Genomic DNA, 72089 nt, shown 5'->3' on the forward strand with positions numbered 1-72089 from the left:
TCTGTTTGGTGATCACCCATATAGCCTGGCCCATAACATGGTGAAGTTGATTTCTACCTATTTTTGTGGTTATTATGAATGGGATTATTTCCCCCAAATCTTTTTCCAAAAGGTCCACTTTGAGTGTACAGCAAAGCCACTGGGTTTTATGTGCTGATCTTGACTTCCTGCTCTGCGGGGTTTACCAGTCTTTGGGTGGCCTCTCAGGATCCACTATGGACTCACATCATCTGGAAGCAGGAAGAATGGCACTTCTCCCTTTCCTGTTTGTGTCTTTCTTTCTCTTGCAGGGTGCTCTGGCTGAAATGTTAAGTATTTACTACATTAAAGAAGGGGAGTTGCCCTATCCCTGCTTCTGGAGAAAATTCTTTCTGTTTTCCCAGTGTTCAGTACCATGTTGTCAGTACTGTGCACCCTTTATGTGGTTGAGGGATGATCCCTCTAGACGGAGCCATTCAAAATTGATTATTCATTACTCAGACCAGACAATAACTGTGGTTGAAGTCTCCCAAAAAAATTGTGGATGTGGGGGCTGGGGTAATAGCTCAGAAGTAGAGTGCACTTTCCTTGAACATGTGAAGAACTGGGTTCAATACTCAGCACCACATAAAATAATAATAATAATAAAAATGTGAATGTGTCTATTTCTCCTAGAATTTTAGTAGTTTTTGATGTCCTTGTGTCTGCTATAGACATATTAAGGAATTTTGCATCTTCTTTGGGAAATGAATTGTTTAATATTATCTAATTTCCTCTTTATTCCTGATTACTTTCATTGTTCCAAAAATCCTTATCTGAACTCAACACAGCTGCCCCATATCTTTTGGTTAGTTTCAGCATGGTGGTTCTTTCTCCATTTCTTTACATCTAACAATATCTGTATATTTAAAGTGAATTTCTTGTAAGTAGCATATAGTTGATTTTTGTAATCAACTTTGTCTTGTTTTGGACATTTACATTTCTAGTAATTATTGAAATAATTAATTCAACATCTACAACGTTCATAATTCTCTCATATTTGTTATTATTTTTTCAGTTTCTCTCTTCTTTCTGGTTTTGTTTTTATTTTTGTTTAGTACCAGGAATTGAACTCAGGGGCACTCGAACACTGAGCCACGTCCCCAGCCCTATTTTCTATTTTATTTAAAGACAGGGTCTCACTGAGTTGCTTAGCACCTCGATTTTGCTGAGGCTGGCTTTGAACTTGTGTTCCTCCTTCCTCAGCCTCCTGAGTCAGTGTATTACAGGCATGTGCCACCACTTCCTGCTGCTTTGTTTTCTTTTCTTTCTTTCTTTCTTTCTTTTTTTAACCATTTTATATGGTTTTATTTTGTCAGTGTTTTGTCCTTGAATTCCTAACATACATTTTAACTAACTTAGGCCCACTTTCAATGAGCACTTTGTCATTTTTTGTGCATTGAGAAAATTATAGAATAAGGTAACTCATAATATTCACACAATAACTATCTGTGTGGGAAACAAAAACCTGCTTTATATTTATTTGACTTTTTAAAAAATTGTCAATCATTTCATACCCCAAATCATGTAATTGTCAATTCTGCATGTTCATGGCACTCTATCACATAGATCACAACAAAACTTTTTATTTTATTTAACTTGATGCTATTGCAAAGAAGGAGCTGTCAAAAGCTAAACAATGTCTAAAATTAGATTATTGGGTCTGGGATAATAGCTAGTGGTAGAGCATATGGATAGCTTTCCATTTCCATTTCCATTTCCATATGGTTTTCCATTTTCAACAACTTCAAAGATGAAATGAGAATGGGTTCTACTCATTGGCTTCAAGATCTAAGCAGAACATGGGCTAAATAAATGAATTAGGAATAGTAAGGCAGTTTGAAAGAGCGGGAAAGGAATAAGTAGATTTTAGAAAGGTTAAAAATGTGTTCCTTATGTTACATTCAAAGACACGGTGTCAAGAGAGAGATTAAAATTCAAGATTAGGGGCCATTACATGAGAATGATGATAAAGATCTGAGAGTACCTTATAAGAAAAGATCAGAGGGAAAAAAAGAACATGAATTCTTACAGATACACCCAATGGAAGAAGAATTTTTTTAGACACAATAAAGATATTGTGTCCAACTAAAAATGAATATTAAAAAGAATTGATTTTTAAGGTACTAACTGAAGAAATCAAAATTTGTTTTTCTGTGGTGGAAAGTATATAAAACCACTGAAGCAAAAGACCATCTGGAGAGAGAGGAGAAGCAGCAGGTGGCCGTGTGGGGAGGGGTCTGCAGGGTGAAGAATCAGGGGGAGGAATGGGGTAAGGTTTGTCTGCACCCCCTGGCCATCAGACCCCTGGACACGAGTCCACACTGTGCGGTGGCTAGCACTCAGAACTTTCTCTGACAGTACACTCTCTGTAGTGCATCCTTCATGTCTCGGTTCCTGAGACAGTAGATGACAGGATTCAAGGAAGGGGTGAGGATGGAGTAGAAAACGGATGCCAGGCGACCCTGGGTGGGGGAGTACTGAGACGCAGACCTCAAGTAGGTGAAGCTTCCACTGGTGTAAAACAGAAGGACCGTGGTCAGGTGGGAGGAGCAGGTGGAGAAGGCCTTCCACCGGCCATCCACGGAGGGCATCTGCAGGAGGGTGGAGATGATGCAGATGTAGGAGAGGACCTTGAGGGCAAAGGAGCTCATGATGACGCAGCTGCCCACAGCGAAGACCATCTCCTCTCTGGAGTGGAAGTCGGCACAGGAGAGTCTCATGAGAGGAGGAATGTCGCAGAAGAAATGCTCAATAACATTGGGCCCACAGAAGGGAAGGGAGAAGGTGTTGAGGGCCAGGAAGGCTGCATAGAGGGCCCCGCCCACCCAGGCCAGGACCACCAAGGCACAGCAAAGCCTCTGGCTCATGATGGCCCCATAGAGCAAGGGCCTGTAGATGGCCATGCACCGGTCATAAGCCATGGCCGTGAGCAGAAAGCACTCAGTCGAACCAAGTGTAAAGAACAGGTAAAGCTGAGTGACACACTCAAAGTAGGAAATGACCCCAGATCCCTCAAGGGTGGTATCCAGGGCCTTGGGGATGGTGACCGAGGTGTAGCTCAGATCCACAAAACACAGATTCTTCAGGAAGAAGTACATGGGCGAGTGGAGGCGGCTGTCTCTAAACACAGCTATGATGACTGAGATATTCCCCAGGAGGGCAAAGGCATACACCAAGGAGAAAAATAAGACAGCCACTAATCTCCATTCTGGGATGTCTGAGAAGCCCCTGAGGATGAACTGGGTCACTCTGGTGTGATTGAACATTTCTCCCTCTCTGAAGTTGTGTTCGGATGCAGTGGCCACAGAGAGCTAAGCAAGAGAACAGAAACGGGAGATGAGCTGGAAACCTTGTCCACGAAGGGCTTTTGTCTACAGAGGTACATCTTCTCTCAATGGAAAAACGCCCAAGAAGCAGCTTATACAATGATCATAACTCAAGGAATTATGTGATGATTTTGATGAACCAATCTGCAGCCAGTGTCCAAGTCAACTGCTCTCATCACATTGCTGGAAAACAGAGCCTCATGGAAGAGAGGGAGAGGAGAAGACAGAGGGGGAGAAGAGAGGAGAGGAGAGGAGAGGAGAGGAGAGATGTCTCACAAATTTTTCCTCCCCCTTCATTTTGGATGGCTTCAGGTAAGAAGTTTCATGTATTTACTTCATACATTGCCACAATTCACCACTTTATGGTGTTTCAACATTAACTCCATCAGTGATGTTTTAGCCAATGGAGAGATGTGTATTTTTTAACTCCTTTCTTCCTCCTGGTGTGACTGCCTATAAATTCTCCAATCCCTCCTAGATTTTTTTTTGTATGATTACCTTCTTGACCAATTCCCTTTACTGGTGTCAATTTTGCTGTCCTTCCCTAAACTATTGATTTTATTTTATTTTTTTGTAAAATTGAATGATTTTACTGTTTTTTTGTAGTTTCAGGATTTACTAAATTATTGATTTTTTAAAATTTGTGAAGTACAATTAATATATTGATCAGAAAATATTTAATATGTTAAAAACCAAGAAAGACTACCTCAACTTCTAGATCAACTTCTAGGTAATAATATAAACACAAAACAACAAGAAAACCAATGACAAGGAACAAAAGATATGGAGGAAGGATGACCAGATCAGGAGGAAGAGGAGAAGGAGGAGGGGGTTAAGACAGAGAATTAAATGCAGTCACTCTTCAGCAAACCTTTTAGCAGAACATACAGGAGAGAACAGGAATGTGTTAACTGCCAATCAGGATTCCATCTGTCTGTGAAGTTTGGCTGGGTCTCTTTTTATACTGCAAATGTTATCTGAAAGGAGGTAGGATGGACCTCTTTTCTCAGAAAGAATAAAGTAGAAGCCCATTCTTCAGAGCTCAGTCTATGACCTGCAGAAAAAGCCTTGTCATTTAGAAGATTCTTGATCATTGTGCCATGTGTAACTCAAACAACTGGATTTTGCAGTATGGAATAATACTTTTGAAAACACTAGATATCTCCAAAGATTAGAAATGAAACCTCTATATGAGCCCCCTGTCCCACTCCATTGTATTCATCCAAAAAAGCTAAAATCAGCATACTATAGTGACACAGCCACATCCCTCCATGTTTACAGAATGACTCCCAATAGCTAAGATATGGAATCAGCCCAGGTGCCTATGAAGAGTGAATGGCTAAAGACAATGTGGTCTATATATGCTATGGAGTTTACTGAGCCATAAAAAATAATGAAATTTTGTCATTTGTTGGTAAATGGATGGAGCTGGGGAAAGGGGATGGAGCAGCCAATTTGGAAAGCAGTATGGAGATTTCTTGGAAAGCTGGGAATGGAACCACCATTTGACCCAGCTATTCCCCTTCTCGGTCTATTCCCTAAAGACCTAATAAGAGCATGCTACAGGGACACTGTTACATCGATGTTCATAGCAGCACAATTCACGATAGCAAGATTGTGGAACCAACCTAGATGCCCTTCAATAGATGAATGGATAAAAAAAATGTGGCATTTATACACAATGGAGTATTACTCTGCATTAAAAATGACAAAATCATAGAATTTGGAGGGAAATGGATGGCATTAGAGCAGATTATGCTAAGTGAAGCTAGCCAATCCTTAAAAAACAAATGCCAAATGACTTCTTTGATATAAGGGGAGTAACCAAGGACAGGGTAGGGACGAAGAGCTTGAGAAGAAGATTAACATTAAACAGGGATGAGAGGTGGGAGGGAAAGGGAGTGAGAAGGGAAATCACATGGAAATGGAAGGTGATCCTCAGGGTTATACAAAATCACACATAAGAGGAAAGGAGGGGTAAGAGAAGAATAATACAATGGAAGAAATGATTTACAGTAGAGGGGGTAGATAAAGAAAAGGGGAGGGGAGGGGAGGGGAGGGGGGATAGTAGAGAATAGGATAGACAGCAGAATACATCAGACACTAGAATGGCAATATGTAAATCAATGGAAGTGTAACTGATGTGATACAGCAATCTGTATACGGGGTAAAAATGGGAGTTCATAACCCACTTGAATCAAACGGTGAAATATGATATATTAAGAACTATGTAATATTTTGAACGACCAACAATAAAAAAAAAGAAAGGGGATGGAAATGGAGAACTTCATGCTAAGTGAAATAAGAGAGTAAGAAAATCAACAGTGGAATGTTTCCTGTGATATGATTAAATACATCCATGTAAATTTTTGTCCACTGTCACCTCATGTGGAAGAGTCCTAGAATTGTTTCATATCCTCAAACACATTGAGGTTAAGTTGATCACAATAAACACATTGGAGTTAGAATACCTAAAAACAGTTTTGAGGGATCTTTTATAAAACAACTCTGCTAAAGCACAGGGAATGAATGCATAAACTTGATGTAAGCCTTGATTCTAGGTGTGCATACCAAATCCCTGCACCTTAGAGGTCTGGGTTTAGTAATTATTTCCTACTTTCCATTTTTTCCCTCTTCAGGCATGAGCTTCTGAGGATGGGGCTCTGTCTTTCTCTTTATGCAGTCAGTGCTCAGGACCAAGCCCAGTTGGTGCTCAGTGGAGAATAAAGGAGCGAGCAGCCTGAGTGCAACCTGAGACATTGCCCTTCATACACTTGGCTTTTAGATGTGGATCTGTAGGAGCTCGCTCTAGTATTTCCAGCAGTGGGAGTGCTCAAGCTCCTGCAAAGGACAGTTAGGAATCTTGCAGACACTCAACAGAACCACACTAGAAGAAGCTTATCTGCTGTTTTGAGCCTGCCCTTCCCCAATATGCCCAAACTCCAGGGAAGGCATTCCCTATCCACAGCAGAACTGGAGAGCCAAGAACACAGTCCATCTCTGATTCCCACAGCTCCTCTCTGTATTCAACATTAGTAAGAACTGAAAGAGGACAGTTGAGTGGGACCCTCCATTGACTCCAGGCCAGGCAGTGGGCAGATCGAATGGACTTGGAGAACACTAAAGAGCATTGATTTAGGTTTGGCTGGTACCAAAGCTATGATCCTGAGCAGCTGTTGGAGGCAGTCCTGGAATTTTCCATTGGATGGAGACATCTGTGCAATACTTGGGGAATGGCAAGTTGTGCAGAGTACAACCCCTAGAGTACCTATAGTGTGGGAGAGGTACCTTGGGGTCTTCTCCTTCCTAAAATTCCTGATGCAACCTGTGACATATATCCCTTGTCAAGTGCAAAGAAAAAAAATTCAAAGAATGGTGTGGGGATGGGTGTGCATAGAGGTCCTTGGGGAAACCCAGAAGGGTGTGAATGCTCAGGTGGTCAGGGATGAAGCAGCAGTTAGCAGAATGCCCACCTGGCTCATGCCAGAGACACCCAGGTGCATCTGTGGCTCCTGGTTCAAGGTTCAAAGAATAGGTGAGAGTGTGCGCCTGGGCTGAGGCTAATCCAGGAGGGTTGGGAGCCACATGTCCCCATTTTCCATCCCTGAACCACTTCCTCAGTCCTCCCTCATTTCAGGAGGACCTGAGGAACCCTGGATGGTGAGGTCATCCCTGGGATTTTGGAAGAGAGATATCAAATCCTGAGTGTGGGATGCATTCTTGGATGGATGACGAAACCTTTGTTACCAATTGTAGGTGGAAGTGAATAGAATATAGTGGGTCTCACCAGGAGTCACTGAAGTTCTGATGTTTGCTAATATTAGTAGTTCTGGAAATTAAAATTGTGCTAATGAACATTTGCATCGTGAAAACTTGTGCCTTCTTAACAATAAAACATTATTCCCCTGAGAATGTCTTTGTTAACAAAATTAAGCTTTAACCCAGTATCCTCGAATACTCTTCTTTCTAAAGGATGCCAACCAATGAAAGGAATATCCTGTGGGAGCATGCTACTGTTCTCACTGGCCCATGAATACATTTGTTCCCCAGGGTTAATAGCCTGTTTATCTGCCTTTCTGCTTGAATGTGTATGTAATTGCAAAAGAGAAAGCATCGTTTCCATTGCCAAAAAATAAATCATGAAAACCACATTGGAAACAATAGTTTAAAACAGGTGTATCAACCCAGCAGTGTGCATCTCATGTTCCTGCCTCTTCAGGAATCTGTGTGCTTTCTTTTAGGGTGTTGCTAGATGTTGGAGGGGACAGGTAGGTGGTCCTGAACTGAAGCTCCTTAGTGCAATCCAAAGCAGAGGCATATTCTTCAGATGGAGGCAATGCTGTTGTTGTCCCTGGGATCCCAGCTGCCACTGTCCTGCCTCAATTCTTCCTTCCAACCCCCTCCTCTTATCACCCATTGCCCCCTGCTAGATGACCTAGGCTGCCTTCTGTCCTCTGTTCCCACTTCAGCTTTGCAAGGACAGACACAATTGGTCTTTTGGTTTCTTTCTTATTTTTTTTTCAAATATCCTCACAAAGACTATCTGCTGACCATATACCCCACAGAAAGGCCATGTGTGTCCTGCTCACAGCTGGTCAGTCAAGGACTTCAGACTTGCAGTGTCTACATGGTTATGATGTTTTGAGTGTCCACATGCTTGTAAGTAAACTCCTGCTTAAACAGGATTCACGGGCAATTCGCTAAGAGCATCTGGTGCATTATTCATGCTCAATAAGTGTGAGCACTTTATATCTTTTCTCTGCACAGTTGGGGTTTTCTGGAGACACGTTCACCCCATGCTTCCCCAATTAGACCTGAGTCTATGATAGCAGTTGGGGGTGCACATGAAGCAAGCTGGTCCCCTACTTCTGAGGTGTGTTTACCAGAGGCAGTATGCATTAGCTCACAATTCCTGCAAAATTGGAAAGCTAAAAAAATGTTATTTGTGGATATCTTCAAGTAAATAATGGGGAATGATAAAGAGGATTCATCTCCGTGGAGTGAGCCATTTGATGCTGTCAACATTCCTCAACAGATTTAAAGTTATTTAAACAGCCGCAGAAGTAGGAATTATCAGCGATTCCCATCCGGAATATAAATAAGACTGGCCAACTAGAAGTAGACATGTGTTCTTGTACATAACTGATATACAGACATGGTGGGGAATTTAAACTCTGAATGGTTGTAAAATGCAAATAATCCACCCATTTACCTGAGCCTTTTTCTGATTTCTCTCCCTGCAACATTCTAAAATAAATGGAAGTCAAGACAAATTAAAGACATCACTTGCAGTTAGGTAACCATGAGTTTTATCTCAACTAATCAGATCTCGCATGGAGCAAGACTTACTTTTTGCATCCAGACACATCCAAGTGAGGGCAGAGCAGAACCTCCTCATCAGCAAGTCAGCAAGTCCTAGGGAGGAGAAGGCTGGAGAGGTGGGTGGAGTGGCTAGTTCTTCTGCATGTCCATTAAATAATGGGCCTTGTTAACACTTCCACACCATCAGGGAAAATGAGGTAATGTGATTGGAGCTCTCTAGGGAGCTTTCCCTGGGAATATTTTTGGTGCCTCTTACTGGATACTTTATTTATAGATAACATTGATTAAGAATTCCTAGGGGCACTCTTTGAGAGAGCTTGAAAAAGAACAACTGGGAAACTTGGAAATGCCAGTTAGTGAAGGAAAGTTTAATAAATTCATAGTAGAGGTTGATAATGTTGGGGTTTATCTGGCTGCAGATCATGAGCTCATGGGGCCCTGTGGAGGGTCTTTCAGATTTTTGAAGGGAAGGTGTTTAGATATGCAGATGGTTTAGAGACTCACATATATACACACACGTATATGTATGTATGTATGTACATTAATGTCTACTTTGCCAAAGAATGTGCTTCTTGAGTTGTGCTAAATAGATTTGTCTTGTAGAGTATAGACAACAAAGAAATACACACAGCTTGACCTGTGTTGTATGTGTGCAATTCCAGCTACTCAGGAAGCTAGGGAGGAGTGTCCCAAGTTTGAGGCCATCCTGGGCAATTTAATGACCCCTGACTCAAAATATAATTTTTTTTAAAAAAAGGACTGGGGATATGGGTCAGTGGTTAAGTGCCCCTAGTTCAATACCAAGTATATTTTTTATTAATCTGTTATCAATTTTGTAGTTAACTTGAATGTGGTAACATATATTTTCCATCTTTAGATGCCCATTAGTTCTAATTCTCTCTTTTTTTTTCACTTGACCCATTTTTTTGTGGCAGTGGGTACTGGGGATTAAACTAAGGGGCACTCAGCCACTGAGCCACATCCCTAGCCCTATTTTGTATTTTATTTAGAGACAGGGTCTCATTGAGTTGCTACGTGCCTCGCTTTTGCTGAGGCTGGCTTTGAACTTGCAATCCTCCTACCTCAGCCTCCAGAGCCACTGGGATTATAGGCATGTGCCACTGAGTGTGGCTACTTGACACAAATTTTAAACAATTAAGAAATTAGATCTGTCAATTAATTCATGGTGGTGTTTATTGCTTTAAGCAGACCATGTTGTTAATATCACATAATACATATTCTACATCACTGTCATTCTGTAAATGTTGATGAGCATATTTATCCTGAATTCAAGTTATTTAGAATTTATTTACCTGGAATACCTGAAGAAAACCAGAAGATGTATCCCTGAACATTTAAAAGCCTGCATCAACCAAGGCCCTTCTACTGACAGGAGGAGCACCTGCCCTTCCTCACTGAATAGCGCACATCTTAACGGTGAACACAAGAGGGCGCACAACCAAAGGAAGCACTTGGCATTGGCCTAGGCATTCTTGGCTACGTCCAAATCTCCACTAAATTTCTAAGCAGTGACCTGAGACTGCACAGTTTACTTGACTTTATAGGCATCACTGCTTCCTCTTGACCTCTCATTTTACTCAGAAGATCAAGTGACAAGATCTTGACCTCATTAGAAACAGGCAAGCACTGTGTCTTTGCAAAGTAGCATCAGTATTGCATGTGCCAACAAGGGTGATGATCACCCCTCAGCTGTCATTGCTGTCCAGACACTGCAACTGAAGCCACCATCACAATGAAGAGATTTATGCAGATTCTTCTCTGGATGTTCTGTGTGATTTTAACTAATGTCCTTCCCACATAATTTTCCTGAGCAGAAAATAAAAACTCATGAAAAATAGGAACACCTGTAGCACTCCTATGAGAAACCATGGTCTCAGCTAGCAGAGCAAGGTAAGGCCATGAGCTGGGTGCCCATGCCCCTAAAGGTGGTGGTGTCCCCTGCTACAGGTCTGGTCTTCAGAAGGCTGGCTCCCTGTGATGTTAGTGGAGAGACTGGCCAAAGCTCTATATTTATATATGGTCCAATTATCAACTACATATTCTGCTTGCCATTTATGTTTATATTTTCAAACAGTGAAATAAATATATTTATAAATATAAAAAAATCAAATATTTCAAATGACAACATTTTATACATTTAAAGGTAATTCAATTATATTAAATATTGCCTTTAAAAATATACATGAAGATTAAAGGACTAATGAGAAAATAAATGAAAAACATGTGTATCCAAAGAGTAGAGATAAAAATTCATAGAAGAAAATTACAAAAATGTTCAGGCAAAAGATTTTTAAAAAGTAAACTATATTTCTATTGGGAAAATCCATCTTGTGCAAGAACAAATAAAAATAGGAGAAAATAGCAACTGAACATAATGATTGATAGCCAGAACTATTTCAATTCCTAAGTCTATGGCGCCAGTCCAGTGGTCACAGAGTTTAATTAAATGCTTTTCCTTAAAGATACAGGCACTAGGGGCTGGGGTTGTAGCTCAGTGGTAGAGCACTTGCCTAGTATGTGTGAAGCCCTAGGTTTGATCCCCAGCACTACATAAAACTAAATAAACAAAATACAGGTATTGTGTCCATCTACAACAAAAAATATTTTTTAAAAAGCAGAATACAACAGTCACTAATATGGCAGTATGTAAAAATGTGATGTGTAACCGATGTGATTCTGCAATCTGTATTTGGGGTAAAAATGGGAGTTCGTAACCCACTTGATTCTAATGTATGAAATATGATTTGTCAAGAGCTTTGTAATGTTGTGAACAACCAATAAAAAAAATAAAAAAAATAAAAAGGTACAGGCACTAAATTTGTTTTTGCACATGACAGTAAATTGGAAATTTTTCTTCACATTAAATGTGGCTATGGAACCTTGATATCCAAACTAGACCAGATCTCACCCAATATATAAAAGTTTATGGGGAAGAAACTCACTTATGAGCATTGGTAGAACATTCTACCAAACTTCTAAATAAAGTAGGAGACCCACAATGACTCATATACAGACAAAAGACTACACACATACAAACACATACTCACACAGAATTCAGCAAGTTGGAGATTCATCTGCAAAAATACGAGGTGTCTACATTGTAGAGCACAATATAATGTGTGCCTGGGCTTTTAAGACAGTGCCTGCCCTCCACATATCTGTTGTCTCCTGACTGGAACAGCAATTTCTTTTCACCCTGAGGATAATGTCAGCAGGAATTACTGAGAGTGAAGACTGAGAAAGATACAATCTCAAATCAGCTTCCAACTTCTTTGAACATATATCTATTAATCCTAGAAAAGAAAAACATTTGAACATCATATCCAAGAAGATGTGTTGTAGGAAATTGTGGAAATAACCAGCAAGCAAAACTGAATCTCAGACTCCAATCTCCATGCAGTTTAATCTCAGGTTAACTTCTTTATATTTTCTTGGTTTACATACTACACACCACCATGACTATCCTTTAATATTCCACAATGCACAAATAAAATTTTTGTGTGGAATTTAAATGATTTTTAAAATTTGAAAGATGGTGGGTTTTTCTTGTGCACATGAAATATTTTCTACATTGCTGTTCTTTTTATCCTTTTCCATATTATAATTGAAAAACAAATAATGCTATGTTTTGAGTGTGTTTTGAGTATTTCCTTTAAAGTTTTATGTGCTGGAAGTTTAGTTTAACAGTATGGGTGGTATTATCCTAAAGAATTAAAGTCAGCACACTGTACTGATACAGGCATACCCATGTTTATATTAGCACAATTCATAATAGTCAAACTTTGAAACCAGCCCAGATATCTGTTAATGGATGAATGGATAAAGAGTACGTAGTAATAATCACAGATTTTTTTTCAGTCATAAAAAAGCATGAAATTGTGTCATTTACAGGGAAATGAATGAAACTTGAAAAAATTATATTAAGCAAAATAAAGAAAGTCAAGGGTTTTATAGTTTTTCTCAGAGGAGGAAGCTAAAGAAGATAAGGTATGTGTGTGGGGGGGGTGGGTCTCATGAAAGTCAAAGGGAGATCAGTAAAATAGAAGAAAAATTTAGTGGGGGAAGGAGAAGAGGGAAAGGGTAAAATTGGGGAGTGATATTGACCAAATTAAATTGCTATATACACTTACAGATATGTAACAATGAATCCCATTATGTACTACTATAATGCTCCAATAAAAAATATGAAACAAGCCAGGCACGGTGGCACACACCTGTAATCCCAGCGGCTCAGGAGTCTGAGGCAGGAGAATCACGAGTTCAAAGCAGCTTCAGCAAAAGTGAGGTGCTAAGCAACTCAGTGAGACCCTGCCTCTAAATAAAATACAAAATAGGGCTGGGGATGTGGCTCAGTGGTTGAGTGCCCCTGAGTTCAATCCCTGATACAAAAAAAAAAAAAAAAAAATCTCAAAAACGTTCTTTCAAAAATAGAAAAAAAAATCCAAACATTTGTTTGAAACCACCAAAACCTGAAATGTTTGCAGAGATGCTGAGAAAGAAAAACGAAATTGGAGGCATTATGCTTTCTAATTTCAGATATTTTTACAAAGCCATAGCATTCTAGAGTATAGCACTGGCATAAAACTAGGAACATAGACAAATGGAACAATGTAAAAAACTCAGAACTAATCTAAACATTAGTTCTGTTTTATGTGCTGGAAGTTTAGTTTAACAGTATGGATGGTATTATCCTAAAGAATTAAAGTCAGCACACTGTACTGTGGTCAGTTGGACAAATTTTCAACCAGAGCACCAAGAAGACACATGGAGGAAACAGAAGACTCTTCCATACACATGGCTAAGAGAAAAATGAATTTCCACAAGAAAAAGAATGAAACTGGGCCCTTATCTTATGTCACATATAAAATCAACTTGAAATGGATGATTGACATAAATGTTAAGCCTAAAACAATCAAACTTCTGGCCAGGAACATAAGGGAAAATATCTTCAGCGCTGTTTTTTTTTAATTTTTTTTTATTGGTTGTTCACAACATTACAAAGCTCTTGACATATCATATTTCATACATTAGATTGAAGTGGGTTATGAACCCCCAATTTTACCCCAAATGCAGATTGCAGAATCACGTCGGTTACACATCCATAATTTTACATAATGCCCTATTAGTAATTGTTGTATTCTGCTACCTTTCTTCAGCGCTGTTTTTTGACAATGATTTTTTTGGATTTCCACCCTGGTATCTTGCAGACAGCCTGCTTACTGTGAGCAGTAAGCACTCCCAGCCCCCTCTGGGCACAGTTAGAGGGCCACACGGGACAGAGGCATAATCAAGAGCAAAACATAGAGATAATTGATGGCTGGAATAATTAGGGGAAGTTTTGGAATCTGGCAAATTAAGTTTTTGAAGAACAGTCATGGAGCTCATTAAGCTAAAAAGATGATGGATAACCTCTGGGAACTCATCTTCAAAGTTCTGACTCCTGAGAATTCCTCCCACGTTAACCTGGTGCCTCTAGCACACAACACCCAGAGGCAACTGATGTAAGCCTCAGATGTCTGGTGCAAGTAGGGACCTTTGGGGAAACTAAGAGACCAACAAAAGGACTGAGAAAATTAGTGCTCCAAAGCATGTTGCAAGAGTAATGTGCCAATAAAGAAGAGAAGGAACTGAAGATGTTGGGCTAATTGTGCTGCTAGACAGCACTCTGCTCATGGCATGAATAGGCAGCACTTCCAATGCTTCTGTGAGAGAATTCTGCTTACTATACGGTTTTTTTCAAATAATGTGAAAATAAAACATTGAGAGTTCAATTTTTTTTAGAAGGCTGATTTTGATTAGCAAATCTTCCCTTTGGAAAATTAGAATAGATTGATGACTTACTAGATAATCTAGAAAATATTTGAAGAATATACAGCAATCTTTCTTAAACTCTTAAAGATTTGAAGAGAAGGTAGCACTCCCAACTTCATGCTGAGAGGTCAATCATTGCCCTGAAACCACAATCAAGGATATAATAAGAAAACTAAATAGCAATATGCCCAAGTGACTAGTAATACAAAAATCCTCAAAACAAAACAAAACAAAACAAAACAAAAACATAGCAAATTGAATTGGACAGCACATTGAAAAAAATCCATACTCCTGAGCAGTGAGATTTATAATGGGATGCAAGGATGGTTCAACCTACATCAATCAATGAAATACATTAAATTATACAAAAACCATGATCATTAAAATTGATGCAGAAAAACATTTAACAAAACCAAACAAGATAAAAATGTACATTAAAGTAGGAATAGGAGGAAACTACTTCAACATAATAAAAGACAGGTATACAAAGCCCACAGCTAAAACCATAGTAAATGGAGAGACTGAAATTTGTGCATCTAAGATCAGGAATTTTTGCTCGAATTCGGGACCCCCAAAATACTACCAGAGACCAAGATCGATGTAAGCAGCAAAGAAGTGTTTATTGCAAGCTAGCTTGGTCCACTGTGTGCACACAGCAACTGGTGACGCTGAGAGGCCCCAAGCCTAGGGTTTGCAGCAGTTTTATACCCTCTTTGGGGAAGGTAGGGACTTCACATACATCATAGCATCTCTTAGCAAATCATCACATACCGCTGGAAAATCATAAAACAACTCTAAAACATGATTAGCACATTCACTGGTGGGAGCAAGTTGGGTAAGGGTGATTGGTTAGTACAAGAGGGGGATTTGTTTGAACTGATTGGTTTAAGTCACGAGGAGGGTATGTGCTGAACTACATGGTTTCCCAACATGTTACCAACCACCATAAACTTCTGGGAGGGTCATCTGGAATCCCAGGTATTTTCCCTGTCTCATGCTGATTGGTGGCTGCTAGGGGGTTGCTATGGTTCCTCACCTAGCCTGACTGAGTCAGGGACACCTGGCTCCACAGATATCTCCTGTTATTTGTAGATTAACAACTCAGCAGGGTGGGTATGTGCCTAGGAGTGCTCTGTGGGTTTTTCCAAGGACAAAGGTCATACCCCTTCCTTGGACAGGATTTGCTCTGAGGTAGAGGCTGCTTTCTCAAAAGTAGATAGGTAGAATAGAAGAAGGGGAATAAAGGGAGGGAGGAGGAGGAAGAAAGAAGGTGAACCAGGGACTGTAATGGAGTAAATTAAATCCCATGCATGCATAATTATGTTAAAAAATGGATCTTTATGTACAACCATATAGCACAAATGAAAGCAAAAATGCACAAATAAAATAAAAAGTGTTCCATAAAGAAATTATAAGATAAACAGCTATTACCATTAGAAAGGTAGCACATCGGATAAATGCTGGGGAAGAGGTGATAGATGACCCCTCAAAGCTGCAGAGGAGACCTCTGAAAGGAGGGTCTGCCTAGTGAACTTGGTACTGGGGTTCGGAGCTGGATCTCCCAGTGCCAGGATGTGGACTTCTGGTAGGGAACTCTGCCTGGTAAAGCAGGCATCTTTGAAGAGTTCAATGAGGCTGGTTTTGAATATGAATAGAGATAAAGCAGAAGAACCCAGCAACTGCCATTAACTAAGGCTCATCATACAAGGGGGGGGGGACTGTAAAAAGAGAATCTCTAATATGCCTAATTCTCAGAAATTAATGGGAAACAGCTACAGAAGATTGATATACATTGAACTACAGAAGAGGTTGAGATAGAGAAGAAAAATTTTTGTTGATAAGTTTATCTACAGTAGTATTTCTGTTCATCATAATGAACTATCAAAAATTAAGAAAAAATCACATTTACAGTAGCATCAAAACTATGTATAAACAACATAAGACTAGGGTCCTCATTAGAATAAGATGTACTCCATTTTGAATAACTATGTCCAAATATACTCTACCATCATGTATAACTAAAAGGCACAAATGTATGTATACAATAAAATACTTAGGAATGAATTTAACCTATGAGGTGAACAATCTATGCATTTAAAACTACAAAATATTGATGAATGAAATTAAGAAAGAAAAAATAAATGGATTCAGGCCTCTGGACCAGGTCATGTTAGCTGCTGTCACACTGTGAACAAAGGGGCCCAGGCTTGAGTTGCAGCATCCCTGATCTGTTTGTGGACTGAGACTTGGGCAGAGAAAAAATATGGAAAGAGCAAGAGAGAGAGAGTGGAGGAGATCAGATCCTAGAAGAAGTGAAACATACTAGATTGGATTTTCCTGCCTTCGTACCTGAAAGAACAATCAAGGCTTGCCGTTGGAGAAAATGCCCATTTATTGAGGAACAGCTCTGCATATTTATAGAATCGGGGGTGGTTTGACAGTTATGACAGTTTAATGGTTGAAGGGTTTGACAGTTGACATGGGTTGCTTTTTGATTGGTGGGTAAGGATCATGTGAACCAGCAGGGCTAGTCTGATTGGTGGGTAAGGATCATGTGAGCCAGCAGGGCTCACCATTGGATGGCTCTTCTTGGGGGTTGGGGAAGTTAGTCTTTGGAGCCGGGCGACTCCCAACAGCACCCACTGTGAGGACTCCCAGTATAAGGGGAGTCTCTGAATAATTGTGAGGAAAGACGAACGTCCCATCAAGGTTTGTGACTGAAGGTGTGAGTTGTATTAAACATGGGTAAATTAAAAAAGAAAGAAAGAAAGTAAAGCAAAATGATATTCAGTAGCCATATACTTCAGGTCAGTTCGTAAAACTGTTGTAGTTAAAGTTTAGAGAAATCAGTGTACTCACATATTGCTGACAAGAACAAAAGTTAGTTCAATATCATATGCATAAATTTGTCCATCAAATACTGATGCCGCCAATTATAATTGATGCCACAGAAATGCAAAAGACTCCTAGTAACTCTTATGAACAACCATATGCCAACATATTGGAAGATCTAGAAGAAAGGGACAAATCTGTGGCAAATATAATATACCAGGGCTGAATTATGAGAAAATATAAGATAGACATCATTAATGACTAATAAATTTGAATCAGTAATAAAAAGTTTCCCAGTTAAAAAAAAAAACCCAGGAGCTCACGGCTTCACTACTGTTCTACTAAACATTCAAAAAGAAGTGACACCCAGTCTCTGGAAACTACTCCAGGGAATTGAAATGAACTTTGATCTTTCAAGTCCCATTATACAAAACCAACGTTTCCCTAGTACTAGATCCAGACAACTATTCAATAACCACCACAAAAAAGAGAATTACAAACAAAGATGGATGTAAGCATTGACAAAGACAGATGTAAGCATTCTCAACAAAATCTAGAAAACAAAGTCCAACAGCACATCAAAAAGAGCATACTGTATTCATATGGAATTTATCCCAGGAAGCCTAACAGAGACTGGCAAATCCCACACTGTGTCAACAGAACAAAGAAACAAAATGTCCATAGGTGGCTATATGGACTTTTTAAAATGCTTGTATACACATATAATGGAAATGTATTCATCTACTAAAAGTGGTAAATGCTATAATGTGGACTACTTTTGAAAACATCAGGCTTAGTCCCATCATAAAAAGGAACATGTTGAGTGATTCTATTCATACAAAATATCTAGACATAAATTCAAACATGAAGATTATACTTAGTGGCTTACAATGACTGTAAGTAAGGATAAGTAAGTGAATGATAGGTATTTCATTGAGAGTGATAAAAATATTTGGGAACAAGATGTAGCTGGAAGTTGTACAAATTTGTAATGTGGTAAATAACATTGAATTGATAACCATGAACTGTTACAAAGATTAACTTTCTGTTATATGGATTTCATCTCAATGATAAGAAATTTTGGCTGCTGAACTGCAGATAGTGTAAGATATTTCCCTCCAGGGTAGTAAGTGCTTGAGAGTTGGTTACCACCCTTAATGTTAATCCGATCCCATAAACATCCCTAACTCACACTGAGGCAAAGGAGTGCAGAGATGAAAATACACATAGTAAAAGCCATCAGTTTTTCCTCAGTGTAATAATGACTTAAGGTGATGCCCAGCAGAGGAATTTGACTGGGTCATCCATTATCCATGCTGGCAAGAGGCCAGCTTCTATGTCCTGGGCCCTGGAGATGCTTTTGCTTGGTGGTGTGCTCAGTCCTCCTGTCTCTGCAGACCAAGTGTGCTCAGTCCTCCTGTCTCTGCAGACCAAGCTGTGGGGTCCTGGGGGCCCTGGTCCCACTGGCAAGGTACCAGGCTCACATAGAGCAGGGGTGACTGAGCTCCCTGCATCCTGCTTGGCATTGTGCTGGCTGAACAGATTTACCCCGGATGCAAACACAGTTGATGGGAGAAACCAAGGAGAGACACTGTTCTGCTCCCACACGGAGAACGAGCAACGCTCAGGAGTGACTACTTGGCAGTTAGAGTCCAAATACATCTGAAGCTTCATTTTTATTCTGCTCACTAAATTGCAAGCTCATCCAGAGAATCAGCTAGCCCAGAAACAAATGATTAATTCTGCAAAGAGTAACAGGCACAGTGAAGACTTGTGAACACTGTAGTATTTGCTATGATTTCATGTGCTTCAAGAGTAATGTGCAGAGTGTGCTGGACCTCTGCCCAGTGTTTGCAAGTACCACATGTGAGAGTTCTTCATGCTTCCACTTATGGGTTTCAAATTCTTTTTTTTCAAATTAATTTTTCTCACCACAAATTTAGTAAATACACTGAATTTTTTGCAAAGAAATTTGAGATATGACAAATAGATACATTCAGATTAAGGCAATAGGAGGACAAAATGCCAAATAGCTTACAGGTGACAGGAGGATAAGAATTCATTTATGCAAATAACATACATTTATATTTTCAAGTAACTCTGGGAAATAAAAACATTTAATATGTTACACATTTTTTTTCATGGAAGCATTTTGAATTCATCAGTCTCAACTTTTACTGCTCAAAATTATATTTGTCTTTTTCAATTATTTTTCCCATTTTATACTAAAGGCATGGTGGATGAGGATGTGTATCCAGTGGTAAAAATATAAAAATAGAGTTGCACAGCCTTTGGAAGCACATTATGAAGATCAGGATAAAATAAAATGTCCCTCAGCATTCCTCAGTGACTGATCAATAGCACTAAGCCATAATTGCTAATATGGAAAAATGTAATTTAGAAAATAATTAATTCCTGTATCTTACAACCCAAGCAAGACTTTGCATTTTTACTTACAATCTGTTTCCCAAACATTTCCTTATTTTAAGCACTATCCAGAGAAGTACCAAAAGGGAAAATTCCCAGCTTTCCCACTTTATAAGGAAAGCACTCTTATAGCAGTCCCTCTTCATACTTCTGGCATTAAAAATATGCTAACTTCTCCTCATCCTTCTTTTGGTGACCTTCATGCTACCTGAACTTTGTTTAATTTATGTCCCCAACTTTTGGCTTTTATGAGGAAATTTTCAATAAGCATTTTTCACTCCTTAAAAGAGAATGTAGTTCTAAACACTCTAAATATTATTAAGGTCAAACTAAAGCTTATTTCTTATTTTAAAAAATATGGGATCATAAAATAATCATATTTTGTAGGTCTCTCAGGAATACTTTGATGACCTATGACAGGTGATTCATATTTTTATTTTATCATATCCAAATTTCTGAAGATTCCTATGAGACTGATCCCTGAAAAAAGTCAAATTTAGAGAAAAATTTTTCAATTAAACATACATAAATCAAACTACATACTGGAGAATTACTAAGTTCTTTTGGAGAAACTAAAATAGTACATGGTTTAATATACACAAAATAGAAACCAACAAAATGTGTCTGTGGTTCTATGCCAGCTTCTAGATCGCAAACACATGTAAAACTGTCCATCTCATACTTGATACAAATGTCTAGGGATGGTCAGCAAGGACCCCTGTAGTACCTGGAAGTTAGTAGAGAAGGCTGAAAAGCTGCAAGGTGTTTCATATGGATTTGTCTTAACACCCATCACCTTCTGAATTTGTCATATGTATTTACTTTCTTACATATTGTATTATTTTTTCTCTCATGGTAATCAAATTATTTTAAAATACCAATATTTTTCTTGTTTCCAAAACCTCAGTCTCTGAAACACCTGTGGCAATATTTGTGTCATCAGTAAACACATGTTGGATGATTACTGCTTTAAAGAGATCTTACCTTGCAAGTGCTCAGGACACTGGGCTTGCATGACCTCCCACCAGCTTACACTATACGTGATGCAGCTGTGACTGTGGAAAAAAATTTGAGATTGTAAAGCACTTTACAGAGGACAACTTTCATTTAAGATTTATTTAAAGCCCAATACATAGTAATGGGGGAAATTAAATCATTACATCACAGTCAGAAAGGGGCTGTGGCAGCCAGTTCAGGGGATGCTATCAACAAGGAGGTCGCTATGAGCTTCAGGTTTGTGTCAGAGAAGAATGGGAGATGGGATGAAAAACAGATTGCAGTAGACTGAATAAGACCTCTTTGAACTTCACCCTCACTGTGAAATTAACAGCAACCTACTTGTGTCTGGCCACCCACCATCAACTCTGGGGGACACACACATTTCCAGAGGAACACAGGCAGGCTCAGCAGCAAGGTCACTTTTCTAAGAGGTGAGTGTGGTTAACCTAGCAAGGTGGTGAGGAAGAACCAGGTTTGCAGAAGGCAGAGGAAATGATGATGGAGTTGACTCTTGAACTGCTGCAGAAGTGTTGCAATCATGAGCAAAACTTTCTTTTAGAATATTCAGTCAATATCTTTTCAATGGTTATGACACCATTGAGAAGAAAAGAATATAATGGAAGGTGTCACCAAGAGGAAAGAAAATCGTTGTATAGACAAAGGAATGTTCAATGTCATGGTACTGAGCAAGGAATAAAACATGGGAATAAAACAATGGTAAAGTAGAAGTTTAGGAGAACATCATCTGGGCTGGAACCCGAAGGCTTTTAAGACCTTACACTGATCTGTTGGAGAGGAAAAGACAGTTTCAGTGGGGCTGGAGCAGGTCTGGCTGAGGACGTGTGGCCATGAGATAGCACCACCCACATCTTGGGGCATGGGGGAACAGGAAGAGTGGGGAACTGCAAGAGAGTCCAGGTGCAGTCATGCCACCTCAATTTACCACAACACAGGAACTGCAGCCCTGGAATGGGAAAGTGTGTTTTTCAGAGACTGTCTCTTCTTGGGTAAATTTTCTTTTTTAATGTTCATGGAGATAAATCCTCCAACTTAATGAATAGATTCCTACATAAAAATATAAAAAAATGACAATTTGAATTATTTAAATGTGGATACACTGGCAAAACAATGTTGAAATTGTATTCATGGAAGAGAAGGAAGGAAAGTAAATTAGAGAGCATTAAAGAACGCACTGTCACACAGGTGGTCAGGCAGGAGAGAAGGTGAGCAACCCCCCGGAAGTGCTCTCTGCATGGGAGTTCTCAAGAGGTCATGATGGAGAAGCCGAGGACAAGCCCTGTACGTCATGTCCAGATCCTGGGTTTCAGACTTCCACACCTACACCGTGAGGTCCACTCTGCTTATAAATGATTAAACATCAGAAAACCAAGAGTGACCTTTCTTCTACAAGGGAAGTTACTACAAGATACAAGAAAATCCTGTGGACATGAATATGAAATTAATATGAATTAATCATGTTTTTTTTTTTTTTTGCTTATTCTCTCCTATCTCTTTATCTTCTCACACAATCAGAATTTCCAGTAAATGGCCACTTCCACCATAGTAACTGAATTTCTCCTTCTGGGTCCTCCTGATGCCTGGAAAGTGAGTTTTCTCTATTTCCTGGTATTCCCCCCGACCTACCTGGGCACCTCATTAGGGAATCTTGTCATCATTGCTGTTACCACTGCTGGCCAGAACCTGCGCACGCCCATGTACTTCTTCTTCCGGAACCTGTCCATTTGGACATGTGCTACATTTCCGTCACTATCTCCAATGCTTGTGTCAACTCTCACTGGCAACAGGGCCATTTCAGTGGCTGGTTGTGCAACCCAGATCTTCCTGGTCATGTGTTGAACTTCTATTTCTCTGCATCATGGCCTGGGACCACAATGTGGCCATCTGCCAGCCCCTCCAGTATACCCCACAATCACGAACCCCCGGTTTGTGTCCCCATGACCCTGATTTCCCTGCTCAGTGGTCCCTTGTACTCAGGTGTGCACGCTGGAGACACATTTCGGCTATCCTTCTGTCAGTCAAACACAGTCCACCAGTTCTTCTGTGATGTCCCTTCTCTGCTGAGGCTCTCTTGATCTGACACCATCAGCACTGAGGTCTTTCTTCTTGTCTCTGCTATGGTGGATTGTGGTGGTTGCTTTATATTTATTGCCATGTCACATATTTGCATATTTTCTGCTGTGTTGAAAATTCCCACCAACTATCCAGGCAAAACCTTTTCCACTTGCACCCCTTATATCCTTGTGGTGTCAGTCTTCCTCAGTTCTGGCACAGGTATGTACCTGAGGCCTTCAGAAACCTCTGACACACTCTAGGACATAGTTCTCTCTGCCTTTTGCACCACAGTTCCTTCTTTCATTTAAAAAAAAATTTAGACATAGATAGACCTTTATTTTATTCATTTATATATGCAGTGCTGAGAATCGAATCCAGTGCCTCACACATGCAAGGCAAATGCTGTACCACCAAGCCACAACTCCAGCCCCACAGCACCTCCTTTCTTGAATCCTCTCATCTACAGTGTCGGGCACAAACAGGTAAAGGAAGTTGTGAGGAGAATAATGCAAAGACAGTTGTTCTCAGGAAATGATAAAGATGTGTTTCAGCACTATCCTAATTTCACTGATTGAGGTTCTTAATCAGATACAATGCTCTTTATAAGTCCTGTGCTTTACAAGTTACATTGCCTACTCTAATATTACCTTATTTGGTCCTGGCTGCTTGATGTTATCAAATATTTTTTTTTTAATTTACTCCATCATTTCTATTTATCCTTCATAAAATGTATAAGGTTAGCAAATGCATCTTTATTGAATGAATATAATTCAAGGTATTGGCTGAAATCATTTGAAATTGTATGTTTATGATTCATCAAATAGTTCACAATACCTCTATCAAGTAATGTCACAGGAGAAAACTTTACAGATCAACATGGAGACAATCTGCGCTCACATCATTTGATCTTATTCAGTGATCTTACTTAGTGATGTGTGAAATAAATATGGAAGGTCAGTGATACATAATTGTGTCGATTTAATTATATTGGAAATACACAAAAATTGTATCCTAAAGAAGTTCTAACCAAATATGTAGAGAGAATTTCAATAGTATTTCTCTCCATCTGGAACCCGAAAAAAGAAGAAACTCCTTGTCCATGAAGTAAACAGAGGGCCATGGTTACCACAGCCTGTGTCCCAACAGCCACTTCTGTCCACTGGGGAAGAGTACCTGCCTTCCTCAGCCTCGGTGGCTGCTGGTATTTTATTACGGCCATGAGTGACCCAGAGTTGAGGACCTAACCCTGGGGCTGAGTTGCACATCTCACATCTACTTCTATAATATTTAAGAAATCTGTCATGCCTGATAATGATGAAAAACAGAGTGTAATTGTCTGGCCTAAGCATTTCACCCGTGTCAACTGTTAATTTTATCTAGACTTCCTACAGGAAACCTCTGCCTCTACTTGTCCCCTAACACCTTGAGGCAATCTCTCATCCTTTCACACAAATTAATTCTTTCCAAATATTTTAGTGTTCTCACTGGCATGTGCTTTGCTAATTATTAATTGCAACTGACATACTCACTGTCAACCTGTCTAGGAATTTTAATATAACAAAATAAGAAGAAAAAACAGAGTTCATACAAATCACAGGCAATACATCAAATTCCAAATTTGGAGAATGGTTTTGTTCAACAGTTCACTAATAAGAAAATAGTGGACAAAAACATCAATGCATTTATTACCTAGGACAATACAATAGCCTAAACATATGTGTTTAATGAATAAATGCATCTCTTAAAGTTTGCAGGCAAGGGGATACTTGTAATGGGGACCAATGAGCACCCCAATGCCGGCCGATACAGGAAGCCTTGGCTGGTTACAACATGATCCAACGAGAACACAAGCTCCATCCACAAACTGTATCCCATGGCTTCTGGTTCTCACAGTTCCAATGCTCTCTGCCAGAGGAGAAGGACCTTCAGAGAACTCCAGATGAATTCTATCTTTACATGCATTTCCTCTACAACGATAGCTTACTGAATCCAAATAAGTGGTATTCAAAGTTTTTCATGAGTTGTGGTGGCTAGGTAAATTAAGTTAAATGTACAAAGTTAGAAATTAAATTGCAAACACCAGTCCTGTTGAGAGGCATCCATATAGCCTTGATGAAAGATGTTGGGTACTTAAATTGTGTTTTAAGATGTTTTATACTTAAAAAAGCAGGTGGCAAAGGACATGTGCAAATCTAAATGTTGGTACAAGGACTTTACAGAATCCCACAGCTGATGACAAATAATATAAAGCCCTGAAGGTAACTTCCCTGAGGACAAAGAAAGAGAGCATCAGTTAAAAATAGATAAGAGCAGCTAAATATTAAGGTATTTCGTTTACATATAAAATAAGGGATTATTGTAATCTATTTTCAGCTGGTGGTTCTATATGCAACTGAGATCTTCCCTAGAATTAACAAATTATTCAGAATACATTAAAGAAAACGAAAATATGAAATAGTTACTTTGTGCTGAAATTCAGTTTAATGTATTGAAAGGGTGCCATGTCATGAGACATGAATTTCAATTTCAGTGACTGCACACCATGTTTCAACTTAGTCATGTGAATTTTAACTGTTTGTATTTGTGTGTATACATCTATATCTGTATCAGAATTGTCTCGGGTATATTAAGCAGCTTATACCTTACTGCTTCATTTAATGCAGAGGTTAAGTCTGATAATGAAATAATGTTTTTTTTAAAATATTTATTTATTTATTTTTTAGTTTTGGCGGACACAACATCTTTGTTGGTATGTGGTGCTGAGGATTGAACCCGGGCCGCACGCATGCCAGGCGAGTGCTCTACCGCTTGAGCCACATCCCCCAGCCCATGAAATAATGTTAATAAAACAATTTTCACTTTTAAAATAACCTTTATGTAATTATTTCTAGTTTTTGATGCATCTCTCTACTATATATGTACTGTAAATCAAAACCAAAGCATAGCATTTATCACTGAGCCTCCTTCAAAATTCTTTTAGCTTCATGGCAAATAGCCTTGCATTAGTACACATTAGATAAGGATGCAGCTTACTGATTCATTATCAATTTACTACTCCTTAACAAACATGCTGTCTTCTCTCATAAGCTAGCAGGTAGTCATGTGATCAAGTTTATTTATTAAATTCTCTGCATCAAGGGACAATATCACCTTCACAGACATGGATACAGAAGAATTTACTGAGAGTGTGAATTTGCAGGGCCTACAGTTAAATGTTTTAAAACAGAACGATTAAATGATCGATAACATCATTGTGACTTGGTGAAACTGACCACATGAGAGGCTCAGACTGGGACGGCAGGAGCATAGACCCTGAGTGTGAACTTGTTTTTTTTTAAATATTTATGTTTCAGTTGTAGTTGGACACAACACCTTTATTTTATTTATTTATTTTTATGTGGTGCTGAGGCTCCAACCCAGGGCCTCACACGTGCTAGGTGAGTGCTCTACCGCTGAGCCACAACCCCAGCCCCCCAGTGTGAACTCTTGAGTGCAAGGAGCAAGTCTCAGCTTGATGAGCCAGTTCCTAGGAGCAGGCTGACAGCAGATGAGCTCCCCCTGTGCCCCGATTCACTGGATCAAGCGTGTTTCCTGAGCAAATGCTCCAGTTATTCTGGTTTTTCAGTTCTGCTTTCTGAGTAAGAACTTACAGGAGCCCATGGTGTGTTAGTGCAGCTAGTGACGCAAAGCTGTATTGTAGAATATGCCCAGGGATAGAAGTGGCCAATTCAGATATGCACCAGGATTTGCTGAATCAACTTTGCAGATTGATATTTACATCAAGGTCAATTCAAAGTTTTAGATTTTCTTCTAATTTTGGTGATTTTATGAAAACATAGTTGTTCAATATTTTTAAAAAAACAGAGACACACACTAACAAAAGAGATGTAGGATCAGAGTTTGTGGTGCATTTCCACCTCATTCCAGCAGTCAACCATGCTCAAGTCAAAGGCAAACAGGTCCCTTCTCTAATGCACCAACGGAAGTCGATTTCCTGTGAGAAAAATCACTCATTCCTCGATTTCAACAATAGCATGTTGACCACATGCAACAGCATGTGCAATAGCATGAAAGACCACAGACTTCTGCAGAATATAAATAGAAGATTTGCCCCTAAGACAGGATGTTCTTCCATCCTAGGACTCTGGTGTCATGTCCAGAGTTTGCTGTGTCAAGTGAGCATGCGTCCATCTCTGTCTACTCATCAGGGTGTAACCTTTACCACATTGGGGGCATCAGAACTCTAAATTGTGACATGTAGCACTTTTTCCAAATGTAGCATGCTTTATTTAAACTTGGAATTGTATAGGATTTAGGATATAAGATGGGGTGCAGAACTTCCTTCCAGAAGTTGAACTGTTGGTTTTTAAACTGAGACTTGAGATTTTCTCCTCCTTGAGTCACATCTCTTATGATGAGAGTGGAAAATGAAATGCCAGTATCAGTCCTGGATGTTTTAAGGGTTTATGTGAATATGAGAAGCAATCACTGGAAGCAACCCCTGCCTGGCCTAGGAGCAGGAAGCAACATTTGCTTAGGTGCTGTGACCACATACCAGTCCAAGAATGCAAATAATTTATTTTTGGAAATTACCTCTCTGAAATTGTCTGATAGCACAACTTGGATATCACTTCTTTGAGCTGGTGTTTTATTAGGTGGAGAGACTTAAAGTAGAAAGATAAGCAAGCAGAACTGAAGATAAACAGGAAAACCCAACTAATGAGTGTATCGCAAGGTTCTCAGATGGAAGATTTGAATTTTGTACACTTGCATCCATAGTCCTTCCCTAAGCTCTGTTTTTGTGAAAATCTGGATAAGTGGTTAGCATCTACAAAAGGCCCATGTGTTATTTCAGCAGTCAAAATGTATTCTGGCTTTTATTTAGTAGGCTTTACAGAATTGTGGTCTGTAATACCATTTGGGGTATTTTCATCTAAAATGCTGTTTCATGTCTGAATGGAGTTACTTATGAAAATAAATAATTCACCACAAAATCTTAGTGACAAATGGATCTGGGTGGCACTCAAAGAGAAGTAAGGACAAACACATTTGTTTGATGGTTTTAGGCAGATCTTGAGTCAAATGAAGCCACGTGTCTTTTTCATGGAGGAAGTAGGAACATAAAGAACAAGATGTTGGGGAAAGGAAAGAAGATTTCTCATCAGTAAAAACACTGTAATGCATCCAAAGTCTTAAACAGAAGCACAAAAAAGCAAAGAGCTAGGAAAATGACAAAGAGCACTCAGCTAAGGAACCATGATGGGCAACTTCAGCCAGCTGCACAGTGGCCCAACTGGTATTTCAGGGTTCTGGGAAAGCTTCCCTCTACGTGGCAGTGAATGCCAGCTCCAAGTTGGTCTTTACTGTGCCCAGATCGAGTTCTGCTCCGGCAGCCTCCAGTTGTTTTGAGGATGACTGATTATGTTTAAGTGCAAAGGAGGAATCAACAGGGCACCCTTTCAGGATCTTGTTGACAAGCTAGCTAACAACAATTGTTAAAGACCCTCAGACTCAAGAAGGGTGGGGAAAACTCTGCCACATTTATGCGACTGAGCACCTCAGCACCCAGCAGGAGAATGTGACTCATCACGTGTAAGGTTGGTCTCCCACAAATGAGAGGGTTCAACAGGGGTGTGATCACTGTGTTTTAAAAAAAGGTGAAAAACTTGCCATCCTTTGAAGCAAAATTGCTCTTAGGGTTAATGTGCACCATGGCCACTGTCCCATAAAACATGGAGACTATGAGGAGGTGGGAGGATCATGATCCTCACAGCCTGAGCTATGCAGCCCTAGGAAGCCAGGATCAGTCATAGTGAAGATGATAGTGGTGATGGTCATCTGCCACTCATTGGCAGAGGTGTCTCCACAGGCCAGGTGCATGAGAACAGGCATCTCACACAGAAAGCCATCCAGGAGGTGATGGGGGCAGAAAGTCCACAGGAAGGTGGTGGAAGATTGGACTATCAATACCTGGGGCACAGAGGTTGAGGTGAAGCAGAGACCAAAGAAAGAAAGATTGCTAAGAAAGAAGTACATGGGGATGTGGAGATGGGGGTCCACACAGGACAGCAGGAGGATGCTGGTGTTGCCAAGGATGGTCAAGGTGAATAAGAGGATCACAACCCAGAAGAAAGTCCTTTCCAACTGGGGCCACTCAGAGATCCCCAGCAGAATGAAGCCCACTGGGAAGCTCTGGTCAGTCCTCCCTGTTGTTTTTGGCATCATGGTTCCAACATAATGATAAGCAAGTTTTTGTATACAAATTTTGAAGAAAGACTCTACTGTCATTTACTTGGAGAGGACAAGCATTGTTAGTTTGTACAACAGGATGCAATGGCTTTCCTATAAATATCTGTTGTTTAAACCAAAGGGGTTTTGCAGTACCTCTTGCAATTGCCCTGTAAAATCTGCAGCCCCAGCATTCCCAGTTGAATGGTCTCCTTAGAATACTTACACGCTCCTTCCAGATTGTACACTCAGGCATGTTTATATACATGGAATTAAAAGTTGAAAAAAAGTTTTGTCTTTCATTTATCTACATGTTTTCCTCCAAAAGAAACAGATATTTTGAATTATTTGTTAATATAAATAGCAATTCATGGGATGGAGGACGTTGAAAGTGAGAAGATCCTGGAACAATGTATTTCAAACACTGAAAAATAATGGATTCCAACCAAGAATATTGTATCCAGCAAAATTAAGCTTCAGGTTTGACAATGAAATTAAATATTTCACGAAAAACAAAAGTTAAAAGAATTTGCAGCCAGAAAACCAGCACTACAAAGCATTTTGAGCAAAACACTACAAGAAGAGGAAATGAAAAACAGCACCCAAAACCAATAGTGGGAGGTAACTCAGTAAAGGGGGGAAAATCATCAAAGAGGAAAAACAAGCCAAATTTAAATAAATAAATAAACAAACAAACAAACAAACATGACTGGAAGTACAAACCATATATCAATAGTAACCCTAAACATTAATGGCTTAAACTCACCAATTAAGCGACATAGGGTAGTAACTTGGATTAAAAAACAGATCCAACGATATGCTGCCTTCAGGAGACTCATATGATAGGAAAAGACATTCACAGGCTGAAGGTGAAAGGTTGGGAAAAATCATACCACTCACCTGGTCCTCGGAAGCAAGCAGGAGTGGCCATATTCATATGGAATAAAATCAACTTCAAACCTAAGTTAATCAAAAGGGATAAAGAAGGACACTATATACTGTTAAAAGGAACCATTCACCAACAAGACATAACAATTATCAATATGTATACACCAAATAATGGTGCTGCAACATTCATAAAACAAACTCTCCTCAAGTTCAAGAATCAAATAGACCACAACACAATAATTATGGGTGACTTCAACACACCTCTCTCACCAGTGGACAGATCCTCCAAACAAAAGTTGAATAAAGAAACTATAGAACTCAATAACACAATTAATAACCGACATATATAGAATATATCAACCATCATCAAGTGGATATACATTTTTCTCAGCAGCACATGGATCCTTCTCAAAGATAGACCATATATTATGCCATAGGGCAACCCTTAGTAAATATAAAGGTGTGGAGATAATACCATGCATCTTATCTGATCATAATGGAATGAAACTGGAAATCAATGATAAAAGAGGGAAGGAAAAATCCTGCATCACCTGGAAAATGAGAAATATGTTACTGAATGATCAATGGGTTATAGAAGACATAAAGGAGGAAATCAAAAAATTCTTAGAGATAAATGAAAATATAGACACAACATATTGGAATCTATGAGACACAAAGAAAACAGTTTTAAGAGGGAAATTCATTGCCTGGAGTTCATTCCTCAAAAAAAGAAAAAAAAACAACAAATATATGAGCTCACACTTCATCTCAAAACCCAAGAAAAGGAAGAGCAAAACAACAGCAAATGTAGCAGAAGGCAAGAAATAATTAAATTCAGAGTGGAAATCAACAAAATTGAAACAAAAGAAACTATTGAAAAAATTGACAAAACTAAAAGTTGGTTCTTCGAAAAAATAAATAAGATCGACAGACCCTTAGCCATGCTAACGAAGAGAGGAAGAGAGAGAACTCAAATTAATAACATATGGGATGAAAAAGGCAATATCACAACAGACACTACAGAAATACAGAAGATAATAAAAATTATTTTGAAACCCTATATTCCAATAAAATAGAAGATAGTGAAGAAATTGATAAATTTCCTAAGTCATATGATTTGCCCAGATTGAGTCAGGAGGATACACACAATTTAAACAGACCAATAACAATGGAGGAAATAGAAGAAGCCATCAAAAGACTACCAACCAAGAAAAGCCCAGGACCAGATGGGTATACAGTGGAGTTTTACAAAACCTTTAAAGAAGAATTAATACCAATACTTTTCAAGTTATTTCAGGAAATAGAAAAAGAAGGAGCTCTTCCAAATTCATTCTATGAGGCCAACATCACCCTGATCCCAAAACCAGACAAAGACACTTGAAAGAAAGAAAACTACAGACCAATATCTCTAATGAACCTAGATGCAAAAATCCTCAATAAAATTCTGGCAAATCGGATACAAAAACATATCAAAAAAATGTGCACCAAGATCAAGTAGGATTCATCCCTGGGTTGCAAGGCTGGTTCAATATACGGAAATCAATAAATGTTATTCACCACATCAATAGACTTAAAGATAAGAACCATATGATCACCTCGATAGATGCAGAAAAAAAGCATTTGACAAAGTACAGCATCCCTTTATGTTCAAAACACTAGAAAAACTAAGGGATAACAGGAACTTACCTCAACATTGTAAAAGCTATCTATGCTAAGCCTCAGGCTAGCATCATTCTAAATGGAGAAAAATTGAAGGCATTCCTTCTAAAATATGGAACAAGCCAGGGATGCCCTCTCTCACCACTTCATTTCAATATAGTTCTCGAAACACTGGCCAGAGCAATTAGACAGACGAAAGAAATTAGAGGCCTAAAGATAGGAAAAGAAGAACTTAAATTATCACTATTTGTGGATGACATGATCCTATAACTAGAAGACCCAAAAAGATCTACAAAGAAACTACTAGAACTAATAAATGAATTCAGCAAAGTGGCAGGATATAAAATCAACACGCATAAATCAAAGGCATTCCTGTATATCAGCAACAAATCTTCTGAAATGGAAATGAGGACAACCACCCCATTCACAATGTCCTCAAAAAATAAAATACTTGGGAATCAACTTAACAAAAGAGATGAAATATTTATACAATGAAAACTACAGAACCCTAAAGAGAGAAATAGAAGAAGATCTTAGAAGATGGAAAAATATACCCTGTTCATGGATAGGCAGAACTAACATCATCAAAATGGCGATATTACCAAAAGTTCTCTATAGGTTTAATGCAATGCCAATCAAAATCCCAACAGCATTTCTTGTAGAAATAGATAAAGCAATCATGAAATTCATATGGAAAAATAAAAGACCCAGAATAGCAAAAGCAATTCTAAGCAGGAAGAGTGAATCAGGCGGTATAGCGATACCAAACTTCAAACTATACTACAGAGCAATAGTAACAAAAACAGCATGGTACTGGTACCAAAATAGGTGGGTGGACCAATGGTACAGAATAGAGGACACAGAGACCAATCCACAAAATTACAACTATCTTATATTTGACAAAGGGGCTAAAAGTATGCAATGGAGAAAGGATAGCATCTTCAACAAATGATGCTGGGAAAACTGGAAATCCATATGCAACAAAATGAATCTGAATCCCTTTCTCTCGCCATGCACAAAAGTTAACTCAAAATGGATCAAGGATCTTGATATCAAAACAGAAGAAAAAGTTGGCTCCAATCTACATATTGTGGGGTCAGGCTCCAAATTCCTTAATAGGACACCCATAGCACAAGAGTTAAAAACAAGAATCAATAAATGGGACTTACTCAAACTAAAAAGTTTTTTCTCAGCAAGAGAAACAATAAGAGAGGTAAATAGGGAGCCTACATCCTGGGAACAAATCTTTACTCCTCACACTTCAGATAGAGCCCTAATATCCAGAGTATACAAAGAACTCAAAAAATTAAACAATAAGAAAACAAATAACCCAATCAACAAATGGGCCAAGGACCTGAACAGACACTTCTCAGAGGAGGACATATAATCAATCAACAAGTACATGAAAAAATGCTCACCATCTCTAGCAGTCAGAGAAATGTAAATCAAAACCACCCTAAGATACCATCTCACTCCAGTAAGACTGGCAGCCTTTATAAAGTCAAACAACAAGTGCTGGCGAGGATGTGGGGAAAAGGGTACACTTGTACATTGCTGGTGGGATGGCCAATTTGGAAAGCAGTGTAGAGATTCCTTGGAAAGCTGGGAATGGAACCACCATTTGACCCAGCTATTCCCCTTCTCGGACTATTCCCTAAAGACCTTAAAAGAGCGTACTACAGGGATACTGCTACATCGATGTTCATAGCAGCACAATTCACAATAGCTAGACTGTGGAACAAACCTAGATGCCCTTCAATAGATGAATGGATAAAAAAATGTGGCATTTATACACAATGGAGTATTACTCAGCACTAAAAAATGACAAAATCATGGCATTTGCAGGGAAATGGATGGCATTAGAGCAGATTATGCTAAGTGAAGCTAGCCAATCCCTAAAAAACAAATGCCAAATGTCTTCTTTGATATAAGGAGAGTAACTAAGAACAGAGTAGGGAGTAAGAGCATGAGAAGATTAACATTAAACAGGGACGAGAGGTGGGAGGGAAAGGGAGAGAGAAGGGAAATGCATGGAAATGGAAGGAGACCCTCATTGTTATACAAAATTACATATAAGAGGAAGTGAGGGGAAAGGGGGAAAAACAAGGGAGAAAAATGAATTACAGTAGATGGGGTAGAGAGAGAAGATGGGAGGGGAAGGGAGGGGGGATAGTAGAGGATAGGAAAGGCAACAGAATACAACAGACACTAGTATGGCACTATGTAAAAATGTGGATGTGTAACTGATGTGATTCTGCAATCTGTATACGGGGTAAAAATGGGAGTTCGTAACCCACTTGAATCAAATGTATGAAATTTGATATGTCAAGAGTTTTGTAATGTTTTGAACAACTAATAATAAAAAAAGAAACTATCTTCACTGAAAAATAGAGATGGGCCAGGCTTGGTGGCACATGCCTATAATCCCAGCAGCTCAGGAGACTGAGGTTAGGAGGATCTAGAGTTCAAAGCCAGCTTCAACAACTTAGTGAAATCCTAAGCAATTTATTATGTCCCTGTCTCTAAATTTAAAAAGAAGGACTGGGAATGTGGTTCAGTAATTACGTGTCCCTGGGTTCAATTCCCAGTACTGTAAAGAATAAATAATAAAGGGGACACTGAGACAAGGTGCAGAGGCAGGAAAGTGGCATAGTGGCTCAGGGACCAAGCTGCCAAGCTTTATTTATGTCAATAGGTTACATTAGGTCAGTAGTACCATAACAACATTATTACTTAGTATATCAGTAAGGTTGCTTATTCTGCAGTTACATTCCACAGTTACAATATGCAATGTTAGGAGATTTGTGCAGTTCTCAAGAAAGTCCACTGTCTAAAGTTACCATTATGTGGGCAGATCAAGGATCACTGGAGGTTGGTGAAACATTGTAGTTATCAAGCAAGCAATTTCCTTTATTCCCAGGAGTTATGTGTCTATGATCAAGGTTGAAACCCTCCTGAAGAACATTGCTACAGTGGCCAGGCATCCCATGTCTTTTATATGGGAGTTTCCCAGGAGCCATGCCATTCCGTACCTTTGCACAGAAACTTCCTAGCCACCAAGCATGCCACAATCATGAAGTTTAGTAGAGATCCCAATCCCAAACACAGAACACCTACACAGTACCGAGAGGGATGGGGCAGGGGAGAGATGGATTCAGATGAGATGTTTGTGAAATTTGGTATTATTTAAACATTTGATTTTTGGGGAGGTGAAAAAGGTTTGGCAGAGACGTCAGTTGAATAATATTAACTGGGACCCTGGACTTAGCAGACAGAACCAGAATACTGATTTTTTTATTTTTTATTTTTTTGTCTTCCCAGAAAGGAAGAAAGCTTCAAAAGAAATTAAGAACATAGATGAATGGATTAAAAAAATGTGGCATTTATACACAATGGAGTATTACTCTGCAATAAGAAATGACAAAATCATAGAATTTGGAGGGAAATGGATGGCATTAGAGCAGATTATGCTAAGTGAAGCTAGCCAATCCTTAAAAAACAAATGTCAAATGTCTTCTTTGATATAAGGGGAGTAACCAAGGACAGGGTAGAGACGAAGAGCTGGAGAAGAAGAATAACATTAAACAGGGATGATAGGCAGGAGGGAAAGTGAGAGTTAAGGGAAATTGCATGGAACTGGAAGGTGAGCCTCAGGGTTATACACAATTACATATAAGAGGAAAGGAGGAGTAGGAGAAAAATTATATAAGTGGAAGAAACGATTTATAGTAGAGGGGATGGAGAGAGAGTAGGGGAGGGGAGGGGAGGGGAGGGGTGAGGGGACAGTGGAGAATGGGATAGACAGCAGAATACATCAGTCACTAGAAAGGCAATTTGTAAATCAATGGAAATGTAACTGATGTGACACAGCAATCTGTATACGGGGTAAAAATGGGAGTTCATAACCCACTTGAATCAATCTGTGAAATATGGTATAATAAGAACTATGTAATGTTTTGAACAACCAACAATAAAATAATTTAAAAAAAAAGAAATTAAGAACATGAGAAGCACAAGAGAGAAAACTTCTGTTAGGTGAAAGGAAATTGGAGTTGTTCATTTGGAAATTAAGCTTCAAATGTGGCCAAATAGTATAAAAACTTGTGGAACACTGAGAACAAACGTGTCACTGTTGAGTAGCAACTGACTCTCATGAGCCAGGTGCTTTGCTGTGATCCGTGGACATACTGCAAACAAGAGATGAAATTCTTGCATTCATAGAGCTCACAAGTCCTTGGAGAAAGTAAGTAAATAGATGAACAAATACAACTAAGGGTCTGATTTTCTCCAACAATGTGTTTTGATAAAGAAGACAAGGCTGGTTATCATAACTGAGGATGGATGTGGGAAGCAGAGGGTGACTGTGTGCTGCAGGGGGAACCAGAAGCCAAGTGCTGAGCAGGGATCTGCTCTGCAAGCCCCTGGGGGGTGGGGGGGGCTGGACATCAGCAGAGGAAGCCCTTGGGCTGAACTTGCTCCTCTGCTGCAGCGCCCACCACCATGCCCCCAGACTGACCCAGCACAGAGTTGTGTGAGGAATTCCCTTTCTCCTTGGTTTATTTCTGGTGTCCTGGAGTTTCACGTGACAACTTACCTTCACCTGACTCAGAATGCGGTGCAATGGGAACCTTTGGCATTTGGATAAGAGCTTGCAGGTTATCCATTGGATTTTGATTTTTGGAATGATACCCATAATTCTTCATATATAAGGAAACAATAAGTTCAGGTCAATGATATTATGTGGTTACTATTATTTTGTATTTAGGGTCATCTGGGAATTCTTTCTCACTAAAATAAAATGTTTATGATTCTTATTTAAATTTCTTTGTTTTTATTTCTCTAAATAATGCACCTGGCCCATTTTCAAGTAGAATACCAGGGAAGCCGGTTTGTAAAGGTCACAACTTGGCTTGTGGAGCTGGGAAATTGAACTTCAGCATCTTTCTCACTTAATACTGGACAGAAAAAACAACCACAGAGACACAGAAAGACATAAAATTTGAACATAATATAAATGTTTTATTATTCTAATATTGAATCCAGGAATGGACACACAAAAACAGAAATAAAATTATAGAAATGAAAAATTGCAGAGATGCAAAAATCCTTAACAAAATACTAGCAAAACATATTTAAAATATTGTACACTAAGATCAAATGGGATCCAAACCAGGGCGTATTATTTACTATTATGTTCAACACATATTCACAATGAATGTGATGTATCACATTAAAATAAAGGATAAAAGCTATATAATTATCTCAAAGGCATAAAAAAATCACTTGACAAGCTCAACATCGATTCATGATTAAAAAAAAAAAAAGCTCACAAATTAGGAGTAGAAAGTACATATTTCTACACAATAATGGCCATATGTGAAAAACCTTCAATTAACATCATACCAAATAGGGGAATTTGAAGGTTTTACTCTAAGATATAGAAGAAGACCAGGATGACTTTCCCTTAATATACTACTGTAAGATCTATCCAGAGCAATTAGATAGTAGAAAGAAATAAGAAGCATCCAAATTGGAGAGAAGGAGATAGGTTGTCCCTGCACACAGATGACATCATTTTATACAGGGAAAAAAACAAAAAAAAACTCCATAAAAAATTGTTAGAAATAATGAACCAATTCATGAAGTAATAGGATTCAAAATCAACATATAAAACCAGTCTCATCTCTACAGAGTAATAGCAAACTATCTGAAAAATAAAGAAGTCATGTATGGTTAATGTAATGGCTTTAGTAAGCTAATAACTTTAGTAAGTTAATGGCTACCAAAAAGAAAATATGTCTAGAAATAAATTTAATCAAGGAGATTAAAAATCTCTAGATCGAAAAGTATAAAATATCAATAAAGGAAATTGCAAAAATAAATGAATATTATTCCATGTTCATAGATCGAAACAATGAATGTTGTTAAAATATCCTACTGCTCAAAGCAATCCCCAGCAAAATACTCAAAATCTTTCACAGAAATAGAAAAAATATCCTAAAATTAGTATGGAACCACAGAGGATCCTGAATACCAAACATAATCCTGAGAAAAAGGAGCAAAATTGGAGGCATCCACATCATCTGACTTCAAAAGATACTGCAAATCCATAGAGATAAATCCATGAGCTTACAACCAAATTATTTTTTAGCAATGTCACCAATAATACACATTGGGCAAAGGAATGTGTCTTCAGTAAAGGGTGCTGGGAAATTAGAGTTAGGCATGTACAAAATAATGAAACTAGACCCCTGTCTCTCACAGTACTCAAAATGATTGAAGATATATATCTTTAAATGATTGAAGATATAAATCAAGATCTGAATCTATGAAAGGTTTAAAAAAACAGGAAAAAAATGCTTCATGACATTATTCTATGCAATAAGTTTTTGGGTAGAACCTTGAAAGCATAAGCAACAAAAGCAAAAACAGACAAATGAGATTATTTTTTTAAATTGGCATAAATGAATTTTAGAATTATTTCCCACACAGCCTTTAGACTCATCTATGTTAACACAGAATCCCCTTTTGCTTCATCGCTTCCCTTATCTCTATCCACCTTATAAGTAGAGCACATCATGACCACTTCCTCTAAATATCCACTATGTGTTTCCTAATAATATGAAACAGAAAGTGGTTGTCCACTTAGAAATATAACATGGATCCAGGGGAGTTGCATAAGGACTTTGAATGCACAAGGAGTGGACAGAGGAAGTTGATCCCTGAAAGGATGCTTATGAATGAGACACCATGACGTAGGAGTCCAGAGAGTGTCGAGGCAAGGAAATCTTGATCATCTGATGTGGAGAGAAGGAGAAGAAACTATGGTACCAAAATTCCCTATTTTATTGTTTCCCGGAAAAAAGGTCCCACACTCAACATTTTTCTCAGAGCCCCAGTAACATCTTTGTTCCTAAAACTGTAGATTAAGGGGTTCAGCACAGGTGTGAGTATGGTGTAAAAGACGGACACCACCATGTCCTTCTGCGGGGTGTGGTAGGAGCTGGGAAGCATATAGTTGTAGACAGCAGCACCATAGAAGAGCATGACCACCATCATGTGTGAGGAGCAGGTGGCCAGAGCCTTCCTCCTGCCCTCTGCAGAGTTCATCCTGTGGATGGTGAGGAGGATGCAGGAATAAGATACTGAAATGACTGTCACAGGGATGAGGAGCATAAGAACACAGCACAGGTACATGAGTGTCTCATAGAGCGAGGTGTCTGAGCAGGAGAGCTTCATCACGGCAGGGACTTCACAGAAGAAGTGATGGATCTTCCGGGATTTGCAGAATGGGAAGGTCATGGTGATAGAAGTCAGCATGAAGCCATCCACTGATCCTAGGAACCAGCAGCCAGATACCAAGAGGAGACACACCCTGTGGTTCATGAGCATAGGGTAACGAAGCGGATGGCAGATGGCCATGTAGCGGTCATAGGCCATAGCTGCCAGAAGGAAATGTTCTGAGCCTCCTAGTGTCACATAGAGGAACATCTGTATCCCACATTCAGGGACTGAGATGGTACTCACATCCAGCATCTGGTCCAGAAGCACCTTGGGCACAGTGATGGAGATGTACATCATGTCCATGAGGGACAGCTGGCTGATGAAGAAGTACATGGGAGTGTGGAGCTGGACATTGGAGTGTATCAGGAGGATTAGGAGAGCATTTCCGGACAAGGCCATCAAGAAAACCATAAAGATGGTCACACAAAGCAGAGATGGATGTTGGGATTGACTGAAGAGTCCCACCAGAATGAAATCTGTCCACCCTGTGTGATTGTTCATCCAGGTGGTGATGTCCATGAGGTTCCACCTGGACCACCAAAAAAGCTTGGGTAATGTCGTGGAGAAGGCTGAAATGAATGCCTATGAGCAGGCACACGTGTGTGCACCAGCCTGATTGTGCCAACCAGAGGATGTTCCAGGGGCTGCAGATCCCAGGAGGTGAAATGACCTATGATTCAACAAATTGTAAAACAACAAGTATTAAAGGGATTGGTAACTCACGAGATTGCCACAGTTCAGGGTCAAGAACTTCTTAATGGTAGTGATCGTTATCAACAAGTATTAGAAATTTGTGCCCCATATGACACAAATAGTGTAAGACAGAAAGTGAGGTCATTATTCCAAGGGTTCTTGTTATTGAAGGGCAAAGTATGTCCAAACCACCCAGTTTAAGGATCCAACTACTATATTAAAAACTGTTAGAGGCATATTTCATATAAGACATATTTAGAAAGTAATGGAAACATGATTTGGGGGAAATCTATTTCAAACATTCGAGGCTCCTCTTCTCACAGGATTGGGCCACACTTCAGGGTCCCTTGGCTGTATGAAGTAAGCCTTACTTCCCTTGGGCAGGACCCTGAGGTTCTTAGACCTCCAAAGGGCGTGTGGTGAGGGGCCCAGACTCTAGCTGGATCCAACATGGGTCCAGCTTCCCTGGATCCTCTGATCCTCTGTCTACTCTGCCTAAAAGGAGCACAAGAATAATATTTGGCTTTGCGTTTGGTGAAGATTAAAGCAGTGAAAATTCTTAGAATACTACCACTTGAAAAAGAACAAAGGCACAATCCTGTTAAAATATTAATGTGTATACTAATTGTTCTGATGAAGCTATCCTGAAGGTGGCTGTTAACATTATGGTATTGTGAGATACACTAATTCAGTTTCCCAATTTTAGTACCTACTTGTACCTTTAAGAATTTAGTATTCAAAGTAGGAAAGGAAATGACCCACAAATAAATGAAGCATACAGCTTATTAAAAATGGATTTGAAAATTTCTGTATGTCATATGAAAACTTATATTGTATAACCTTATATAAACTTTATACATTTTTATGAATATACTCACATGAACATATAAACAACTATCTGAGATATTTATTGTGAGACCCTGGCTAAGCACAGGTTCCTGGAAAAACTCATCTCTTTTCAGCATAGCCTAGACTCCTCCAAGTTCATCTTAAAGCTCTGCCACTTGCACTTAATATCAGATGGACAAGGATAGAATTTAGAGGTTATTCATCAGAAAAGCTTTGACTGTTTTCCAACATCATGTGCTTTATCGACTGCCACAATCAATTATCATGGAAACTGAGAAACAGAGAGTTAGCAGAACAATGGGGAAGCCTCAGGGGCAGCTCACTGTTGTCCACTCTGTCGTGATGCTCAGCTGCCTCCGTGTAGATGCTGGATGAAGATCAAGGGCTTGTAAACCTGGCCTGCACTTCAGGAGGTCACTATCAGTCCAAGCAGGGAAAATACCTAATTGAGATTCGAGGTGGGATTTTTAAATAGTGACAAAATAAAGTTAGGAACAGCGGTGGACATAAAATATACCTGGCCTTTCTCGAGGAAATCGATAATGGCTTCTTCCACATTTTTTTATTAAAGAGATTAAACCTTCTCAAATTTTCAATTTCTACATGGTGTGTATTATATTTTGATGCCCTTACCAACATGAAGAAACTAACATCTCCTCATTCTGGGGAGACTTTAGCATGGAGACATTTCAGGAAAACAATGACAAGTTTCAAGAACATTTCATTATCTTGTAATAATTCCCCAAACTAACTGTTACATTCAGCTCACCCATAGTCCAAAGTTCTGAAATGCTTGTGGAATAAGCAATACTGCAAATGAACTTGTTGCTTAATATAAATATCCAACAAACCTGAAGTACACTGCAGAAGACCGATGACAGACGAGTGTAGATTTCCTCTCTGTCAAATCCCACTCTGCTGGCAGATGAAGTCTGAGCGCGGTGGAGGAAACAGAGTTGCTGCCCCGTTTACCTCTGTGGACAAGGTGAATCAAGGACTGGAGTCCATCAGTCGGTGTGAAGACCTGGACAGTATTTGCTGAAAAGATGGAGGGAGAGAGGAGGCAGTGAGGGGAGGGAGGCACACTGGGACAATCTCTGCCACTGTCTTGGAGCCTCATGTAACAACCCCCAAGGACACCAGGGGGACCAGGGAACGTGGTGTGCAGCACACATGGGGCCTGTCTTGCCTGCTCACTTTTACTCTTCTCTAGGCAATTGCTTAAGTTTCATGGGAACAGCCTGGTACCTGCTCAACTTGGGGGACTGTTAACAGTACTGGTAGAAAAACACCCAGCCATCATTACAAGCCAGCAGCATCCAGGGATTGCTGACTGTGCTTCACCTTCTCCAGAGCCTCTGAGGTCCTGCTCATCTTATTGCAGACTGATAATCCAGCATCTCAGGGCATCTGCCTAACATCACACAAGTGACCTGAGAGAGGGCCATGTCCCACCCTAGGGTGCTCTGCTGCCTCAGCACCCTAGGAAAGCACCATGTTCCCTCTGCCATCCACATCCCAGATCTGGTCCACTCCACCATCCTTGTGCTTGGAGAAACATGAACATGCTCATGAGAATTGCTTCCAGCATTACTGTGACACCCCCTCCCCCCGGAGTCACCCCCACTTGAAGTAAAGATAGTCCTTCTCCCTCTGCAAAATTTCAGTCTTGGGACAATTAATTCAGCATCCTACTGCCATCCAAAACATTAAAAATAAATACATACTCTTATGTCCCTAAATAATTGGAAATAAAAATACATTTCTTAAGATGTTACAATTAAAAAAAAATACTACATGAAAGTTTTAAGATGCAAACACATTTCTTTTCTTCAGAAAAACAGATAATAGAGAAAAATGAGGAAATGCTGTCAGGACCTAATAGCATACTTCAACAGCAGGTGAGCAAGACCCTCACAGCAATGGCCCTGAGTTCCCAGTGCCACCTGCTTATCTGAACTCACCTTAGAGAATGATGTACCTCACCCAGATGGCCAGGGAGTGTGGCCTGGCTAAGTCACCAGGAAGAGGAGAATGACATTACCCCTGGTGTAGGTAGTCACAAGAGATTGGATGGGAGTTGCCTGTTCACAAATCCCTCTGGGACGTGGAGGACTTTGCAGTTAGAGCTAAGGAAGCAACAGAGCTCTCTGGCACAGTTCTGGATCATTCTCATACTGTTCTATATCTATATTCTATATCTGTATTTGTTAAACTCAAAACCTTTACCAATGTTAAATCATCTCAAATCCCACATTGTCTATAAGGTCTGATTGATGAAATGTATTAAGTCAGTTAAGACACAGCCTTAGTCCTTGTTCAGTGTATAAAAAAACTGTCCTAAGTGTGTGTATCTTCATTTAATCTCCCATAAAATTGTGCGATATATTGTTATCTCCCCATATATGGAAACTAATACTCAGAGTTCAATGGATGTGTCAAAAGCATCACCCCTGTCAGTGCTGTGGGGACCCGGAGGGGGGTCCTTCTAGCTGCTCCACCTGACTCTCTTAATCCCTGTTTGTGCTCCTTGTTTTCTGTCATTCAGTGATCATCTTGTTTGCTTTAGTGTTGCATTGAATTTTGATGTTTTTGCTTTTATTTTCAATACCGGCCTGCAGATTGTAGAATACTGAAAATACGACCAATTTAGTGGAAAATTTTTAATCAATTACCCAACCTCTGCCCTCCACCACCCACCAGACTCACATTATACTTTCCCTTCAAACTACAAACTGTTGAGTGTACACTACATCATAGTAGCTGGGATGAAACAGGCAGGAAGAAGCAAGCCCACTCTCTTGCATTTTGCAGCCAAATCCTTCTTAACTTTTTTCCTGTATATGTTCTGGAACAATGCTGATCATTTCCCCTGACATGGAGGTCTTGTGACAGCCTTGGTCCACAATGTCTGTTGGTCAGGCTGCCTCCTGAGCTACAACCACCTGACCTGCAGGGCTTCAGCCTGCAGATGGCTTATCCTGTCTCCTTGGCCACCTGGTTTCCTATAAGACTGTGAGTCGCAGCCCAGGGAGTATTCTCTAGGGTGGGAGGAAGAAAGAAGCTGCATGTTTTCTTCCTTTCTGAAGATAGTCTGTGGCAACTGGAGGCAACAGGGATTTCCCTGGGTTCCCACACCCAGAAAACAGTTTTGCAGTTCTGGCAGCACTGCAGGACATGAGCTCCCAGGGTTGCTATGGTGACCTCCCTGAGGCCTGGAAGTGCAGAGTCTCCTCCCCAGCTCAGCAGGGAGCACACAGCAGATAGCAGATGCAGAGGGAACACTCTGGGTTCCTGGCTGACACACTGGCTTCTACTCCACCATCCTCTAGGTCCTGGTTACTTTGTAGCCTAGCCCCTGCAGCAAATATCTTCAGAATGAAATAGATGGTGTTTGTTACTGTACTAACCCAATGTGGTCATTATGTATCGAATGATTTAGACTCCAATGCATTCCTTGCCTAAAGAGAAAGAGTTAGTCTGTGCTCAAATCCCTCATTTATAAAAAATAAAAATGCTTATATAGAAATCACTCCTAATATATTTTTCTTCAGGTAATTTACAACAGGGGAGTGATTCACAGCCTTGCCAGGGCTTGTTACTTCTATTTTTTTTTTTTTTAAGATAGCAATTCTCACTAGATGAGGATTCACTTATCGATCTTAGGATATACAACAAATCAATATTGAAACCCACATTGTACTTCAAGTTATAGAATTATAATTAGTTAATTAAAAATAAAATAAATAGGCCAGGTGTGGTGGCACAGGCCTGTAATCTCAGGGGCTTGGGAGGCTGAGGCAGGAGTATTGTGAGTTCAAAGCCAGCCTCAACTTAGCAAGACCCTAAACAACTCAGTGAGATCCTGTCTCTAAATAAAATATATAGAGTTCTGGATATGTGGCTCAGTGGTTAAGTGTCCTTAGGTTCAACCTCCAGTACCAAATAAATTTTTAAAAAATAGTAAAGCATATCATAAACTATAGTGTTCTATCTGAATTAGTGTAATGTACTTAATAACAATGATTTTAAAATTTCAATTTAACTTGCACTGTTACAAAAAATGTAAAAATGCACATATTAATGGGGTGCTATGTAATGTTTGACACATGTATACATTAGGCAATATTCATATTAAGCCAAAAATTTATTCCCTTAAACACTAATTGTTTCCTCATGGTAAAAACTTTCAAAATCCTTTATTCCAGTTTTTTTTAATGGACAGTATATTATTAATAACAATCATTTTTTAAAATCATGCTAATAGGACACAAGTACAAAAATGTAGATAGGAGCATTATTTGAAATTGCTAAAAACTGAAGACAACATATACATTCATCAACAATAGAAGGTATTAATAAATAATGGTACAGTTAGGCAATTTAATCCTACACATAAAAATCAATAAATCCATGGTACTTACAACAGGGATCAACTGCATAAAACACAGTAGTATAAAGCCAGGGAAAGCAGATCTCCAGAAACCACGCACAGTCACTGTGGGTGCCCACACACTTGATTGGCGTGGGGTGGGCACCTATGGTCAGGTATTCCAGGGCATAATAATAATTGTAATAATTCCAAAAACTAATTGTTACATTAAGTTCAAGGCAGCCCAGGGCACCTCCTCCTCAGGAAATTTGATTAAGAAGTTTCTCTTCCTCATCTTAAAAATGACATGAGAAAAGTCACAGGCTTCCAAAGGCTGTCAGAGGTCACATGGCTCTTCATTAGTTGAGTGGCAGTGGCTAGAACTCAGAGGGCAGCTAGGAATCCTCCCCTTTCACATCTCTATCTAAACCTCAGAGTCCATCTGCAACTTCAACAAAGACTTCCATTTTCCCTTGCACGTTGTTCTCCAGAGTGGAAGCACTTGTTAAAAAATAAGAAAACAGTAGCCAAGTAAAACCCCAGAAACTTGATGGAAGGGTGACCCAGGATGGACTTCCCAATGACACCAGCAACACAATAATAAGTGCAATGATACCAACCAGGCCCTGATGGTGTTAGGATGACTTAGAGTGCTGGTGTTCACTTGATCAGTTTTGTTCCTTTTAAGTATTTAGTTTAATCACATCTAGCAACCTAACTACCTTTAGACCAGCTCCTTTTTCTTCATAGATGACCCTTTTGACCCAATTCAGGCAAATTCCCCTAATAAAACCTGCAGGAGTGATGGTCAGCTAGAAACATAGTATGGAGCTGCCATGGTTGGCAGAGGCTGCTTTTCAGCCCTGATGAGGGTGCTCTGGTCCCAAAGCACCCAGCTTCCCTTCCTTGGTAGTAAATAAGGTGAGGTCAGGGTGCCACCTGGCATGACTGATGACCTCCGGACTCCTGTCACTTTCTTGCCTCTTAGTCAGAGATGATGTATGTTTTCCCACCTCCTTACGTTCCAGAAGCACTCGACACACAGGTTGTATTGGTCTTGAAAGCAACCGTGATCTAGTGCTGGTAGACTCACAGACCTGTCCTTGGCAGCATGCTACTTGGCAGGGAGGGCACAGACTAGTCACCAGTCCAAAATCATTTTACTGGCTTCCCTAGTTTCAAAGAAAAAAGCTTGGCTTGCTAGGCTGAGGCAGAACAATGTTAGCAAGGCTCTATACAACTTAGTGAGACCCTCTCCCCATAATTTAAAATAAAAAAGGGTTGGGGATGTGGTTTTGTGGTTAAGCACTCCTGGGTTCAGTCCCTGGTACCTAAATAAATAAATAAATAAATAAATTCAAAAGAAAATTGCTTAGACGTATAAATTTCCTAAATTCCCATCCTCCAAGACAGTTTTTGTAGTCAATGTAAATACAGTACACCACTGTCTACAGTAGTGTAAATTCCAAAGAATTATATATGAAGCCACTTTTATTTACATCCTGTAAAATTAGATGAACCTATTATCTCCCTGGACTTTAATATTAATGACTATTTTTCAGTAGTATTAAAACCACTGGTGTTTACACCATAAAGCTCACTTTTTAAAAGTTCGTTCTTTTTAGATATACATGACAGTAGAGTGTATTCTGACATATCATACATATACAGAGTATAACTTATTCTAATTAGGGCTCATTCTTGTGGTTGTACATGATGTGAAGAATCAAAGCTCTTTTAACATTGAGAAAACTATGCCCCTCTGTACTTATTGAGGCACAGTATCAGACTGCTGGGAGCACATGGCTATCACAGATCAGTGATGGCTTACAGAGCAGCCGAGAGTGAGGGAGCACTCCAGGGCTCTACAAGGTCTGAGGTCTGCACAGTGAGTCTCTGTTAAGGCTAAGGCTGGCACTTAGGTCTCACGGATATTACCTGTGAACCCAGGATGGAGGGAGGTTAGAAAAAGATGCTAGGTCAACTAAAGTGACAGTTTTCAATGGATTTCAAGAAGTAAAATACACTGAGATAAACAGGATAAATAAGCAGAGTGGAGGAGAAGCTCCAGGCAGGGGAGTGGGACTGAGGGAGGGGATCCACATTGGGCCCTGGGTCCCAAGGACAACAGACAGGAGAGATCAGGAGAGGAGAAGGGACAGAGGAGAGAAGCAGGCTCACTCCCAGGCACTCCCTCTTAGGTTTCCTCTCACGACCCTTCGGTGGCACCACCTTGACTGAACCAGGCAAATAATATATTATTTATATTAATAATATAAATGGAGCTAAAATCATACCCCAAAGCTTCTGAAAACTTGTAGTTTCCTCCAGTATTCTCTCCTCATATGTCTCCATCATGGCAGGGCAGGGAGCAGAAATGGCTGGCCACCCTCAAAATCCACATGAAGTCTAAGGGTTTTAATCCACTAACCATCCTGCAGGGACATGATATGTATAAGAAATGGCAGAAATAAAAGTTGGAGATGCCCTAAATACCAACTATTTAGTTTGAAAACGAATTAAGCACTTATTTTTCCTTCTCGGGATGCCATTTCTCCCCTAAAATAGTGCTGGGAGCCCAACATTCCATGTGCAGTGACTCCGCGAATGAATGAAGTTGAAGGACCAGGGGAAGCAGTTGTGCTAAAACTCAGCACTGCAGCCTCAACCTGTCCCAGGGAACCCTCTAGCCCTGCATTCCACTCAGAAAACCAGTAGAGTCCTCCCCTGGTATCCACAGCTTTGCTCAGGAACAGCTTCACCTGAGGTGCACCTGCAGGTGTTCAGCTGACTGGCTGAAAACACGCTGGGCATATGGACAATTGTCGTGCACTCTGAGTTAAGGAGATGTCAGGCTGCAGACCACTGAGGGGTGGGAGTTCCATGACTGACCAAGGCTAGTCAGCCCAGGGCTGCTGCAATCCCAGGGCAGAACAGCACACAGAGAAAAGTCACACAGCATCCAAGATGCAGGTACACACAAAGCAAAACACAGTGAATAGTGGGCAGGTGGAAAAAGTGAGCGTTTAGGAAAGTTCAAGTGGGAATCATGCAGGAGACAGCAGCAAGGATCAGCATCCACAGTGTTCCCTGGTCACCTTCCCAATGCAGAGTTCAGAAAACTTGGGCAGGGCAAGCCCTGTGCTTCACTCCTCAGCTCTCCAGTGAGTGAATCTACACCACAGCAGCCCAGTGAAGCTATCCCCATCCTAAAGCCAGGCAACTGGGTACATTTAGGAGGCAAGTAGGGAGTTACCTCAGCAGCTTCTTCACCTGAGGGAGCTGAGGTGAGCACCTGCTGTGTGACCTTCACCTGCTGAGCAAGCGTGGATCAGCTCCCTGGGGGAACTGAGGAACCTGCAGCCACCACTTGTCATCTATCCATCTACCCCATGCTTAGCCTGCACTCTGACCAGGCACCCACAGACCTAAGCTTCTCCAGAGGTTCACCTTTCTGACTTTTGTTGCTGTTGTGCTTTTGATTTGTTTTCCAAGTATATTGTAACTTTCCACTCACAAGAAACATGGGAGTTGCACATATTTGCCGTTTTTGAGGTGAAGCTATAAAATACTCCATCTTGGGGGCTGGGGTTGTAGTTCAGTCATAGAGTACTTGCCTAGCATATATGAGGCCCTGGGTTCAATCCCCAGTTCCACATGAAACTAAATAAACAAAATAAAGTTATTGTGTCCATCTACAACTAAAAAATATTAAAAAGAAAAAAAACCTCCATCTTTTTCAGGAGGATATGGCACATTTTTCAAAAGCAATTTTTTCCCAGTTTAAAATAATGTTTTCATATTTGATATTTATGAAGCCTCACTCTACAAAATAAATCTGAATTTAAGAAAGGCAGGATCATGCAGAATATACTCAGAACATAATCAGAGTAGGAACCCAGACAGGATTAAAGGTCCTATCTTTTCTCTCCTTCTTAGTCTGTAACCGCTTCTGTGTACCACCCCAAAGTTGCTTCAAGTACTCTTCAATACAATCAAGCATTCCCTTCAGTACCCTAATCAAGCAAGGGTAGGGACTCCACATGACTTCTCCATGCCACCTGGCAGACTTGTAATCCCATAGTAGGGTCACATGAAACCCATTCACCGTTTGTATCAGTCTCCTAGCTGTGTCCAACTTCACTCCATAAGCCCCAAAGTTCAAAGGAACTCCTGCCTGACATGTTAAAATCTGTGGTGAGCCGTTTCTTCAGACCGGTCGCCATTACAAGATGGCGCCGGCCTCGTTGTGGTCTGTGACAAACAACTCCTTCTTTGGGAGAGTTGGCACTTGGTTCTTTGACACCCTATGAGAAAGCTCCACGTGGCAGCTTCACATTGGGTGTTCGGATACTTTATTAAGGCTGGGAGGGGCTTCCGGGAAAGGAAGAACTCTGCAGAGCCTGAATAAACAGCTGTAAGAAGATTCCCGGTGTTGCGTCTTCCTTGCGGGCAAGGGGGTCGCGACAAGTGGTGCCGAGACCCGGGAAAATCAAAACTTGCAAGTCGTCAGAGGTGGTGCACTGAACAGTCCCGGTAAGTGGGACCCCACAGTCCCGGTGAGTGGGACCCGATAGTCCCGGTGGGCGGGACCTGATAGTCCCGGTTAGTGGGACCCGCGACCAAAGCGGAATCAGCTCCTCTACTAAGAAAGAGAGAGCCTCATATTTTATTGCAGCTGCACTGTGTACTTTCACTTTTGTTTTCTGTGTTTCTTTTGTTGCTGTGTCCTGTTTTATTTGGCTACTGTCTGAAAAGATCAGCACTCCAGGCGCTAGACACTCCCTTACTAGTTTTTCACACAAATATGTAACAAGGCCTCTGGCCTTGAGCTGGGCTTCACAGTGCTGAGTACATTTCTAAGATAAGGGAGTTACTAACTGGGCTCCATGGTAACAGCTGGCAGGAGGAGGAACTGGAAAGGGAGATAGAGGAACTGGAGGGTCGAATGAAGAAGTCAAGATTTAAAGCATCTACGGCCCCGATCCCTGTTGCGCTCCCTCCTTATAACCCCGATTGGAACGAGGACAACCCCAGAAGGCAGGGGGGGTGTTCAGTGGCAGCCTAAGATATCCCAAACTTTTCCAGTAATTGAAAACCTGGATGCCGATGGACAGCCGGCCAGAGTGTATGTTTCTTTAGCCTTTAAGGACATTAAACAACTAAAGGAGGCAATTACTAATTACAGACCCCATGCCCCCTTTACATTGACTCTCTTCGAGTTTTTCTCTGCCAATCAGCTGACACCTAGTGACTGGCAACAACTTTGCAGGGCTGTATTGTCCGGAGGGATTTTGTTGTTGTTGTTGTTGTTGTTGTTGTTGTGGAAAAGTGAAAATCAAGAGAGGTGTCGTGAGCTAGCCTGAGTCAATCAGGACGCCGGCTTCCCACAGTGTAACCTTGAAATTTTAACAGGCTCAGGACAATATGCTATCATAAATCAGCAAATTAATTATGGTCCTGGGGTCTATGCTCAGATAGCTACAGCAGCGAGCGTAATTCCAAGTTTGATGCTCAGGGACGCCCACTGCAGCCGGGAAACGGGAACAGGGGCCCACCCCGGGCCCCGGAAGCCAGAGTGTACGGGGCGGTCCAGAGACAGAACAAGCTGCTACCGCAGTAAGATCTTGGCCAGGCGGGGAAAAATGCAGACAAAATCAAACAAAATGCAATCGGCTAGGAAACCTTGGGGAACTTTTGCCTCCAAAATGAGCAGCGGACTCCATGTTGCTTGCATCACCATGGTAACCATGGGGTGCCTAGCCAGAAGAGCGGCTTCCTGGTCCCACCTCCCACACTTTTGGGGGCTGCCGATTGGTTCTTCCACAGTCACTCAGACAGGACTTCTAGTCCCGCCTTCCAGCCACTGACCTGTTTTGCTGTGTTTCAGATTTCTACCGGAGCTACTCAGAGCCTATATTTTTGAAACATGCCTGCCTATCAATGCTAACAAAAGATATCTTTTTCAGACAAAATTTAATTCCACAGCTTTCTATGTTACAGTCCTAAATTTAAGCTAGTTCCAAGTTAAATAACCTGACTTTTCTCTGTAGTTGTGTTACTAAATAATGTTCTATTGATGAGAGATATCAAATATGCTTCTTTATATTTTACCTTTAATTTTGGAGGTTATGAGGATACATTTGCTTGCCACAGGAACAAGCCGGCAAAGTTCCTGTGATGACCAAAAAATCCTTATTTTCATTGCTAACTATAAAAATAAAAATGTATACTCAAGGATCTTATTTCAGTACATCAAGTGACGTCACATAGAAGAGTGCACTCCTAGTTAAAAATAAATTAACATGGATCCAAATATTTTAAGACCACGTGGTTACATAAAGTTAATACAATTATAAGTTAAGTTCTTATTCTTAATATATATTTTTTAGATATTTAAATAACCTATATTTGTTAATCTATAAATTAATTAGCACATGCCTAATTGATTAATTAATATATATTTGCCTAATTGTTTTTCTTCAACAGAAAACCCATAATTTATGTTTTATATTTACATTTATCAGATACTCTGCCTTTTCAGTTACAGATATTTGAGATAAATGTGTTTACTGTAAATTTGCTTTTAAGTGAAAATGCAATCACGTAGTTTCTCCTTCTCAAAGTTACTGTTTAAACTCATAAGATGATAAATTATTATAATTATTTCTACAAAATATCTAAGGGTTTTAACTATATTTTCATTGATATTTCTTATCAAAGTATAATAATTTGTTTATAGATCCTAAGGTTTTCAGAAATTGTTCCAAAGTGTATTTTTTTTTAAAGAACGAGATGTTCCAACAAAGACAAAGCACACATGGATCCTAAGAAGAAGAAAGAAATCATCTTTGGGTAAAATAAGGTCTTTATATTCATTTCCCTAAGTAAAAAAGATTTTTATATTGTTATCTAACCAGATGATATAAAAGGTTAGAACGAAAAAAAAAAAAAAAAAAAAAAAAAACAACAAAAAACCGAGGGGAGATTTTCATATACTAAACTGACTATAATTAATTTAAGGGTATTTCAGTTTATTTTCCTCATTTAACCATACTAATGTGAGCTAAAATTTTGTCCATATTTTGACATGACAAACACCTATTGGAATGTGAGTTTATTTCTTTACAGAAAGATCCTTGTTGCCTAACAATTCTTACTGTTTAAGATAGGGATTAATTTTGGTAAATAAATTCACATTGTTGATTAAACATTAAGTATATTAAACTACTAACTTAAACCCCTGTATGACCTTTTGAGAGGAGGCCCCTCACCCACCTCCCTGCGAAAACCTACTCCAAAAGCCTTGAAGGCACTCAGGTTAATAGAAACAGCCTTACAAGAGATGCAGGTTACCCAGATAGATTATTCTATACCCCTATCATTTATAATCCTGCCATCAAAATTAACTCCTACTGGAGTGTTTTGACAGACTAGTCCCATCTATTGGGTCCATTTACCTGCTTCTAACTCTCGGGTGATAACTCCCTTTTATGAACTGGTGATAAATCTGCTCTGGAAAGCCAAATATTTGGGTGATGCACTATTTAAAAAGACTCTTGACATTCTCATTCAACCTTATACCCAAGATATGATTTTAAAATTACAACAAAAACATGATCTTTGGTGTCTTTTTCTTTGTACTTTCAAAGGTAAAATTGATAATCACTTTCCCCGACATAAACTTCTAGAAGGCCTTAAGAGATGTCCTATCATTTTTCCTAAAATTATTAAAAGAGAGCCTATTTCGGGAGCTCAAACTGTTTATACAGACGGAGCAAAAAGGGGGGTTTGCTGTTGTTTTTGATGGATCTCACGTAATTCGACACCCTGTTCCTAAACTGTCTGCCCAAAGATCAGAAGTTCAGGCTCTAATTATGGCCCTTAAACCATACAATTCCATCCCACTTAATGTGTATACTGATAATCTCTATGTTGCCAATTTAGCCTTAGTTATTGAAACAGCCCCTTATATTGGCAGGCAATCTACTATTATGGAACAATTACAAACAGTTCAGCTCCTTGTTTGGGCTAGACGAGATCCTTTATTCATTGGACATATCCAAGGACACTCAGAGCTCCCTGGGCCTCTGGCGGAGGATAATGCTAAAGCAGATGCTGCCACTCATAATATGGGCCTAGTATACACTATAACCAAGTATGATGAGGCCTCACAACTCCATGCTAAATTCCATCTAAATTCACAATCTTTACGCTTCCGCACAGGATGCTCGCGTGATCAAGCTTTACAAATTGTCTCCCTGTGCCCAGTATGTGCTCCATTTCTTCATTTTCCCAGTTTGGGTGTTAATCCTAGAGGCTTACACCCCAATGATATCTGACAAACTGATGTTACCCACTTCCCTAGTTTTGGTAAGCTGTCTTTTGTACATGTTTCTATTGATACATACTTTGGCTATATCTTTGTTACATTACACACTGGAGAAAAGGCCAAAGATGTTATTGGACATCTCTTAACAGCTTTCTCTTGCATGGGCAGTCCACGTTGTCTCAAAACAGACAATGGACCCACATATATAAGCCAAACAATTCAACGGTTCTGCACCCAATGGGAGATTGAACACAAAACAGGTATTCCTTATAACCCCCAGGGACAAGCTATTGTGGAACGAGCCCATCAACATTTAAAAATTTATCTACAAAAAATAAAGGAGGGGAAAATATATAGATGCTGCCAGGGACCTAAGGCCTATTATTGTGCCTCCTGGGGATGTGAAACCTCTAGTAATGGGTATTGACTTAAGAATTCACCTAGGAATGACTATGCCCATTTCTGGCAAACAAATATTACTATTCAGTTTACTTCCAATGGAAGACAACAACCAGATTGGACTTAAGGATATCTCTGGGGGCTGAGTATTTACACCCCCGGACAGTACAATCCTGGCCTGCTTTTTCGGCTCAAATTGACCACAGAACAGCCTACTGGAAGTCTAATAGGACCTAATCAGGTGCTCGGAGACCAAAAGGCCCCATCTGGACCCAAGCAGCCCATAGCCCCAACAGTAAAACCTTCCCCCAGCGGTCAAACAAAAACTATGGGCTATCAAACCTTTGATTATGCCCCTGAGCCCATATACCCTGGAACTGGAGATCGCCTTCTTAATTTGGTCCAAGGAGCCTTCTTCGCTCTCAATGCCACTAATCCTAACAGGACCCAAGATTGCTGGCTATACTTGACCTCCAGGCCGCCCTATTATGAGGGGGTAGCAATACTGTCTAATTTATCCTCTAATACCACTACAGATCCTAAATGTTATTCTCTGCCCAGCTGTAAGTTAACTATCACGGAGGTCATGGGACAAGGGGTTTGCTTGGGAAAGGTACCGCTTTCACACCAACATCTCTACAACATCACCCGACCAATAAATCAATCTCAATCTGATTATTTGTGGGGTCCCAAAGGGTCCTATTTTGCTTGCAATACTGGGTTAACTCCCTGTGTTTCCATGGCAGTCTTAAATACAACTACTGATTTCTGTGTGTTGGTACAACTATGGCCGAGGATATCTTATCATGGGTCAGACTACACCCTGGGACACCTTGAGGGACATACTCGGCTTCCCAGAGAACCCATAACTATGACTATTGCCCTCCTATTGGGCATAGGTGGAATAACAGCTGGAATAGGAACCGGGACAGCCGCCTATGTCCAGGGAGGTCAATTACTAAATTTACAAATGGCTATGAATGAGGATTTAACAGCCATGGCCAAGTCTATTACTGCTTTGGAAAAGTCCCTCACTTCCCTCTCAGAAGTTGTGTTACAATATAGGAGGGGACTAGATTTATTATTCCCAAGGGAAGGAGGACTATGTGTAGCCTTAAAGGACCAGTGTTGTTTTTATGCAGATCACACTGGGGTAATCCGTGAAACTATGGAAAAGGTCACGGAAAGATTGGCTAAAAGACAAAAGGAGTTTGAAGCACAACAAGGATGGTTTGAACAATGGTTTAAAAATACCCCATGGCTGACTCCTTTGATGTCCACTGTAATGGGACCGCTTTTCGGTCTCCTTCTTGTAGCTGCTGTAGGCCCCTGCCTTGTCAAGAGAATGACACAATTTATTAAAGACCAAATTAACATTCTGACTTCTAAGCCAATACAGGTCCATTATCAACGCCTACAAACCAAAGATGATCTTACTGAAGTTTGTCTCCGACCAATTCGAAGATGATTTTTCTACAATGATTCCTGCTTCATGCCTTTCTCCTTTTGCCCCCTTTTCTTCCTTATTTTTATTATTCCTCTCCTCTGACTCTATGCCCTGTTGAACCGGAACCAATTAAAGACCTAATAATGACTGGCTGAATAGATACCACTAAACGCCTTGGCAACAACGAGCTGATCTTGTAGTACCCAGAGACGGGCAACTTTCACGCTTGCACTGCAACCTAAGACAGGGGAATGGGGCCTCCCCAGAGACGGGTAAGCACTGTAAGGGCAGTGAACGACCTAAGACAGGGGCTACTTGATTCCCTTTGACGTGCCACAAACAAAAGAGGGGGAACTTCTGGCACGGACTCCCCCCGGCCCCCAGGGCTTGGATCCAGCCCTGGTTTCTTGTTGTGCACGTCAAAGAGGCCAGCTCACAAGGCCTTGAGGCAGCTCACCAGGCCTTGAAGGACTTGTGGTGTCTGTTTTCATATTATTCAGCCTATAACGGTCATGTGGGAACGTCTTGACCTGCTTGGGTCCGATAAGGTTCCTGGTTGAAGGCTTGGTATGAGTTAACAAGAACTTTCTGTCTCCCCCCGCCCTTGCTCCCGCCTACTGGTAACTTTCCATTCTATCTGCAAGAAATATATAAGTATGTGCTGAGCCATACTATGCAGCCACTTCTGCACAGTGGGATAGGACCTCTACTCTCGCCTGTGTTGTTTTTAGAAAACAAAAGGGGGAACTGTGGTGAGCCGTTTCTTCAGACCGGTCGCCATTACAAGATGGCGCCGGCCTCGTTGTGGTCTGTGACAAACAACTCCTTCTTTGGGAGAGTTGGCACTTGGTTCTTTGACACCCTATGAGAAAGCTCCACGTGGCAGCTTCACATTGGGTGTTCGGATACTTTATTAAGGCTGGGAGGGGCTTCCGGGAAAGGAAGAACTCTGCAGAGCCTGAATAAACAGCTGTAAGAAGATTCCCGGTGTTGCGTCTTCCTTGCGGGCAAGGGGGTCGCGACAAAAATCAAAACAGCTTCCCACCGTCTCTTCTGATTCTGCGTGAGTGGCCAACCACACAGACACCACCGGGCTGTGTGGAGGAGACCAGGGGCAGGTGTAGACCACAACTGCAAAGGGCATCGGGCTACAGCTGCAGCCCAGCTGCCCTCCTTGCTTCTGACTGTGTGATCTCAGGGGAGACACTAACATCACTGTCCTTTCTCAGAATCCAGTCAAGCAGCCTGGGTACTCTGTGTTTGTGAATCTCAAGACACATTCTATTCCCACATCCAAGCTTGGTCTAAGCCTTCTTTTGGAGTGGGGTAAACCTCCTTCCCCATCACCCTCCACCCTCCGGGCTCAGAGTCCTACCTTCAAGATCTGTCTCCTTGTTACCTAAATTGAAATGGAGAGGGGTGGGAGGCCGCTCTTGGTACCCACAGTGGGCGGGACATGTGCACTTCCCAGCATGGTGAGGTACTGACACTGGGCTTGCATTTCAAAGATGAAAACCAAGCCTGAGCCTAAGTTGCAGGAAATGGCAAGTGCCCAACAGCATAGAAGAGCAGCAGAGCAGTAGTGGCATGGCGAGGTGAGCTGGCTGAACTGTGGAGACCTCAATGCCAAAGGCATGTCTGGGAGAAGTGTCAGGCTTCTTAATAAACAGTGCTGGGGAAACTGGAGATGCAACGGTGGAAGAATGAAACTAGATCTCTGTCGCTCAGCAGGCACAAAAGTCAACTCAAAGTGGATCAAAGACCTAGGAATTAGACCAGAAACTCTGAAATTGCCAGGAGAAAACATAGAGGCAACATACTGTATACCAACTTCCTCAACAGCACCCCTAAAGCTCAGGAAATAATGCCAGGAGTTCATAAATGGGATGACATCCAATTAGAAAAGCTTCTGCACTACAAAGGAATCAAGAGAGAAGCAAGAACCTAGAGAGGGGAAGAAATATTTACCAACTACAGCTTAATATTCAAAACATATAAAGAACTCAAACAATTTAACACCAAAATACAGATAATTTGATCAATAAATTGGCAAATGAACTAAACAGATGCTTGTCAAAAGAAGAAATAATAAATGTCAAGCAATATTCACCATTTTTAGTAGTCAGAGCAATGAAGATCAAAACTACATTGAGATTTCATCTCATTCCAGTTAGAATGGCAATCATCAAGAATACAAATAATATAAATGCTGGTGAGGATGTGGAAAAAAGGTTAGTAGGATTGTATATTAACTAGTACAACCATCATGGAAATGAGCATGGAGGATCCTCAAAAGCAGTGGTCTGACCCAGCTATACCACTCCTTGGTACTTATCCTAAAGAATTAAAGTCAGTTTACTGCAGCAATATATGCATAGTTCTGTGTATAGCAGCACAATTCACAATAAGTTATGGAACCACCCAGATGCTTGCCCAAAGATGAATGGATAAAGAAATTGTGATATATATATATATATATATATATATATATATATATATATATACACACACACACACACACATACATACACACATACACAATGGAGTTCTACCCAGCAACAAGGAAGTAGATGGAACAGGAGAACATCATGCTAAGGGAATAAGCCAGACTCAGAAAGTCCAGGTTTGCATATTTTCTCTCATATGTGAAAGTTAGAGAGAAAAAATGGGGAAAATGAAAGCAGAAGGGAGACCAGTACCATAGAGGATGGGGATTGGAGGAGGGAAAGAGGGAAAGGGGAAGCACAGGGGAATGAAGTATAATCATAATTCCTTAATACATATATTTTTAAAAATTAATAAACAGAATCCACGAGCATGCTACTTTATAGAACACACAAAATTAATAGAAAAATGTATATAACTTAAAAGATTGGCAAATATACAAACAAAAATATAAGAAATCTGGAAGTGGTATAATTTCACAAGAGTAAAATTTTAAGAATATCTACTTACTAAGATAATGGGGGTGGTTTCATATTTAAAAATGCCCAAATAAAATGAAGTTACATGCTTCCAGAATTTTAAAAGGATTATAATTCAATTTTGGACATATGAAGAAAATTGTTTTAAAATACAGCATATTTGTACATAATGCTGTATTTTAAAACAATTTTGGATTTTGTTTGAGAAAATGTCTTAATGAAAACGGAGAGCTGAAGTGAATGATCAGTTATACTTGTTCCATCCTCTTTATTTGTGACTTTGCCTATTCACCAGAATTTGTCACCTTGAGATCAAAACATTTCTGCGGCTGTCCACAGACATGCACTGCTGCTGTAGAAACTTTGTCACCAGATGTGCATGTTCCCAGCTGTGTAGGAAATTGTGCTCCGCCTTCCCAATCAGCTGTCATGCTATAAAGAAGTGTTTCCTGTGGTGCTTCTGTGTGATGCTTTTCATGTTTCTGTGCTTTGCTAGTGGACAAGTTTGCTGTTCAAAGTGGTCTCCAGGCATAGGCCTGAGTTTGTCTCATGTGATTGGAAACAAGGAAACTATATGCAGCTTGTGGAGCTAGTGTGAGCTAGCTCAGCCTCCCTCAGGTGTGGTGCTGAGCTCAACAAGTTCAGTGCTGGTGGCGCCGGCGGTCTCTCGGCCGAGGCTGCAGCGCGGAGACCGCACGAACCCGCGTCAGCCTCCGCATCCCGCTCGGCCGCCCTCCTGGGCCCCGTGGCCCTGGGCTGTGGCGGGAGGGAAGATGCCGCAGCCCGAGCGTCGGAAGGCCGCGGCCCTGGGCTGCGCGCATCGCGGAAACTGAAAATGGCCCTTCAGCTATGCTAGGTCTATAATGGGAAGTGTCACACTTCGATATTTCTGTTATGGGTGCCTTTTTACATCTGCGACCTGGACAGTTTTGCTCTTTGTTTACTTTAACTTCAGTGAAGTGACTCAGCCACTTAAGAATGTGCCCATCAAGGGGTCTGGTCCCCACGGACCATTTCCCAAAAAATTCTACCCCCGTTTCACACGAGGTCCAAGCCGAGTGTTAGAGCCACAGTTCAAAGCAAATAGAATTGGTGATGTGCTGGGTAATCACATTGAAGATCCAGAAAAAGACCACCTGAAATTCTCTTCTGAGTTGGGCATGATTTTCAATGAACGTGATCAGGAGCTGAGAGACTTGGGCTATCAGAAACATGCCTTTAATATGCTCATTAGCAACTGCCTGGGCTACCGCAGAGATGTGCCGGACACCAGGGATGCCGCATGTAAAAAAAAATCTTACCCATTGGACCTGCCAGTTGCTAGTGTTGTCATCTGTTTCTACAATGAAGCTTTCTCTGCCCTGCTGCGGACAGTGCACAGTGTGGTGGACCGCACACCCGCACACCTTCTGCATGAGGTCATCCTTGTGGACGACAACAGCGACTTCGATGATTTAAAAGGAGAATTAGATGAGTATGTACAAAAATACCTCCCTGGAAAAATTAAAATCATAAGAAATACAAAGCGTGAGGGATTGATTCGAGGACGGATAATTGGTGCAGCGCAGGCCACAGGAGAAGTGCTTGTGTTCCTGGACAGCCACTGTGAAGTGAATGTGATGTGGCTGCAGCCCTTGCTGGCAGTCATCCATGGGGACCCGCACACCATGGTGTGCCCAGTGATTGACATCATCAGTGCCGACACGCTTGCCTACAGCTCGTCTCCAGTGGTGCGCAGAGGGTTCAACTGGGGCCTGCATTTCAAGTGGGACCTGGTCCCCCTTGCTGAGCTGGGTGGGGCAGACGGAGCCACTGCACCAATAAGGTCACCTACCATGGCAGGGGGACTGTTTGCCATGAACAGACAGTACTTCAATGAGCTTGGACAGTACTACAGTGGCATGGATATCTGGGGAGGAGAAAATTTGGAAATATCATTTCGGATCTGGATGTGTGGCGGTAAGCTCTTCATCATCCCTTGCTCCAGAATAGGACACATTTTCCGAAAAAGGCGGCCCTATGGGTCTCCTAAAGGCCAGGACAGCATGACACACAACTCTCTGCGGCTGGCACACGTCTGGCTGGACGAGTACAAGGAGCAGTATTTCTCCTTGAGGCCTGATCTGAAGACCAAAAGCTATGGAAATATCAGTGAGCGGGTTGAGCTGAGGAAGAGGCTGGGCTGTCAGTCATTCAGGTGGTACTTGGATCATGTCTACAGATACCTGGGCCCAACGCCAGGCCCCAGCAGCCCATTTTCATCAACAGAGGACCCAAGCGGCCCCGGGTCCTGCAGCGTGGCAGGCTCTACCACTTCCAGACCAATAAATGTCTGGTGGCCCAGGGCTGCCCCAGCCAGAAGGGCAGCCTGGTCGTGCTGCAGGCCTGCGACTACCGGGACCCGACGCAGATCTGGATTTACAATGAAGAGCACGAGTTGGTTTTAAATAACCTCCTTTGTCTAGACATGTCGGAGACCCGCTCCTCAGACCCGCCTCGGCTCATGAAGTGTCACGGGTCGGGTGGATCCCAGCAGTGGACCTTTGGGAAAAATAACTGGCTGTACCAGGTGTCCGTCGGACAGTGCCTGAGTGTGGTGGACACCCTGGGTCCCAAGGGCTCCGTAGCCATGGCCATCTGTGATGGCTCCTCCTCACAGCAGTGGCACCTGGAAGGGTGAGGGGTGCCACCCAGTCTGCCAGCCCAGCCCTGGGTTCCGGCTGGTGGGGATCCTGGAGAGGGCGGCCATCTGCAGGCAACCAGGAATCTCCACTGAGACGTCGCGGCCCCTCTGAGCCGCTCTCAAGGAATTTGTTGCACATGGAGGGCACACAGGGCTGAGCCCGGCGGGTGACATTCTGTTCCTGTTGGTTTGTGCTTCTCTCGCCCCTTGGTGATGGAACTTATGATTTCCTGTCTTACAGGACCTCATTCTGTTATCATTTAATATGTTTTAAATCATTTGAAGAAGTTGGTTGAATCCACAATGATTTTTAACTTTGGAAGGCATTTATAATATTTAAGAGGCAGTCAACTATTATAAATTATTTTGATGACTTATGACACTATCCACATTTAAAATAAAGGATCTTTTTGGTTATTTAACAACAACAAAAAAAAGTTAAGTGCTAACTGACTCAGTGAGGTCACGGTGCTCTGTCATCATGAGTGTATCAAATGTGTAAGTCCATAAAGGGAAACACAGGAAGCAGATGGAGATGCCGTGATCAGAGGCAGCCAGGCACTTAAGCCTGTGTTTGCCTTGGGGTGATGACTCTTTATTCACTAATTCAGTGTGCTCAATGACTGTATTGAACATAAACATAACATATAACAAGAACCAACCATACATCATAAAAGTGGGTCTGTTTCAAACATGACGTGCAAAAATATCTTGTGATAAGGTGTAAACACTTGTCACAAGAATCTTGTAAACAGTACTCCTGGAGTACTTTTTAAAGGATATGAAGTCACCTGACAATTCTGTCTCCTATTGTTTTACAGGAAAATCTGGAAAGCATGGGAAATGATCCGGCTGGATGTGGAACCGAGGATACTCACTGTAGATCCTTGATCCACCCTTTACTCCAGATGCCCACAGAGGGAAAGCAGCAACCACAACCCTCACAAAAGGAGCTGGGTGACTCCCAGGCGAGGTCTCTGATCTACAGGTAGTGATGGCCTCCATCATAGAGCACCTTAAGGGGAATTCATCCTGTCCCTGCTGGGTGAGGAGTTAGCCTAGGCTGAGAGTGACCCTAATGTCTTTGGGGAGCACTCCTTGGACTCTGGGTCTGGTCCAGCTCTCTGACACAGCTTTTCTGGCCCCTGTGTGTCCTGCCTTGTGAGCAAAATGGTCTTCTGAGAAACTTTCCCTCCCAGGAGCTCCCATCTCACTTAGTCACACTTAAAATAATAACCTTAAGAATTATTTCTAAGAAATAAAATGACTTGATTTGCCAAATGCTTTTCTTTAGATAAGATTTTTTGCTAATTCTTTATCTGAGCAACAGTCACACTTGAAACCACCAGCTCAGTTTCCTTCACCTTCTCTAGGGTGAAGTGAGTGTGAGATGAACTGATACTCAAGCACAGGTGATGTTGGAATGGCTGCAGCAGATTGTCTTGTGACACTTGCAGGCTTTCTCACCCTGGATTCTGCTTCAAGGAAAGGGCTAAGTTTGTTTGGCTAAACTTTTTAAAAAAATATTTTCCTCTCCATTCTTTAAAAATAACCCAAACAGTTAGTTATCACATTTGCAATATGGAATTTTTTTTTTCCTTCAGATTGAGATTTCATCTCATTCCAGTCAGAATGCCAGTCATCAAGAATACAAATAATAGAAAGGAAGGAAGTTGGAAAAAACATGGCGGCAGGAAAGGAGTGAGCCACCCTGTGCCCCGTGCCGCCAGATCCTCAGATCTCGCCTAGTCGGAATACTACATCTCTAAGAGGACCCCTATCTATCTGCTCTCTGTAGAAATCACCAGAGCTGTGACCCCATGCAGGGCTCCGGGCCTCAGCATTCGAGTAGGAAGCCTGGCATTAGAGCAGGACCCAAAACCCAAAGTTCCAGTCCAGGCAAAACTGGGTGAGCACCTTAGGAGAATCACATATCAACACATCTGCAGATCGCCAAGACTTCACTCCACTCCCACACAAGTCACTCAGCTGCTACCTACCCATAGCACAATACCATGGCCTGGCTCTCCCCATCTCACCAGGTTCCCTCACCTCACCAGACACTCTGGCACTGAAAGCAGGCCGCCGCCATCTTGACTCAACATTCTCGCCATTTGGCTGGGGGCAGTGCCCAGATTGGATCTCCAGGGGCCAGGTACCATTTCCAACTGCCCCCCTTCCCCAGCGGTGGTAACCCAACATAGTAGTTGCCCAACACAGGTGTGCAGTGCAACCAGAGAGCCGCCCACCTGAGCCCCGGGGTGAGAGTTTCCTCAATTGGGAACTGCTGGGGGAGAGGGAGAGACCAGGAACTGGGAAATCTCCAAGCAAGAGAGGGAGATAGTACCAGGTGCTCACATCATACAATCGAGCTGTTCCCAAAAGAGACCCGAGAGGTGCAATCTTTCTGCAGAGACTGGTGGGTGCCACTCCCCACATCCAGGAGCCTGCACCAAGAATAGTCTTCCCACTCTGGTTACCTCCACCATCCAGAGGGCAGAGACACCAGCTTACAACAGACAACACCACCTACAGGATGAGAAGAGAAGCAAGAAAGATACGGATCTCTAAAGCCAGCCAGAACCCTGGCTTCTTTGGTTTTTGGTTGGTTGGTTGGTTGGTTGTTTGGTTTTTTCTCTTCTAACTCTCTATCCTCAGGCCCTCACATCCCCAAAATATGTGAAACCAAGAACTTTGTATGAAATATGACTTTGAAGACTAAGTCATCTGAATAATATAATATAGAGGTGTTGTATATGCCCCTTTTTTCTTTTTCTTTTTACTCTTTCATTTTTCTTTCCTCCTCCAAATTTTACTGTTTTAACATCTGTATTTTGTAAATACATATTGGTGTTTGTTTTATGTACTCCACTGTCATCCCATGTGTAAGGCATGAAGTAACACGTGGGGCATGTTGCATCAGAAAAGAGGAAACCTAACAGGCTGCTACCCACTCCCTGGTCCTGGGGCCGCACATGGCTAGGATGGTGCCTGGCGATCAGCCAGAAGGCATTACCATGGGTTGTGACGAAAAATCAGACCACCTCTAGGATAGGCTCAGAACCTTTCTGCCCTCGTGGACAGCTCGTGTAACCCATTACTACCTATAGGATGGGTATACATGTGAACTCTCCCCACCCTGATGACCTTTATCCTGATTGGCTCCTGTACATTATATTAGCTGTGTGTGTTTTCTTAATAAACTGATATCCTGCTTTGACTGGTCTCCCTGACGTGTCTGATTGTCCTCTGGTGAGGGAGTGCTGGGTGCGGGTGGTCAGTTGGCCCTCTCCTTTTTGGCTTGTCCTGTCGGGGCGTGCTCTCCCCATCTCTACCGCAGGTCGGGAGGGAACTAGGGCTAAAAACCCCGACATCATGTACTTGCGTACCCTAAATTACTTCCTATCTATTCTCTTGCTACTAATCCTCTTTACTAGGTTTCTCCTTCATACTTCCTCTGATATATTAACTCTATATCCTCACATGCTACCTCCTCAGCATATTGTCCTAGGCCCCACCCCCAGTTTATTGTCCACTGTCAGAAACTGTAAACCTTTTTACAAAACTACTGATTATATTTAGATAATAATTGAATCCAACATTTCTGGACATTGAGACTAAACTGTAAATGTCTTAATAATAACAAATTGTTCATAGGTGGTATATTTTTGATATTAAGATCTGTTAACATTGTTCTTACCCACAAAGGAGAAGTCTTGGAACCCTACAAGAGCAGTACAAACCTATAGGGTAAAAACACTAACAATCTAGACCCACAGAACTGGAAAGGAAGACACCCAAGCAACATGAAGAGACAAGGGAATAAGGTGCCCCAAACATATGAAGACACCACATCATTAGAATCGTTGCCAGCCACAGCAGGGGGAATGACAGAGAAGGAGTTCAGGATGTACATGGTTAAAATGTTCTGTGAACTCAATGAAGATATAAGAGAGCAAACACAGGCAGTGAAAGATCACTTCAACAAGGAGCTACATAAAAAGTCCAAGAAGCAAAAGATCACCTCAACAGGGAGACAGAGGTTCTAAAAATAAATTTAAAAAAACAGAAATACTTGAAATGAAAAAAATAATAAACCAAATTAAAAGCTCAAACAAAAGCATCACCAACAGAGTTGGCCACTTGGAAGATAGGACATCAGACAATGAAAACAAAATATATAGATCACACAGTGATTATGGTAATAAACCACAAGCAGAACATTCAAGAAATATGGGATAACATAAAAAGACCAAATTTAAGAGTTATGGGGATAGAGGAAGGCATAGAGATCCAAACTAAAGGAATGAACAAAATTTTCAATGAAAGAATATCAGAAAATTTTCCAAACATGAAGAATGAATTGGAAATCCAAATTCAAGAAGCCTACAGGATGCCAAGTGTACAAAATCACAACAGATCCACACCAAGGCACATGATAATGAAAATGCCCAACAGACAGAATAAGGAGAGAATTTTAAAAGCCACAAGAGAAAGGAATCAGATTGCATAAAGGGGAAAACCAATTAGGATAATGGCAGATTTTTCAACACAGACCCTGAAACCTAGAAGATCCTGGAACAACATATATCAAGCTCTGAAAGAAAATGTGGGCCAACCAAGAATCTTGTATCCAGCAAAATTAAGCTTTAGATTTGAAGATGAAATAAAATCCTTCCATGATAAACAAAGTGAAAATAATTTATAGCTAGAAAACCAACACTACAAAACATCCTTGGCAAAATATTCCATGAAGAGGAAACAAAAAACAACAATGAAAATCAGCACAGGGAGGTAGTACCCTAAAGGAAAAACGAATCAAAGAAAAAAAATCAAGTCAAGTTAAATAACAAAAATAAACAAATATGGCTGGGAATACAAATCATGTCTCAATAATAACCCTGAATGTTAATGGCTTAAACTCACCAATCAAACTCACCACTAGCAGATTGGATTTTTTAAAAAGACCCAACAATATGTTGCCTCCAGGAGACTCATCTGATAGAAAAAGACATACACAGACTGAAGGTGAAAGGTTGGGACAAATCATACCACTCACATGGACTTTGGAAGCAAACAGGGGTTTCCATCCTTGTATCAAATAATAATAGACTTCAAGCCAAAGTTAGTCAAAAGGGATAAGGGTGGACATTACATACTGCTCAATGGAACCATATACCAACAAGCCATAACAATCATAAATATATATGCCCCAAACAATGGTGCAAGGTCTGTCTACAGAAGGTTGTCTTGGCTTGGGCTGGAGGAGCTCTTGCAGTGCCTTGTGCATACCATCTACCCCATGCACTTCCTTATCTGTGGCTCCAGGGAGATTGACCATTATTCTGTGAGATGCTCGCCATTCTGAGAATGTCTTGTGAAAATAATGTACTACCCTCAGTTTCCAAGATGGTGGAATTTGTGTCAACCATTGTGTTTCTGCTGGTCTTATTTCCTCTCATTCTGGCCTTCTACACTGTCATCTTCCTCACTGTCCTCAGGATAAACTCTCTAAAGGGTAGGAACAAAGCCTGGACACTTGCTCCTCCCGCCATCTACATGACACCCAGCTCTGCCCACACACCAGAGCAAGCCCAGATAGGATCTGTGCTGGCCACCATAGTGACCCCCACGTTCAACATCCTCATCTACAACCTGAGGAAAAAGAGGAGGTGGGGGCCCTGAGGAAGTGCCTGGGGAGGGGCTGTGGCTGTCAAAGCTCCCTGCCTCTCCAGTGCTGCTCTAGGAATGTTCTATCCTCAACTTTCAGAGGAGCCACAGTCAACTCACATTCTGAGGAAAGTCCTTTCCAGGATTCATGTCTGTTGCTCTCAGTTCCATGTGGTGGCTTTAGTTCAGCACAATCTTAATGACAGCTACCAACCAGCTCTGGGGAAATTACGTGGATTCTGGTGGTGACGTCTGCACAAGGGCAAATGCTCTTGGGTCCTCTTCAGCTTTAATGTATTGAGTCACCAAGGAAGAACTGGCGTGCTAGTCTAGATCCAGCGCCTTGATGGTGCTTCTAATTTAAACTGTCCTATCCATGTCCACTATCACCTGTCACTCCCTGAGCTCCTGCCTCAATCCCCCTGCCTAAAACCCAAAGGTCTCTTGATCCATGACACCTCCTGATAGAATCCTCCCTTTCCACAACTCTTGTGTGTTACTATATGTTTTTTTCATAGTTGGTTACGAATTACATATGCAATTGTATTCTTTTTCCTTCTGAACTAAAAAAAAAAAAATAAGCAGCCATATGTAAAAAGAAATCTGAGTGAATTCAGGAAATTCTTTCAGAAATAGAACTTAGAGTTTTACTTTTTATCTACTAGATTTTACCATTTTTCATTTTAATCGGTATATTATTATATATTTAATTAATTAGAGAGCTTAACTTTATAATTTTGTAATCATCTTCAGTGAGACTTCTGAGGCTCAAGGTAAACTTTGATATGATGATGTGCTTCTGCACCAGCTCCCAGCCCAAGGAGTGGGACTGAGCCTCCTTGTGGGTATTCTAGATGCTCAAGGGGGAGCCAGACAGTGGAAGTTAGAGGGGAGGAGGAGACAATGTGAGCACAGAGCAAGTGGGGGATAGGGGGAAAGGAACTGCAGGCTGCTGGGGAGGAGGCTCCCAGTCAGGGTGCTGACTTGAGGGTGAAGGTAGGAGGAGCTCCCAGCTCCACCCTGCTAGTAAGACTGGGGAGGGCACAACTTTCATATGGTGACAGCACCTTTTCTGCCCTGAGTCTGGCAGGATGCTCGACACACCTGAAGTCATGGATCGTCTGCCTCCAGTCTGTAAGAGAGCCATGATTGCCTCAGTTTCTAAATGGCAAAGGATACTCAGGGGTTTTATGTGACTTTGCCAGTGGTACCTAAGCAACAAGGGGCAGGGCATGTACCAGAACCCAGGCCCATCTGCTCCTGGGCCTATACGTTGTGTACTACTAGCAGTACCCTCCAGGGGAGGACACAGACAGTAGCTGCTGAAGGAGGGACTGGGACCTGTCCTGTTGCCTGTAAGGATGTTCTGTCTGGGTGTTCCAGTAAGATGACAGGTGCTGTCTACCAAGCAGTTGTCCCCGAGGGAGCACCATGAGTTAGTGGGCTCATTCAGAGACTTGGACATACCTAGATTTAAGTCAAATCTAGGAGCATACAGAAGCCTCTTTCTACAGAGCAGGGTAAAGCACAAGGCCAAGGTTGTCAAGATGAAAACCAAAGCCTAGACCAAGTCCAGGGCTGAGCTGAGCCAGGTCAAGACAAAACCAAATACCAAGATAAAGGCCAGGGCAACCCTGTCCTAGACACACCTGAGCCAAGCTCAGCTGACAGCGGACAGGCAGCAGGACCAAGTGTGCTGAGGCAGGGCCAGGTGTGGTGGTGCTGTGTACTTGCTCCCTCCACAGGCAGGTCTGGATCATCCTGGACCCTGATGCTGGCTCTTGGCACATCAGTGTGTGGATCTTTAAAATATATATATATATATATTTGTTGATGTGTGGTACCTGTACCTGGTAGGGAACCCAGGGGCACTCTGCCAGAATTTTTTTCTTTTTAATTTCAACACAGGATCTCACAAAGTCATCCAGGAAGGCCTCAAACATGTGATCCTCCTGCCTCAGCCTCCTGGTACCCGGCATTAAGGCATGGCCACTGCACCAGGCTCTATGAATGTTTTGACCCGGTGACCACACTCAATGGAAGACTTGTGCACACAGCAGGGTGAGTTCCCACATCTTTTCTGGAGTGACCTTCTGGCAGATTCTGGGAGTCTCCTTAGTTTCTAGAGGACAGTCAAGGATGGGGTAATTCTAATCTTTGGCAGGGAATGCGGCTGCAGAATATGCCCCTGACTAGGGCTGATATGATGGGCCCAGTCCATGAATGAAAGGGACAGATTGACGGGGACCTTAACTAGAAAAATCTGACTCACATGGTTTGAGGAATGACACAGACCTGAAAAGTGAGACTTTCTGCCCCTACAGGGAAGAATAGGTTGTAGGGAAAGGTAAATAAAAACATATGCCATCCTCCAGATGCAAAGGCAGTGTTGGCTCTTTGGAAAATCCAGACTACAGATGTCCCCTGCCAGCTGTGACCATGGCCTTGCTCAGCCCTGCCGAGTGGAAAGAAGGTGAAGGCCTCATCCAGCCCTGGTCAGAGGTGGAGTGGAGGCATCTGCTAAGTTCCTTCCAAGTCAGCTTCAGGAGCGGAATGTGTAAGGCCTCCATCTTCCTGCTCACAGACCCCAGAGATGCCCGCCTGGCGCTGGGGCTGAGGTCTCCTGTGCGTCTCCATGCAGGCCACCGCTTCCTCCTGCTCTCACCTTCTCCACCTTCCCCAAGGTTTCCACAGTGACGTGTGCTGTTTTGTAACATAATAAAGGAAGAATAAATTGCAGATAGAATGTTTTCCCAAAGACCCTGAGTGTGAGTTAGCAGCCAGGGTCACCTGGTCACGGTTGTGATGCTTAATTGACCCCTCAGCTGGGGCCTCCAGAAACCTGCCCCTGATCTCAGACAGTCTCCCAGCAAGAACTGCAGGATCCACACTTTTGATGGGGAGAGGATGAGGCAGAGGAGATGCGGGATCCCTTAGCTCTACCATTGGAGGAAGGGTCTGGATTTGGGGACCACACTTGGGTGCATATACCCCAAGGGTAAATGAGGAGAGGTTCAGGGCTCAGATAGCAAAGTTCTCCATGCATGCAGCATCGGGAGGGTGGGGAATAAGGTAGATCTGAGCACCTGTTTTGAGCTCCTCATCCTCACAGATGTCCCCAGTGACCTTCATGGTGGGCAGCCCCAGAGCCCTGGAGAGAAGTGGAGGCCTATAAGGTGAAAGGGGGTCCTGGTAACTTGGACATGACAGTGACTGCATCCAGGAAACCTGGAATCTGGGGCTGGGCAGATGCTGACCAGGGCCCCTTCTCCACTGCAAGCCCTCCTGTGCTGCTCCTGATGGACCCCAAGCAAGTTCTTCACTCCAGGTAAAAGCTTAGCCTGGGAACCACTCTTTTTAAGCCTGTTTTGTTGCTCAAATTTGGCTCACTCTTAACAGTCTGTCACTTCTCCTCTGATGAGGGGCCAGATCAGTCCAAAGGACAGGACAAGTCTGTTCCAGAGACATGGGCCCAGACTACTTGATGGACAATCAGAAAACGTTATTCCAAGACAGGGGCATTGTCAGAATGAAGATGGGCAGGTGCCAACCCTACCCAAAGGAGGCATTGCCAAGGCTTCAGAGCAGGTTTCCCAAGTTTTCCACTAGGTGGAAGCAGTGAGCATCTTTGCAGGTTGGCTCTTTTCACTCACAAGCTCAGGGTGCCCTTGAGGGGATCTCAATAAAGGGCCAGATGACAGGGAGCCCCACATCCCTCAAGACTGCAGGATGGACAAGACGGAGAGACTGAGACAAGGCCCAATAAAAATCAGAAAATTTCAAAGAAATTCCACATTGCCCTTTTCCCTGCCATTTCCTACCAACATCCCAGCTCACTGCAGTCAATGGTCCCATGCCCAGGATGGAAGCTTTGGCCAGATCAAAGCCCTGGCCCAGGAAGGAATGTAGGGCTGGAGGGAACTGATCATGTCCCCAGCAGGGTCCCCTGAGCCTACACAACTGATCTCCCAGCTTTGTTCCTGTGGATGGCAGTGCTTCTGCAGGACAGAAGAGGAAGATCAGATTCTCCCTCTGTCTCCTGGCTTCCTTCCTGCAGATGGAAGGACAGGCAGAGGCAGATCAGCTTCATGCTCCGTTTTGGCCAAATTGTGATTCAGTTCATTTTTCTGTTTTATATTGTCTTCTCTGACACTGGTGAACGCCCCAATCAGTCAGCAAGGACTCCAGATTCTTGGGTCCAGAAGTAAAAAAGTTCCTCCCCAGTGCCTGCTCCCCTTCTAGGGCTCCCAAAGGTCCCCAGGCTACAGACCCTGGGCCCCTCACTGAGGTGCTGTCCATGTCCCCTGCACAGCAGGTGTGGCTATGTGCAGCCTGGGCCTGCGATGTCCCAGCTTCCAAGGTCTCCTTAGTCCCCTCCTGAACTCCCTACCTTTCATCCCTTCTCCCCCTGTACCAGGCCCCCAAAGCATGTCCCCCTAAAAACATGGATTCCCCACTTTCCCAGACCACCCCAAGCAGCTCCTGGGCTTTGGGGCAGGTCACTGAGGCACAGTTAGAGTTGGAGAGAGAGTCCAGAGAGGAGGGCCTCTGAGCTCACCCTGGAGGCCCACCCCATGGTTAATATTCCCCTCTCCAGTTCTGCATTCCAGGGGGAGGCATGAGCATTGGAGAAATGTGAAGGACACCAGGCAAAGTCCTTGGGTAGGAAGTCCCTGGAATCTGGACCAGCAGAAGGAAAGGCCACTGGGTGATGGGTGGAGTCGGCCCACAGCTCTAGAGCTTGGAGATACTGAGTTGTGTGGTGTGGCTTCTGTCCTGTGGGTGACCAGGGGTGTCCTTGGCTGACAGGTAGCATGAGAGCTACCTGTGTATCACCAGAAGCAGCTGGGATGGGAGGGGCTCAGCAGGGCCCAGGAGGGTGAGCCCCAGAGGCGCATGAGCCCCTCCTCTAGGACCCAGGGTCCCCCATGGTCACACCACATGGCCCCGGAACCTGATGTGCAGCCGCAGGACACAGAGACACACATGCACACACTTTTCCAAACATTGATCATATAGTGAGCCAAAAAAAGCTTTAATAATGTTCAAAGAATGGTTTAGGTGTATAGTATAATGTTTATGTATGTGGTGTGTGTGCAGTGTGTGTGTGTGGTGTGCATGACGTGTGTGTGCTGTGTTTGTGTGTGAATAGTTGGGTGCTGTGCATGTCGTGTGTTGTTTGTGTAGCACAGTTTGGACAGGATGGTGTGCTTTGTGGCATGTGAGTTGTAGTACTGTATGTTGAGTGGGTGTGTGTGACGTGTGTATTGGGTTGTGTGATGTGTAAGGAGGTGTGTGTTTGCCTGATGTGTGTCTCTGTGTTTTGTCCATGAATTCCAGGGACACTATGCCTTTGCAGAGTCAGACCCTCAGATCAAGCTGAGCAGAGCTGGTTCCACCCATCCTGGTGGCGAATGGCAGTTATGGTGATGGCAATGATCCTGTGTCTACAGGACATCATGTGGCAGACAAGAAATGCCCCTGAGACTGACATATAAGGCAAGGCCCAAGTGACCATCACAGAATTCCAGGCAGTCGGTTGGTGGGGCCAGTGCCCAGCAAGATTGTGGCTTCCAGTGGCCTCATGGAGGACTTTGCCAATTTCCTCTTGGTTCTTGTCTCCTGAATTGTGAAGAATAAGATCAACAGACAATCATAAAAGGGAAGAGTAAAAGGATCAGGATTTACTTAAGGGAGAAGGGACAGATCCCGCTATGTGGGAGGAGGCCTGATAGCAGAAAAACCCATTTTGGTGTGCCAACTTAGGAGTTTATACATGGTTCTGGGTAGAGCATGGAGCAAAAGCTATGTTAAACACTCAGAATCAAA

At 41.6% G+C, this 72089-nt stretch overlaps 3 protein-coding genes and 1 pseudogene across 4 annotated transcripts; 2 read left to right on the top strand and 2 right to left on the bottom strand.

The window, feature by feature from the left end:
- Positions 1-2360: 2360 nt before the first annotated feature.
- Positions 2361-3287, bottom strand: LOC308635648 (olfactory receptor 5V1-like; the record flags this gene model as incomplete). Its single annotated transcript, XM_081270204.1, has 1 exon — positions 2361-3287. The coding sequence occupies one exon, from the start codon at positions 3285-3287 to the stop codon at positions 2361-2363; it is 927 nt and encodes a 308-aa protein (XP_081126330.1).
- Positions 3288-22304: 19017 nt separating this feature from the next.
- Positions 22305-23092, top strand: LOC308635549 (olfactory receptor 14C36-like; annotated as a pseudogene). Its single transcript has one exon. The product of its transcript is annotated as an olfactory receptor 14C36-like (transcript).
- A 15355-nt stretch (positions 23093-38447) lies between these two features.
- On the bottom strand, positions 38448-39410 carry LOC308635643 (olfactory receptor 2T29-like; the record flags this gene model as incomplete). The annotated part of the gene is made up of 1 exon (XM_081270199.1): positions 38448-39410. One exon carries the CDS (start codon positions 39408-39410, stop codon positions 38448-38450), a length of 963 nt encoding a protein of 320 aa, XP_081126325.1.
- A 19153-nt stretch (positions 39411-58563) lies between these two features.
- Positions 58564-61006, top strand: LOC308635640 (polypeptide N-acetylgalactosaminyltransferase 11-like). The gene is given in 2 exon segments (XM_081270195.1): positions 58564-60123; positions 60129-61006. Coding segments are annotated over 2 exon segments (1812 nt in total). The 5' UTR covers positions 58564-58770; the 3' UTR covers positions 60588-61006.
- The last annotated feature ends 11083 nt before the right edge of the window (positions 61007-72089 follow it).

Source organism: Spermophilus citellus (genome assembly GCF_964194105.1).
Source record: "Spermophilus citellus genome assembly, chromosome: 17".
Classification (NCBI taxonomy): domain Eukaryota; kingdom Metazoa; phylum Chordata; class Mammalia; order Rodentia; family Sciuridae; genus Spermophilus; species Spermophilus citellus.